Source organism: Xyrauchen texanus, chromosome 34 (genome assembly GCF_025860055.1).
Source record: "Xyrauchen texanus isolate HMW12.3.18 chromosome 34, RBS_HiC_50CHRs, whole genome shotgun sequence".
Lineage (NCBI taxonomy): Eukaryota > Metazoa > Chordata > Actinopteri > Cypriniformes > Catostomidae > Xyrauchen > Xyrauchen texanus.
In genome coordinates this window covers 21,204,128-21,276,216 of record NC_068309.1, presented here as the reverse complement: position 1 = coordinate 21,276,216, position 72,089 = coordinate 21,204,128, and the positions used below count along the sequence as shown (strand labels likewise).

At 37.4% G+C, this 72,089-nt stretch overlaps 7 protein-coding genes across 8 annotated transcripts; 1 reads left to right on the top strand and 6 right to left on the bottom strand.

Annotated features, from left to right (window-relative positions):
* Positions 1 to 1,208: 1,208 nt before the first annotated feature.
* Positions 1,209 to 20,898, bottom strand: nf2b (NF2, moesin-ezrin-radixin like (MERLIN) tumor suppressor b). Its single transcript, XM_052104266.1, has 17 exons — positions 20,646 to 20,898; positions 19,946 to 20,052; positions 19,733 to 19,858; positions 19,497 to 19,619; positions 19,269 to 19,352; positions 19,106 to 19,174; positions 18,919 to 19,001; positions 18,753 to 18,828; positions 15,965 to 16,102; positions 15,763 to 15,837; positions 15,042 to 15,155; positions 13,593 to 13,715; positions 13,124 to 13,341; positions 10,224 to 10,326; positions 7,948 to 8,087; positions 5,752 to 5,902; positions 1,209 to 3,223 (listed from the first exon to the last, which is right to left on the bottom strand). Exons 2-17 carry the CDS (start codon positions 20,033 to 20,035, stop codon positions 3,176 to 3,178), a joined length of 1,761 nt encoding a protein of 586 aa, XP_051960226.1. The 5' UTR covers positions 20,036 to 20,052; positions 20,646 to 20,898; the 3' UTR covers positions 1,209 to 3,175.
* Positions 20,899 to 24,558: 3,660 nt separating this feature from the next.
* On the bottom strand, positions 24,559 to 26,980 carry cldn30 (claudin 30). Its single transcript, XM_052104195.1, has one exon. It carries the CDS (start codon positions 26,710 to 26,712, stop codon positions 25,789 to 25,791), a length of 924 nt encoding a protein of 307 aa, XP_051960155.1. The 5' UTR covers positions 26,713 to 26,980; the 3' UTR covers positions 24,559 to 25,788.
* A 1,385-nt stretch (positions 26,981 to 28,365) lies between these two features.
* LOC127627697 (claudin-4-like) lies at positions 28,366 to 29,766 on the bottom strand. Its single transcript, XM_052104196.1, has one exon. It carries the CDS (start codon positions 29,666 to 29,668, stop codon positions 29,036 to 29,038), a length of 633 nt encoding a protein of 210 aa, XP_051960156.1. The 5' UTR covers positions 29,669 to 29,766; the 3' UTR covers positions 28,366 to 29,035.
* Positions 29,767 to 33,796: 4,030 nt separating this feature from the next.
* On the bottom strand, positions 33,797 to 53,059 carry LOC127627474 (claudin-like protein ZF-A89). The gene is made up of 2 exons (XM_052103863.1): positions 52,986 to 53,059; positions 33,797 to 34,958 (listed from the first exon to the last, which is right to left on the bottom strand). Exon 2 carries the CDS (start codon positions 34,919 to 34,921, stop codon positions 34,355 to 34,357), a length of 567 nt encoding a protein of 188 aa, XP_051959823.1. The 5' UTR covers positions 34,922 to 34,958; positions 52,986 to 53,059; the 3' UTR covers positions 33,797 to 34,354.
* On the bottom strand, positions 36,490 to 37,722 carry LOC127627473 (claudin-like protein ZF-A89). Its single transcript, XM_052103862.1, has one exon. The coding sequence runs from the start codon at positions 37,229 to 37,231 to the stop codon at positions 36,599 to 36,601; it is 633 nt and encodes a 210-aa protein (XP_051959822.1). The 5' UTR covers positions 37,232 to 37,722; the 3' UTR covers positions 36,490 to 36,598.
* LOC127627472 (claudin-4-like) lies at positions 44,472 to 45,601 on the bottom strand. Its single transcript, XM_052103861.1, has one exon. The coding sequence runs from the start codon at positions 45,521 to 45,523 to the stop codon at positions 44,876 to 44,878; it is 648 nt and encodes a 215-aa protein (XP_051959821.1). The 5' UTR covers positions 45,524 to 45,601; the 3' UTR covers positions 44,472 to 44,875.
* A 1,404-nt stretch (positions 53,060 to 54,463) lies between the features above and the next one.
* On the top strand, positions 54,464 to 63,036 carry LOC127627486 (claudin-3-like). Of its 2 annotated transcripts, none has more exons than XM_052103883.1 (2): positions 54,464 to 55,169; positions 61,628 to 63,036. In XM_052103883.1, exons 1-2 carry the CDS (start codon positions 54,687 to 54,689, stop codon positions 62,273 to 62,275), a joined length of 1,131 nt encoding a protein of 376 aa, XP_051959843.1. In that variant the 5' UTR covers positions 54,464 to 54,686; the 3' UTR covers positions 62,276 to 63,036. The 2 variants fall into 2 exon arrangements, with proteins under 2 accessions (XP_051959843.1, XP_051959842.1); XM_052103882.1 differs by lacking the exon at positions 54,464 to 55,169 and adding an exon at positions 61,415 to 61,497 and having other exon boundaries at positions 61,605 to 63,034.
* The last annotated feature ends 9,053 nt before the right edge of the window (positions 63,037 to 72,089 follow it).

The window sequence follows — 72,089 nt, the reverse complement described above, 5'->3', positions numbered from 1 at the left end:
GCGCAACTAAGACGATCAGCCTATAATCCCACCCACATTGAGATGGCACTAAACTTTCTGATGCAAGCTCAGAAATGTAAAGCTGAGGCGAGTTGAACCGTAACGATCAGTGGAAAAGTGCCATAAAAGACCCATGAAGGTGTCCTGTGGTATCTGGCACCAATAAATTAGCTGCAGATCCTTCACGTCCTGTAAGTTGCGAGGTGGAGCTGCCTTGGATCGGACTTGTTGGTCCACCACATCCCACATATGATCAATCAGATTGAGATTTGGGAAATTTGGAGGCCTGGACAACACCTTGAACTCTTCATTATGTTCCTCAAACCATTCCTGAACAATATGTTCAGTGTGGCAGGGCACTTTATCCTGCTGAATGAGGCCACAGCCATCAGGGAATATCAAAGCCATGAAGGGGTGTACCTGGTCTTCAACGATGTTTAGGTAGGTGGCACGTGTCAAATTGACATCCACATGAATGGCCAGACCAAGAGATTCCCAGTAGAACATTGCCCAGAGCATCACACTCCCTCCTTGTCGTCTTCCCAAAGTGGCACACACGTACACGGCCAACCACGTGATGTCAAAGAAAACAGGACTCATCGGACCAGGCTACCTTCTTCCAATGTTTTAAGGTTGAGTTCGCTCATGTGCCCATTGTAGGTGCTTTTGACAGTGGTCAGGGTTCTTTATGGGCACTCAGCCCCATACACTTCAGGGTGCGATGCACTGTGTTGTGACACATGCCTACCGTCATTAATATTTTTATGACACAGTAGATCATCTATCGGATCAGAGCAAATCTTATTACTAATTTATGCAGAAATCCAGTTAAATCCAATTACATATTTTTCCTGCAAATGTGGATAGATACTCCCCAGCAGATGACAGCATAGAAAAGCACTTATAGAGTTGTAGAACATTTCTAACATTTTGCGGGAAACATTCAAAATGAAAGCCTCCGCAGAGAGAGAAGCCTACTTTGGCCTTTCTTTTGTATAACTCTGCTGTTGTCTGTCCAGCCAAGTTATTGTGGTGTTCTCCATCTCTCACATCCATTTGGCCACTGTGACTAATGAGGCACACACACACACACACACACACACACACATATATATATATGGATACAAAGGAAAATCTTAACTTGTTGATACAGAAGTGGTTTACCACGCCATCTTTAGGCAGTGAAGGGAACTTCGCACTTTCTGAGACATTAACATTTTTATTAGATTTTGAGACTTTCTATTTTGTACTACATGCATGAGATACTAAAGAATGTTCAGGAGATAAACATTAGGGAGTGGTAGGAAAAATACCACAAAGTGCTAGATAAAATCATCTACATACAGAATGCATTGTTTTTCACAGTATCTGCACCAGAAGGCAAACACATAGCAAGACTCTGAAATCCATTTGCCATTTATTTGACTTTCAGTTTACAATTCACTGCACATACAAGGTTATAAATCCTCATCCATATCGACCATCTGTGTCTGATGCATGGCACAAATACTAAACAAAGGCAGTGATACTGTGCTCCAATAGAAAATTAATTAAAATTAGGAGTGAAATCTATCCATGCTTAATGTTCATGAAGTTATACCCCCTGCACTTTATGTGGTACAGAGAGGTAAAGACAAATACCAAATCAAAAACTGTGTTTTGAGGACCAAATGGGCAGAGACTGGCAGGTGGTTGTGGCATTCATTAAAACATGAACAGTTGCCTTGTGAAGTCACTCTGTCTTAAGACATCTTAGGCTAGTGTGCACAGTCATGCTGCTGATAACAGAAGAATGTCTCCCACTACTCATAGTAAGACTTTGAGATACATGTAGTGTATTTACAATAGATATTTCCCAACAAAGCATTGTTATTATCTAATTTCACGTACTGGCTGGTTTCTAATTGATAAAAAAATGACAAGCTATAACATAATGGGTGGCATTACAGTCTTAATACTCAACCATATTAGAAGTCATCCCTTTATATGAAAGCACAGGCATATTTTCTAAAAAAAAAAAAAAAAAAAAAAGAAGTTCTCCAAAAACCATGTCAAAAGCATAAAAACATTCACAAAAATGTATGCAAAAAATATATGTATCCTATGTACTTTGAATAGATTTTGAAGAAAAAAAAAGGACAACTTTTCAAAAGATAATACTTTCAGCTTAAAGTGTTGAGGTATCAAGCAAGGTTACATATCTGAGTTATGCCGGTCATTTCTATTTTTGAGGGATAAAAAAAAAAAAAGTTTGAAATGTTTGTTACTCCTGTAAATACATTCAGATTTTGGCTAAACCACGTAGTGTTGAAATGTCAACATAGCTCATACCCCTAGCACTAAAACATAATTTAATTTGGTAACAGAAATTGTAGAAAAACCAATAAATCTGCCTTTGTATCACTATATCAAACACTGTCAAAAAATAACAAAATTCTCCAGCCAAAATGAGTAATCAATATAACAGCAGGTATGTTTGTCAGGCGGGACACATGGCCAGCAGAACAAGATCCATAGTGCCAGGAAAAGAGTATATTGGTAGAGAATAATTTAACCCACTGAGTAGTGCAAGCGTTCCAAAAGGCACTATAGTGTATTGGAGAGTAATCAATCCAATATACTGTTAAAAAGCACAAAATAAAATAGGAAAAGTACAAATTCCAAAGTCCAAAACATGGAAATACTTAAATAATTTGACATTCGCTGATACTGTAGTTAAAACTACAATGCATTTTTTGCCAACCAGTGTGGTTGCATTTGTTAAAGGCACTGAGTGTTATATTGATCAGGCAACCTGAAGTAAAATAATAGGAAAATCTAAGGAAAATATTATAGGCCAAAAGAAAAATTGGAGAAACATCCCTTTTCTTTTCACTATATATCTGCATTATGCATTTACAGACCAACTATTGTTGTCATATGAACAAACAAAGATGAATCAGTTTCAGCTTGAAAGTGCCAAACCATTTGTGGTATTAGCAAAATTACTTGAAGCGTGCACAAAAACCAATTGCATTGCTGACACATAAATTGAAAAAAGGGGAAATGAATATATTAAACTTCAAAAGCACAGTACACAAGGTTATTTTTGCATTTTTGGTGTACATGCATGCTTCAGTGAACTGTTGTTTCTCCAGGCCCCTTGTGCTCCTTAAACAGTGGTTGGACTGTTCTTTCACACTTCCTCATAGAAGGCCATTTGAGCCATGTAGGCAGAATTCCTCTGCACCAGAAAGAGAATAATAAAAACATTGTTACAGTCTCCTTGGAATGGTATCCATTCCATTATTTGAATATTTTTTTATACATTATAGGCTGGGAAATTCCAATAAACCTTTAAGCAATCTGACAGCAAGCATCCACTTTATCATTTAGCAAACTTTCCCTAAGTTGGCTATAAAAATGTCTAAACAAACAGATGTATCTATTTATATAATATATCCAAACAGGTCTCGAAAATCAGTATGGCCTCAGATCATTTTAAGAGAGAAACTGGCCAGCTGAGGAAAATGCCACTTGTCCTATTGGGAAAGTTGCGTTGTCACCACGTCTTATATTTGTTAATCATGTAAATTTGTATAAACTCCTTGCAAATGTAAACATTTGCTATTCGAGATGCAACAGTAAGAATGGGTTTAAAATTATAAATAAATCCTTGATATTTTGACATACAGTATATAAGAGGTCATTCTACTATAAAAACATACTGTAAATGTCAGAACTCAATGTAATACCCAACGCAATAATGCCTGTGACTTCCCTACGTCATTTGGTGGCCCAGTAATCCATGGCAGCCTCTAAATCTACAACATCAACACCTACTTTACATAATCAAACCCATGGCCACACCCACTGGGGCTCTGTTTGTGCTCAGAGAGAGAGCAGGACAAACAGGCCTAGTGTGGCCTACTAACTATTCCTGAACACTAAAGGGGACCCATCTGGACTATTTTGAATTATTTTTGTATAGAAACATGCACTAGACAGACATCTTTGACCGCTTGATACATATCTTGGGCTGCTTTTAAAAGACGAGTGTCAAGTTACAACTCTGAATAGGAGACGCCATTCTGTCTCTGCTCTGGGTTTTCCTGTTTTGAATGTGTTATTGCGCCCATGGGCGCAGTTTTTAATTGTGTACGTAAACATGAAATAAATTGACGTTTTTGACCATTTCGATGCATTTTTGGCAACGTGCACTTCAGTGCAGGATGATACTGTATTTGTGCACGTCTTGTTTCACCGTGCTTTGGACCACATATGTGTATTTACAGATTCATATCAGAGTGGATTCCTTGTGAACCAGTCATAATATATTCAAGCTTTCAAAAGGAACTGTTATTGAAGGATGGGGCAGGTAAAAACACTTGGACCAGATCGCAAAATAGTCATTAAAAAGTTTCATTCATCAATATTTCAAATGTCATGACTATTTTATAGTTTATTGGTGCTGCTATGCTTACAGTAAGTGAACAGTTAAATACATTTAGATAAAATGTGTTGGATCCACATTATGTGTAAACCATAAAATTTTGCAGGTTTCCCACTAGGACCAGTAGTCGATGAGAAGAGTCTTGGTCGACCAAGTTTTGATTGGTCGGTTGGTTGAGAGAAAAGAAAAAAACAACAAACTTATTACCGCTGGTTGGACGCTCGTTGGTACTATGGGATAATTTTTGTTAAGCAGGGTTAGGGTTAAACCTACACAATAAAACAAGACACCTTTATTTCAAACTTTGAATATTTTTTACATTTATTTTAACTAAAAGTTCAAATGAAACTAGAAAAAAATAAGGCATTTAAAATGTGTGTTGTACACCTTTTTGAATGATGGCTTTACAATAGTTGACAACATCTCTCTGGCAAAGAAGCTACTTCATCTGTGCATTTCGTTATCCAGGAAAATGCATTGTGTGAAAATGCACCCTCCTTCATGAAATATATATATATATATATTTATTTTTTATTTCATTATTACATTACTTATTTTTTTATATCATTATTACAGTTTAGTATTTCTCTGTAGTGTAGAACAGTGTTAGCAATGTTACTTATAACATTCTTTCTCAGCTCTGGAACCATTTTCTGATGCCCCCCAACATATAAGCAATTAAATTAATAGCATAAACATGCAACGACTAGTCGACTAATGGCTTTAATTAACGACTAGGAAAATCATTATTGCAAAATAAAAATCTTCACAATTATTTGACTTTTTATTTAAAAATTGCACATTAAACATAAAAAAATATGCTACTAAAAAATAAAATGTGATTATTATTTTTTTGCAGTGGGGCCAGTGAAAATATTGGCAGGACAAGTAAAACCCTGAACAACTGGGTTGAACAGGCAAGTAGAAAAAAATCCTCACTGGTGAGCTCTGCCAAACGGCACTTTTCAACTGCACGTTACACCTCAACTCGCTTTACTTTTCTGAGATTAACTTTAAAACTAGCGGGTTGATGTCGCGTGTTGGAAATGCAGTGACGCTGGTAGTGACGATTCTCCCTGACCAATCAGTGATCTGCAGGATTTTGACAACACATTTAGTATCGGCTCGGCTCGCTTGGAACCTCGACCAAGGTGGTACTAAAAAAAGTATCAGGTACCAGGTTCTATCCACAGTGGCAAACCCCAAAAAGGTGAGCAGAGTTGAGTTGAGTAGAGTTGTACCATGCAGTGGAATAGCCCCAAAAGATCTAGTGTAAACAGAAAGGTGCTGAGTATGCAGTATGTCTGAGTGTTTCTTACATTGCTGTGGGGAACATAGGGAGGTTCCGTGTAACTCCTGAGGCTGTAGATTCCAGCCTGCTGCTGCTCTTCAAGCTTCAGGGATTCAATTTCGGATTTCAACTCCTTCAGCTGGTCTTGAAGATGTTTGCTCTTTTCCATGTACTCCATCCTGAGACACACAATGTTCAGTATATAGCAGTTCAGTTTGTAAACCTAAAACTCAGACAATCATTTTCAATCCATGGGTTCTCTCTGGAAATTTTCATAGGTCTTTAGAATGCCGTTTTTTGTTGAGTAAAATAAAGTCTATGTTTAACATTACTTAAAGAGACTTTCACGTTTGGTTCTACAACATACACTCACCTAAAGGATTATTAGAAACACCTGTTCAATTTCTCATTAATGCAATTATCTAATCAACCAATCACATGGCAGTTGCTTCAATGCATTTAGGGGTGTGGTCCTGGTCAAGACAATCTCCTGAACTCCAAACTGAATGTCAGAATGGGAAAGAAAGGTGATTTAAGCAATTTTGAGCGTGGCATGGTTGTTGGTGCCAGACGGGCAGGTCTGAGTATTTCACAATCTGCTCAGTTACTGGGATTTTCACGCACAACCATTTCTAGGGTTTACAAAGAATGGTGTGAAAAGGAAAATCATCCAGTATGCGGCAGTCCTGTGGGGCGAAAATGCCTTGTTGATGCTAGAGGTCAGAGGAGAATGGGCCGACTGATTTAAGCTGATAGAAGAGCAACTTTGCCTGAAATAACCACTCGTTACAACCGAGGTATGCTGCAAAGCATTTGTGAAGCCACAACACACACAACCTTGAGGCAGATGGGCTACAACAGCAGAAGACCCCACTGGGTACCACTCATCTCCACTACAAATAGGAAAAAGAGGCTACAATTTGCAAGAGCTCACCAAAATTGGACAGTTGAAGACTGGAAAAATGTTGCCTGGTCTGATGAGTCTCGATTTCTGTTGAGACATTCAGATGGTAGAGTCAGAATTTGGCATAAACAGAATGAGAACATGGATCCATCATGCCTTGTTACCACTGTGCAGGCTGGTGGTGGTGGTGTAATGGTGTGGGGGATGTTTTCTTGGCACACTTTAGGCCCCTTAGTGCCAATTGGGCATCGTTTAAATGCCACGGCCTACCTGACCATTGTTTCTGACCATATCCATCCATTTATGGCCACCATGTACCCATCCTCTGATGGCTACTTCCAGCAGGATAATGCACCATGTCACAAATCTCCATCAACTGCAAGATGCTATCCTATCAATATGGGCCAACATTTCTAAAGAATGCTTTCAGCACCTTGTTGAATCAATGCCACGTAGAATTAAGGCAGTTCTGAAGGCGAAAGGGGGTCAAACACAGTATTAGTATGGTGTTCCTAATAATCCTTTAGGTGAGTGTACATTACACGCAGTCTCCTCAAACGTGAATTCTTAAAACGTTGCTTGCTTTAAAAATTTCAGTTGCCAGATCATTTATACATCATTCATTACGGATCATTTGCCTAGGATGTAAAAAGTTTGTGTGCTTGACGAATGACGTGCAATTCATCAGGATTTTGACCAAGGCATGATTGTTGGTGCCAGACAGGCTGGTTTGAGAATTTGTGTACCTGCGGATCTTCTGGGATTTTCCCACACAACGGTCTCTAGAGTTTACTCAGAATGGTGCCACAAACAAAAAACATCCAGTAAGCAGTAGTTCTGTGATCAAAAATGCCTTGTTGATGAGAGAGGTCAACAGAGAATGGCCAGACTGGTTCGAGCTGACAGAAAGGCTACGGTAACTCAGATAACCACTCTGTACAATTGTAGTGAGCAGAATAGCATCTCAGAATACACAACACGTTTAACCTCGAGGTGGATGGGCTACACCAGCAGAAGAACTTGTCAGGCACTTTATTAGGACCATAATGTTCCTAATAAAGTGCTCATTGAATGTATAGCAACTCGGGGAAAAATGGGAAAGTCTCCTCAAGTAATGTTAATCACAGACCTAATTTTACTCATAAAATATAAACTGCTATTCTAAAAATCCATACAAATTCTAGAAGGAAACCATGGAAAATAAGTCTTCCAGGTTGACCTACAAATTGACAATGACTGAAGGGCTATATTCAGCTTTGTTTGTTTGTTTGTTTTAAAGATATTCATGCCTTCCAAAAACCTATGACATCAAGTACATACCGTTCTCTCTCAATCTCCATTGAAAGTCTCTTCATATCGGAGTCTTTGAAATCCATTCGGATGGAGCTGCCCATTTCTACAGCCATGTCTGGACTGTCAGGCCCAACGGGTGGAGAAGAGCTGGAGTATGCTGCAATCAGCTGAAAACATAACAAAATCTACAGTTGAAGACAGAAGTTTAAATACACTTTAGCCAAATACATTTAAATTCACTTTTTCACAATTCCTGACATCTAGTTGTAGAAAACATTCCCTGTCTTATGTCAGTTAGGATCACTACTTTATTTTAAGAATGTGAAATGTCAGAATAATAGTAGAGAGAATTATTTATTTCAGTTTTTATTTCTTTCATCACATTTCCATTGGGTCAGAATTTGGTAGCATTGCCTTTAAAATGTTTAAGTTGGGTCAAACTTTTTGGGCCCATTTCTCCAGACAAAACTGGTGTAACTGCATTTGTAGGCCTCCATGTTCACACAAGCTTTTTCAGTTCTTCCCACAAATTTTCAATCGGATCAAGGTCAGCGCTTTGAAATGGCCACTCCAATACCTTGACTTAGTTGTCCTTAAGCAATATTTCCACAACTTTGAAGGTATGCTTGGGGTCATTGTCCATTTGGAAGACCCATTTAGCTTTAACTTCCTGGCTGATGTCTTGATATTTTGAAGTGGTACCTTCAGGCATTTGGAAATTACTCCAAAGGATAAACCAGAGGTCTTGGCTGATTTCTTTTGATTTTCCCATGATGTCAAGCAAAGAGGCAGTTAGTTTGAAGTTATACCTTAAAATACATCCACAGGTACAAATCAAATTAGCCTCTCAAAATCTAAATTAGGCTTGACATTATTTTCTGGAATTTTCCAAGCTGCTTAAAGTCACAGTTAACTTCTGACCCACTGGAATTGTGATGTAGTCAATTAAAAGTGAAACAATCTGCCTGTAAACAAATGCTGGAAAAATTACTTGTGTCGTGCACAAATTAGATGTACTAAACCAGGGTTTTTCAAACTCTTTGATTCCAAGGACCCAAAAGTATGACAATCTCCCCAAGGACCCCCTTCTTTAGAAAAAAAAAAGAAAAAAAAGTGATATATATATATATATATATATATATATATATATATATATATATATTAATGTATAAGAAAACATACAGTACTGTGCAAAAGTTTTAGGCACTTGGGGAAAATGTTGCATAGTGAGGATGTCTTCAAAAATAATGCCATAAATAGTTTTCTTTTATCAATTAACGTCATACAAAGTCCAGTAAATATAAAAAAGCTAAATCAATATTTGGTGTGGCCACCTTTGCCCTCAAAACAGCCCCAATTCTCCTAGGTAGACCTGGACATAGTTTTTCTTGGTTGTTGGCAGATAGTAAGTTCCAAGCTTCTTGGAGAATTTGCCACAGTTCTTCTATCTATTTAGCCTGTCTCAATTGCTTCTGTCTCTTCATTTAATTTCAGACTGACTCGATGTTCAGTGGGGGCTGTGTGAGGACCATGCCATCTGTTGCAGGGCTCACTGTTTTTCTATTCTATTTGCAAATAAAGTGTTTGGGAGTCTAAAATGTATATTTCCTATACACACTAATGCTGAAAATATAAATAACCATCTTATAACAAATATTTTTGTGAACATCTTATGTGCCCACGACTTTGTACAGTACAGTATATACTATTTGAAAATAAATTTATGCATTACATTATAAACATGTTTTCCCTACATTTTTCCATATAATATAAATGGCATCTATATTGTCATTGTATTAAAACCCAAAAATATTTTCACAAAATGAAATGCTGATTTGGTTTTGAATTTTTTGCTTTTAGAACAATCGCCGTCAATAGAAAAAAAAATAGCCCAATAAATCTATTGATTTCCAACCAGTCTTTCGAAAGCAAAATGAAACAGTTATAATATTTAAATTTAGTTAATGTGTTTTTTGTTTTTTTTTTGCATTAAACCGAGATAACAAATATCTTAATGTTAACTTTGACAGCCCTAAATATACATATTGAAAAATCATAATTTTTCTTCTTCTTACATTTCCCAAGGACCCCATAGCACCCACTTTCGTCCCATGGAGATCCACGGACCCCAGCTTGAAAACCCCTGTCCTAAACGACTTGCCAAAACTATAGTTTGCAAAGAGAGTTTTAATGACTTAAACCTAAGTGTATGTAAATTTCTGACTTCAACAGTATATGTTTAAAAGCCTTATAAATACAGTATAAAGCAGCATTTATTTGTAAATGTATTTTAGCAGCATTACAGGATATGTTGTTTTGGTGATTTCCAAAAGTTTTTGCTTAGCTCTTCTTTCTGCATCTTTAGCCTCATTCAGGTCCTGTTTCAGATGGTCAGCCTCCTTCAGTCTGGGGGCCACAAAAACAAGTAAGAATTAAACTTCTCTAGTTGCATTAGCACCTTTAAAGTTCTTATTCCAGGTTAATTGGTATCAATAAGAATTTCAAAATAACTGTACATTGGTACACAAGTCGAAACTAAAGTTAAACAAATTTAATGATAACAGTCTTTCTATAGTATTGGTAGTACCATGTACTGACTCAATTTGGTACCTGAGGGATTAGTGCTGCTCAAAGAACTATGTACTCCTTAAATCAAAATTACTCTTACTTTAAACAAGGTATTACGGTAAACACAGTTGGTAATGTCTTGAGTTAAACTAAATTTAAATGGGTAGAAAAAAAAACCCTAGATGTAAGTGCAGCATTATAGACCTGCCACTGCTTATGTTGTTAATATTAGTCAAACATCAGTATTAAAGACCCTGTGAAATCGATTGAATTTATGCTGCTTTTAGTCCACATCTATTAGGTTTAAGGTCACCTACATGCTAGTGTAGTCCTAAACACTGACAAAATTAATCTTCAGAATATATAAGTGTAACAGGGTTCGTTGTGGGGTGAAGGAGGAAATCAAGTGCTTTTTAGAATGAGAACATACCCTCCCCCTACAACTGTTCTGACTGTGTGCTAACTGACACAAGGAAAGTTGCTGGATTTTATTTATATTTTTTGTGGGATGTACAGTTCGAGTAAGTGTTCTTTATTCTTTATGCTTAGTGTATTGTGATTCAAAACATGGATGTATTATCTTTTACTCGCTTGTTTCTTATTCATCTGCATTGGACTTGCACGACAGCTCCAGTGTCGTCATAAGCAAAGACCGTGATGTGCTATGTGTGTTTGTGGGCTTGTTAGGGATTATTGTTGTCAGTTAGATCATTGTTCCATTCTCAAGTCTTTGGAAAAGCTGGCCAGTAATGAAATCACTTCTTACATTTCCCCAGTAACATAAGCAGCATGGTGGAAAGGGGTGTGGGTGTGTGTGTGTGTGTGGCTGTAAACTACAGGCTTTTGTCTGTTTATTTTTAAACATGGGATGAGTCATTAAACATGTCCTGCATCCACTTATTGTTTCAATAGGAAAGACATCAAAACACTAAATCGAACTGGCTCACGGCTCGTAATACACACGGCTCGTAATTTACTTACTTTTTGTTCTTTAATACTGACTGTTTACTTAAAGGGACAGTTCACCCAAAAACTAAAATTCAATCATTGTTTACTCACCCGTGTTGTTATAACCACAAATGACTTTCTTTGCTTTTCTTAACACAAAGAGAGAAATTGTGAAACAATGTTGCGTAGTCATGTCATACAATGGCAGTTTATAGTGACCATTTCTACAAGCTTCAAAGGACACAAATGTATAATTCAAAAATCTAATAAAATATTCCATGAGACGCATAATTGTTATGAAAGCATACAATAAGGTTTGGTGAGAAAAACACAGAAATCTAACGTATTATTTAGTAAAAATGTTCACTGACCATTGATCTCCTGTGCAGGTTCATGTTAGGGCACGAGAGCAACAGTTCAAGCAGCCCCTTCGTGACATTGGGGCACTGAAGAGAAAACTTGTTTTGTTTATCTTAAATATTGTCTTCACTAACGATAATGACAAAGTACACAACACAGCTGCACAAAAACCAAAGAACAGAACTTTGTAGTTGAAGAATTTATGCATTTCTATGTTTTATATATCTTTGGACCAGTGCCAGTTCACGCGCGATGCCGAAAATAGAAAACAAGCAATCGATAGAATGTACCGTTGCTCATCACTGATAGTTAGGACAAAAACTCTGATAAACATAGAAAATATACCTTTTATCACATGTCGTTTGCTGCCAGGTTAGGTCAAGGTGTGACTGTGGCTGCCGCTCAAAAGAATAAGGCTGGGCATAGAAATGCATAAATTCTTCGACTACAAACTCTTCAGACATGTTTAGCAAGTTCTATTCTGTTTTTTGTGCAGCTGTGTTATGTTCTGTTGTCGCTATCGCTGTGGCAGACCTGTTTTTAGATCAACAAAACAAGTTTTCGCTTGAATGCCCCAATGTCATTAAGGCCCTGTGTGAACTGTTGCTCTCGTGCCCTATCACGAACATGCACATGAGATCAACAGCCAGTGAACAATTCACTAAATTATACATAATATGGTTTGCACCAAACCTTATTGTATGCTTTCATAACAATCATGAGTTACATGGAATAATTTATTAGACTTCTGAATTATACTTTTGTGTTCAGGTAGAGATTTAAAAATTTCTCCCATTGTGTTAAGAAAGAGAAAGAAAGTCATATAGGGCTATAACAACACAGGGGTGAGTTATTTTAATTTTGGGGTGAACTAATCCTTTATATATCTACAAAATACCTTGAAAAACTTGAAGCAATTACTAAAATCATTTTCCGGGTTTAATACAAGTTGAACTTTTTCGACTTCTCGACAACATTTGTGGCATAATGTCAATTACCACGGAAAATTATTTTAGTTAAAAAATGTAATTACATAAGACACGTACAAGACCTTGTATTTAAACCGAAACATTAATTTAATGTTTATCATGTTTAACCTTTATTAAAGCAGAGAAATACTTTCTGAAATACTTCTAAATCAAGTGAGAAATTTAAATGCTATTGTTGCAATTTTTTATATTTAAATGTAACCCTTTTAATAAAAGTGTGTTCATTGGAATATTCGTTTTTGCTCTGCTATCAGAATCACTACGGAGATTCATGAAATTTCACTGGTTTTAGTGTTGACTACTGAAGTGTTGGTATCATCACAACTGTAATGGCCCACCTTCTTTCTGACTGCTCAACAAGTTTAACCGCCAGTTGTTCTGCTTCTCTCATCTTCTGCTCCATTAGTCTCTTCTCCTCTTTGGTCTTGAGGGCCGTGACCTCTAACCTCTGCCTCTCCTGCTCTGCCTCGGCTGCTTTGTGGGCGAGTAGTTTGGCCTCCTCCTCTGCGATCTGGGCTTTCTCTGCCAGAAGGTCAGCCGTCTCCTCGGAGCGCAGCTACAAAGAAGCAGACAGTAAAGAACAGCTTACAGGATAAAGCTCAGGGACTCTCAGACCATGAGTGGAATTCTAATAGGAGTCCAGGACAATGGTTTGGACCTAATTCAAATTTACTGCCAGATTTATGGGACAACTCAAGCCACGTACTTTATAATGCTGTGGCTCTAAGGAAATATATCACAAGCTGGCAGAGAAAAGGGAGTAAGATTTTTAGCATCATGCAATTTAAAGCAAGGCAAAATCCTCACTAGAGCATCATTGGCCATTCGGGCCTCGTCCTGAAGCTGGAACAAACGACGCTCCATTTCTTCCTTTGCACGCTCGGCTTCCTCCCTCATCTGCTTTTCCCGTGCAAGAATCTGACGCTCAACCTAAACACACACAAAGCCATTTGGAGAGGAAAGAAACAAAAGCAATATCAGAAAAAAGATTTTTAATAAAAAAAACACCACAAATGTTACTTGAAACATACCACACATTCTTAAAACAAAAAGATCTGATTCTGTTCAGTTGTTCTTTATACTGTACTTTATAATAAACAAGGCTTAATATTTACTTCACAAATCAGTACACTCAGTGTTAGCTTATTGATTCTCTTTAATAAAGATTAAACATGATAAACATTAAATTAATGTTTCGGTTTTAATATAAGGTCTTGTAACGTATCTTATGCAATTACATTTTTTAACTAAAATAATTTTACGTGGTAATTGACATTATGCCACAAATGTTGTCGAGAAGTCGAAAAAGCTCAACTTGTATTAAACCCGGAAAATGATTTTAGTAATATAGCATTAACAATGTGTAAGGTCATGTCAATGCCTTTAAACTGTGTTCCTTTAATGGGTAAGGTCATAAACAGTTTAAGCAAAATACAATCTTTGCCCATTTCTGCAGCATATAAAGAGCTTTCCCAACGTGCCATTTGCAGTCAAATCGTGAGATGTAACTTCTCAGTGAGTGCTAATTACTACTATGTTGAATCATTTGTATGTATTTTCCCAAACACCGGCAAATAGAGACATACAACAAATCTAAATATAGACTTTTTATTAGCGAAAGATAATTTTAGATAAAACTAAACTAAATTGAAAGGACAAATCAAAAATGAAATTTAAATAAAAACAAATTCAAATTCAAAACTATAATAACCCTGGTTTTAATGACGCAGTTGTTCTCTTCTATATAGCCTATTTCACTATAGTTTTTGTTTGAGTGGGGAAAAGCAACAAATTATTGAAATGTCAACAAAATTCAATAAAACATGTGTGGACAAAAAAAGTATTGTTCATTAAGTGTTGTTTACATAAACTAATAGCATATGTTCTGAAACCACTCTGAAGTTTGTTCAGCATGTTACTAATTATAAGATATTAATATGAAATTAAACAGATGTATTGACACTTTTTTTAGTAGTGCAGGTTAAAATAAGCTTAAAATATTGACGTAATGGCTCAGTGTTAAGTTTACGGTAACAATTTTAACAGATCCTCTTGGACTGTTATGAACTCGGTCTTGAGGCCGAACCTCGTTTGGACTCGATTGGTTAAAGACTGACTCTACAAAGGTAGACTCAAACACTATATTAAACTAATTAAACAAAGACTAATTAACTTTGCTTGAATGAACAAAGTTAATGATAATGAACATCAATCTAATGAATGGAATGTTTAATTAGATGTATAAATCAGAAAGACCTTTTTCCTAGCCTTCTCCTCTTTGGCCTGGGCCTTCATCTGTTGCACTTCTATAGAATCCACCTTCCTCCTCCTCATAAACAGGTCGTGGTTCCCAATACACAGCTGTAAGATCTAATATGCACAAAAGACATTAGGACTGAACATTGCAACGAATTGAAAATGCTTTGTGTTATAACAGCAATATTATACACTCACTGAGCAATTTATTAGGAACTCTAAGGTCCTAATAAAGTGCCCAACGTGGTCTTATGCTGTTGTAGCCCATCCGCCTCAAGGTTCGATGTGTTGTGCATTCTGAGATGCTATTCCGCTCACAACAATTGTACAGAGTGGTTGTCTGAGTTACCATAGCCTTTCTTTCAGCTTGAACCAATGTGGCCAAACTCCGTTGACCTCTCTCATCAACAAGGCTTTACTGGATGTTGAGTAAACTCTAGAGACTCAGCAGTAACAGCAGCCCGTTTAGCACCAACAATAATGCCACGGTATAAATCACTGAGATCACATTAACCCCCCCAAAGTTACCTAAAATGTTCTGGTCAAATTTCAGATGGTTGATGTATACATTACCTGAAAGATATCCTGACCCATATCTGCATGATTTTATGCATTGCACTGCTTCCACACAACTGGCTGATTAGACGCATGAAAATGTAGGTGTACAGGTGTACCTAATAAAAGTGTTCAGTGAGAGTACATAATCATGAAAGAAACTCACCAGTTTGTTAACTCTCAGCTGAGAGGAGTAGAATTTAAAAACTTCCTTTTTCTTGTCCAATGGCTTAATAGTAAACTAATAATAAGAAAGAAACATATTTTTGCATCACTTACTCTGAAAGGTGTCAAAATAAACATTTTGCTTGTTTAACATACAGATGTTAATTAAAAATGTTGGTCTAGAATTTTGTTTTTCTCCCAACCTCTTTCTCACTGTAAGAGATGTTTCGGATTCCACTCCAGGGGAAGGATTTGTTAGGGGTGAGCCTATTGTTGGGGCTGTAGATGTGAAGACCTTGGGCATCAACTCCAAGCAGCAGCTCTGTGTCCCTCTTGTTTTGCTGTGAAACAGCACAGTAGCAGAGATGTAACTGTACACCGTCTTAAATGTAGAGGTTACAGTGCCTATAGAAAATCATCATTCCCCTTTGGAATAATAATTTTTTTATTCCCTTTTCTCCCTATTTGGAATGCCCAATTCCCACTACTACGTAGGTCCTGGTGGTGGCGCGGTTACTCACCTCAACCCGGGTGGTGGAGGACAAGTCTCAGTTGCCTCTGCTTCTGATACAGTCAATCTGCCCATCTTATCATGTGGCTCGTTGTGCATGACATCAGGGAGACTCTTATGATACTCTCTACAACCCACACACAACTTACCACACGCCAAATGAAAGCGAGAACCACTAATTGTGACCACGAGGAGGTTACCCCATGTGACTCTTCCCTCCCTAGCAACTGGGCCAATTTTGTTGCCAAGGAGACCTGGCTGGAATCACTTAACACCCTGGATTTGAACTCACGACTCCAGGGGTGGTAGTCAGCATCAATACTAACTGAGCTACCCAGGCCCCTAATAATCACTTTTTTTTTGTATGTTACAGGCTGAAATAAAAAACCACTAATAAAAAAATTCCACCTTTATTTACACATTCTGCCTTACAACATTCAAGAAACAAAAAAAGGCAACAGTTCCAATGTGTAAAGAATGTATAAAATTTGAAAATATAGAATAGCAGGGTTTTAAAAGTGATCATACCCCTGGATTTAATACTTAGATCTACCTTTTGCTTTAATGATAGCCATCAGTCTGTTTGGATATGTCTCTACTTGCATTGCGCACCTAGATTGGGGAATATTTGCCCATTCTTCCTTGCAGAATTGTTCCAGTTCAGTCAAATTGCTGGGTGAACGGTGATGGACTGCTCTCTTCAAGTCCATCCACAGGTTTTCTATTGGATTTATGTCAGCGCTCTGACTTGGCCACTGATAGACATTGACCTTCCTATATTGGTGTTGTGTGTAGGGTCATTGCTGTGCTGAAATGTGAACCACATGCTCATCTTTAGTTGTCGAGCATGCCATTGAGTGTTGATTCTAACCCCCAATCAATTAAACAATGACACCTCCAGCCAACCAGAACTCCCTCATGCTGCAGCCATGGAAAGAGGATGGCCAGGGTCGTAACAGAGGGCCATAGATTTTCCTCAAGAATTTGGGTGTACATGATAGCATCCATTTTCCCTTCAATCCTGACCTTTTTACCAGTCCATGCTGAAGAGAAACCCCCACAAAATAATGTTGCCACCACCATGCTTCACAGTAGGTATGGTATGTTTTGGGTGGTGTGCTGTGTTTTGTTTTCTCCGAATATAAGTTATTCCATTTTGGAATACCCCTCTGATGAGACAAAAATCTAACTTTATATTTTCAGATAATAAAGAGAGCACAATGAACAAGTCTGGAAATGTGTGCATTTATATGTACAGTAGCCTACATGAATTAGAGTGATAAGAAATAAAATCTCTAACCTCTATATCTGTGGTATGTGAAATTATCACATATTATCTAGATAGTGAAGAAGAAGAACGAGTGATTAATTGCTTAAGCTTTTAATTGGCAGACATTACCTACATATTGATACTATGGAATGTAATTTTTTAAATAACATTAATATTCATTGACTGAAAGAACTAAATAGAATGTGGGTACTATAATCATTTTATTCTATGAAATTTATAGAATAAAAATTATTTATCAGAAGGGCTAAATATAAATACATAAAGCCCTGTCTTCACAGTAAAGAGTGCAGGGAATTCCCAATGTGTTCTGCATTAAAACATATCACAGTATTAAAACCTTCCCATTAAAAGTTAAAACACAATGTACACAGTTTGTTCACATTTGAATGCAAATCAAGTGTGAGACTGGAAATGCCAGAGTAAGGAAGATTTGTTAGGTAAAGTACAGATTGCAGTTTACTGTAATATTGCTTTAAATGTATAATATTGTGCGTAATCTGAACTCTCTCGCCCACTGTGCCGTTATTAAAAGGGCACGCATGTGCTGAGAGCCTCTGAAACGTACTAACATCTACCTAAAATAAACTACTCCGGAGCAGGTTATGTTCAGAGAGTAAGTTGCTATGGCTACTAACATACCCTGAAAGTTCCCTCAGTTTTTGGAACAGAAAGCTGAGGTTTTCCACTTATTCTGAGTCACTTAACCTGCTTTCTGGAATACTTCTCTGACCATGGAGGATTCTGATTCCATGTGGCAAATGGTTTTTTTGAAAACATTCACCAATCTATGTGCAAGAAGCTTGTAGAGACATTCATACAGGCTGATGACTGTCATTAAAGTATTATATCCAGGAGTATGATCGCTTTTCAAACCCTGTTAATTTAGTTTTTCATCTTTTATACATTTTTGGAACTGTTGCATTTTTTTAATTACTTGAATGCTGTAAATTTGTAAATACATCTTTATGGGGTCTGATTTCAGGCTATAAGACAAAAAAGTGACTATTCAGAAGGGCTATGATGATTTTCGACACTGTTCTTCAAAATACCCAATACTAATAACAAGAGGAGATCAATCTTGCCAAGCAACCCCAAACACTCATTTAGTGACTCTAAAAGAGGTTTGGTTTCTCCCAAGCAGTTTATATAAAAATGGAGCCATATTTATTAAAGAAAACAAAAGACTTACTGTGATAGAAAAGTAGCTAACTCCATACATCTCTAAATCCTGTGCTATTTTTAGATATTCCATCTCAGCCTCGTCCCTACAAACACAACACAAATAAGAGTGCGTTGGTCATGGGGTCAGTGTGAAAGGTGTTTTACGCAGACAGATAGGATATCAAATGTCTAACCTTGTGACGTTTCTGTGTTCAGCATACCAAGCAGTTATTTTCTCTTCCCACATGTCTGGAGTCATCTGATACTGCATTAGCACCTGGAAACATAACACAAACTATCAATGTAAGAGTCAAATTAAATAACAAATAAACTGGTGACTAATCCTTTAAGTTATTCTCAATGAGTACAACCATTACTCACTCTTTTGGGCAAGAGTTCATCTTGCGCTAAGAAGCCTGGCTTGTGAAAGTTTGGATCATAGTCCCCATACTGCAGAAACATTCACAAACAGAAAATATTTAATAAACAGTATATATGCGCTACATAATTAAATGCATACACAAACACTGATATGGAGACCAACCTTGGCTTGAACAGCATATGACGCCAAAAGAACAGAGGCTTCTGGAGAACAAAATATCTCTTCATCTAATATCTGCTTTTTAACCTGGGTGAGAAGACAAACAGACCATTCATTTTGACTGTACAAGGCTCTCAAAAGAAAATAAAACCCCCAAAGAGGTTTTTGTACAACAGAAAGACCATCATGAATAGAAATCCTGCCAGATCCATCAGAACAACTCCCACATACTTGTAAGAAAAAGAGATGCTGAGTAATTTCCTGAACAAGCTCATCCTCAACTTTTTCAGGAAAGAATTTGGCAAGAAAATGAAATGTTATCGGAGAATCCTTTGGAACTTCTTGATCCAAAACCTACAATAATGTGAAAATAAACAGATCTGTCAGAGTATTCATGTGCACATCCACATGATCATAAGTCTCTTTTCACACTGTAACATTTTTATCCAAACTGCTGTATCACTCACCCGTTTATCAGGCTTCAGCCATGCATAGGTGTCTTTTACTGTATATCTAAGGCCAAAGAACCATGTTTCCCTCAGTCCAATAGTCCGACACACAAGATCAAACAGATCTTTCCCTTTCCATTTGACCTGTAAGATTATAAAAAAACACAGAAGCATGTCAATACAGGACACAGAACCAGACACAACATGCATGTGTTCATACAGTATGTTTACCTCACAACTGAACTCCATTTCAGCATCCATAGTGATGACTTTGACTTTAAAAGTCTTTGGCTGCTTCTTTTTTAGACCCAAAATCGACATTTTCACTTCTTAAACACCTGAAAGCATAAAAATGATTCTATAATGACTTGAACGTCTGTATATATCATGAGTGCAGCATCTGTCTCATCACTTTGCTGCTTCCACATGGCAGATGGTTCTTTAAATGCATAGCGTCAGGCGACCACAAGTGAGTCCCATGCATGCTAAGGAGTAGTTTACATCCAATGATGTACACTAACCACTTCTTTTCGTTTTAACGGACACCATTATTAGGCTTCTAGACCAATGATTGAGTCAGCAAATAAAGATTTTGAACAGTCCGCTAAGTTTTACACAACGAGTTTGTAGCATTCGAGTCAATAAAGCTCGTTTAGGTGACAAACGATGAAATACTATCAAAACAAACTGGTGTTGTATTTGTTTTGTTTTTTCGTTCGCAGCAGCATTTGGCCCTTTAAAAAGTAAAATATAGTCGTATCCTTAATAACTTTTGATTGATTCATGATAGCAGCGCTAAGGATCTGTAGCACAGTGCTACATGTACTCGGAGTAGTTTTTGGAGTATTTATCGTCTAAATTAAGTCACAAAGACATAAGAATTTTAAAATATGTAGGAATACAACCAGTAGATATTATATTAGTCACTCACCTAGTGTAAGTGTTAACACAGGCCTGATCCACGGGTAGGAGTTTTCAGTCTCCCGCAAAACCACAACAATGGAAACTCAAGTCCTGTTCGTCCCCTACATCGAAATCACTGTAAAAAAGAGTCGGAAAGTACGCGAAACTCTAAATAAACGTCTCATTTTCATATTAACTCAAAAGATAGACGGTTGTGGTAAATAAATCTCGACTACAATCCGCATGATAGGGAGTTTTAGTAGCACTTTGTTATTGTTTGTCGTTGCTGTCCTCTACTGGAAGGAAGGAGATCAGATTATGGGATGTGAGACTACAGTACTGTGATTTGTCTGCATTCTATCAAATACATTGTTACAATTATTGTATTATAATAATACAACATTGTAAGATTTATATATATATATATATATATATATATATATATATATATATATATATATATATATATATATTCGCGTGCGTGCGTGCGTGTACGTACAGTACATTTTTGTATGAGGAAGCACATAGTGAGCAATGTACAATCCTGAGTCAAATTCGTCGTATGTGTAGCCTACACATACCTGGCAATAAAGCTGATTCTGATTCTGATGTATCTTTTTTATATTTACTGGACTTTGTATGATGTTAATTGATAAATTAAAACAATTTATGTCATTATTAAAAGACATCCTACTATGCAACATTTTTCCCAAATGCTTAAAACTTTTGCCCAGCACTGTAAATATAGTAAAAATCTGGTAAATTGGATGAATATAAATAGACTTAAGGATATATATATCCGATCTTCATTTCCTATGTTATATGCTAATAAAACAGATTTCACTTCTGGGCAGTGAATTGTGATTTATTATTTTAAGTGAATTTTCCCTGCCCACACATGTCTGAGTTTGGGCGTGCTGTAAGTTTTTGCCCTAGGGGCTTCTCGTAGATGTGCATACGTTAGTGTTTATTTTCAGTTTTATCATCGACCTGGATCAAATAAATAAGGAAAACAGTTCAGTCTCTCCTACAACATGCATTCATCTCTTTCTTTTTAATATTTACTGCACGACGCAAGCCCTATGCAAATATTCGGTGACAGCTGTTATATTTCTTATTTTTCCTATGATGACGTACTTCTGTTTGGGTGGGGTTAAGTTTACATATGTGACTTGAACAGCCAGATGCATTTAGACCTGACCAGTTTTATCTGTAATGCGTCACAAACCACCTCCTGAAGTAGTCTGAGCAATCGGATTGCAAACTGTCTCAAATGCGTTTCGGTAGTTCTTTTCATGATTGGATAGCTATCTGATCAATGAAAACACATGAAGCGGCCAGGTGTAAACAAGCCCTTTAATGAACCCCGGAACCCCTCATTAAAGACCCAAGATATGTAATGGTGTAATTTATGTTTTTGTGTTTCCATAAATCATATTTGTATGATTATTTCATATCTATATAAGTTTACTATCACTTGATATAATGTTTCTTTGTTTATGTCAAGAGAAATTAGTACTATATCACACTGATTTTTTTGTGTGACAATTTGGCGAATTATCAGAATTCCATATGTGTGTACACATACATATTACACATGTTATTTGTTACTCAAGGTGGCGCTGATGTGTCAGTGATTGACTTGATTTACATTTGACATTGCTATTTGATGAAGAAACTATAGCAAGTGTAACACATGAACTTTGACTATTGTCATTTGGGTGTACTACTGAAATTACATAAATTGTGCATCTATTTAGACTCAAATAGTGCCTGAGAAAATACTAATGAGTAACCTATGTGTAGAATCCTCACTTATTATCACTTAATATCCTCAAATATTTTCAAAATATCTCATGCATTGGGTTTCTCTGGTGATGTCTGCTGGAATAAAAGTAACAATTACATGAAATGACAACAACGACCAGTAGATTATGCAGCTTCAGTGCTCCATGCATTGGTGGACCTCTAGAACCAATGTTGTAACAAAATAATTTCTAGATATTATCACATGTTATGGATTGGATATATATTTAAACATTATAAAATTCAATTATTTGTAAAATTGTTGAATTCTTTTTAAACCACTTGTGTTGAAGGGATATATTTTGGAAATGAGGCACAATATGCTTACAGTCAAACCTGACCATGGTGTGCAACTTTCTCACAGTGGGTTCAATCTAAGACTTTGATCTAACCTCGAAGTTTGTCTGTTTGTGTTCTGCACTGTGTCTGATTTATTGATATTTATTTGACAAATAAAAATTGCTCTTCTTGACAAATAAAAAATGCTCTTCTTGTGTGTTCAGGTGGCAAGTTTAGGAAAAGTCACCAAGCCTTGTACCACTTACACTACCATTCAAAGGTTTAGGGTCACTTATTCATTATTTTATTTTATTATTATAGTTGTTTCTTCACATATTAGAATTACAGTAAAGTCATCACAAATATGGATTAATAGAAATGGAAATATGGGAATTATGTTCCAAAATATATGAAAAAAAAACTGTGTTATATTTTAGCATCTTCAAAGTGGCCACACTTTCCCTAGATTTTGCAGAAATGAACTCTTGGCATTTCATGAACTTCTTGAGGTATCACACCGGGATGCTTTTTAAACAGTATTGAACGAGTTCCCATCAATACTGGGCACTTATTAGCTGCTTTTCTTAATTATTCGGTCCAAGTCATCCATTTAAAAAAACTTTTTTTTTAAATAGAATTTAAGTTTTGTAATTAAATAAATTAATATGGTGGCACAATTATATTTTTGTCTACAAAACTAATTTCAAACATTCAAACAAGAATTTTAAGATCCTGAGAAACATTTGAGGCAAGTGACCCCAAACTTTTGAATGGTAGTGTAGATAAAAGTAAAAATGATTTGGATAAAAAATTAACTGAACAGTGATTAAAGGTTAATTGAAATAAGTATGTTATGTTTTCAAACGTTATTGTGATATCATAGTTGTACTTCTTGTATTCATATGGATCATGTCAGATTTCAGATGTGCTTCTTGCACCCCCTCTTCCTGTGTAACATGCGGCGGCTATGTGTGCATGACTACAAGAGGGAATGCAGATAACTGGGAGTACAAGGCTGAGTTGGAGCAAATAATTAAATCACTTGAGGAGGAGGAGAAATGGAGCCATGTTGCTGTAGTTGAGGTCGAGGAGTGGGAGAGGGCAGTTTCATGACATGTAAGCGGGTACATTTCAGGCGCCATTTATCTGTATCAGAACATTTCTAAACATTCTCAATGATTTTAGGTGTGCTCAAGGGTTTTGGTGCTAGCTGTGAAAGGACCAAATAAAATTTATACACCATAGTATACTCATAGACTCAAATCTCAGTAATCTATATATACTGTAGTCATTTTACAGATTGGAATCTGTGTTGCATAGCAAAGGAAGATCACCAGCAGGTGGTGGTATTATTTCAGAAATTACAATCACTTGTTCTCGTGAAAATACGTTCGTTTATCAGAGAAGCACCTGACAATAGAATTGTCTGTCAAGTCAAAACACAATCTAATCCATTTGTTTTGGCACTGTATGAGTTCATCTGGTGCTGGTAAACAATGCAGTTATTGAACCCAAAGGCTATTGAGATAAATATGTGTGCGTGTGAGGTGTGTGGTTACAAATCTACCATCCTCCAATTACATCTAACCTTTTAGTTTGCCACTCCTTGATACTCTGGTCAGGTGTAGAAAATACCACGTTTGCAGGCGTCACGTGACCCAAATAAAACCCAATGTTTTGTTTAGATTGAGCACAGAGTATGACCAAATGTCAATTACAACATAATATTTTGGACAAAATATTTTCTTCATCCAATGTCATGATATTTTAAGAGTTAATGTTTTGATGCTAAATAACTTTGTATGTATATATATATAAGCATTAATGCATTACAATACATTTGACTTGGGGTGAAAAGATCAATCCAAAAGATTTTTTATTAGCTTGTGTTTACCTTAGATAAGTTCAAAACAGTAATAATCACATTCTGAGTTTGACTAATGAGACATTTTAAGAGCATACTTGTATAGATGGCATGAAGGAAATGTTGTACTTTTATTTCATAAGGTTGTTAAGTTTTAAGTCAAATGTATAAATTCTGTTAATTCAGACACAAAGAACTAATCATGTAGAGTGTATCTCTACATGATGAACTCCCCTAGCACACACTGAAACTTCATTTAGTCCTTTAAAGTGCTGTATGTCCTGATAAAATGCGAAGCATTTTCATGAGATGATACTCTCTGTTGAACCGGTTTGGCCTGAATCCATTCGCGGCTCACATGCAAGGCAGGCTAACAATGAAGAAAGTGTTCTTTTCCCTCCCTTGTAAAATCTGAACCAAACCATTGTTCATCAAAAGTGTGGCCAAGATTATAGCAGTGCTATATTCAAACAGAAATTGGTTCATCAAATTTGAATGAGCCTGACATATTTCTGTATGTTTGTCGAAGAAGCATCCTTTACAAAGGAGAAAAACTAGAACTGACTGACATTGTATTCTTATGTCATAAAAATAAAGTGAGGTCGCAAAAGTTTTTTACCCCATACAATCAGGAATCTATATTATTTAGGGTAAAGATATAAACATTAAATACATAAAATGGGTTGAAATAAATGCATATCTGAAATACAACTAACTGCAAAACAAACACAATCAACAAACCCTTATGACTTTCTATTTTCTTTGGAATCCAAAAGGAGATGTTATGCAGAATATTATATTTTGCCAAACAATAAAAGTGATTGGTGACTAAGGCTGTCATTCTACATACATTTCTGGGTTGGAAACAACATGAGGGTGAGTAAACAATGACACATTTTACATTTTGGGGTGAACTAACCCTCTAATAATCTTGACTACTTTTGGTCTAAGATCAATTCACAGTACAAATCTTCATCTACATCTTCCTCTTCTACAATTTACAGTGCCATCCTCCAATGGTGTTAAATGTGCTTATAATAAAAGAACTAAAAGAGATTGTTATGAATTTTACATAATAATAACAACCTACAGCCATTACAATATTCTTCATTTTAAATCATGTGCAATTCACAGTGCTATGCAAGATACATATACTATTGTCCAAGTGCATGCAAGACCCTGTTCAAAATGGTCTTGCAGGGGTAGGGCTAGGATTCCTTCATCATATGTATGCTTGTGGAGCATTTTCCCTAGGTTCAGAGGCTGCTGGAGTCTGATTCAAACCCTCCCCAATCAGCTGGGACTTTGTAGATGCCCACTCAGACTCTGCCACTGACTCGACTCTGGCAAGCTGTGACTTTGTAGTTGATGGCTTGCTGTGCTGGGAGCCTGTGGATGGAAATCTGTCCTGATGATTCAAAGGGAATTTTTGACTCCATTGGGACCTCACAGATGGAGCGCTGTTCTGTATCGTCCTGACAGAAACAGGCCTCAACCTCTGCGAGCCTGCCATGCTAGACCCTGCCCGCGAGCGCACAACTAAGTACTTCACTGAAGGACCACTGTCGTCCTCTGTCTGGTCTTTGCAGATTGTGGTACAAAACATTCCTCCACTTAAGATGAGAATGACAGATGCACCCCAGCCAACATAAATAGCACCCCCAATCTCCCTGCGCTGCGAATCGGTCATCTGTGGGTTGTAGAAGGCCTGTACCACAATGCCAGCTGACCAGGAGACAGGGATCATGCAAAGAATGCCAGTGACGATCAGCGCAACACCAGAAGCCATGGCAACTTTGGCTTTGGCCCGTTTGGTTTTGGCCAGGAAGATAGTGCATTTTCCTCCAAAGAAGGCCAAAACAAGGCCCACCGCACCGATAATAATTGCCATTACCATGAGGGCCCGAGATGCCTGAAGGTCTGAGCCAAGTGCAAGCATGGACTCATATGGTTTGCACTGGATTTGGCCTGTGCTCTGAGTGACACAGCTCATCCAAATGCCCTCCCATATGGTCTCTGAAGTCACAATGGTGTTTCCCACGAAGGCTGTGACACGCCACATCGGTATGATGCAGGACAGGAGGGCTCCAACCCAACCCAATAGGGCCAAAGCACTGGCCAGCATGTGCATGCCCAAGGAAGCCATGTCTTACTTGATATCAAGGTCAAATTGTAGATGTCCACACGGTTAGAAGTTGGTTGGTTTTTTGCAGGCTTCGTCCTGCTTGGCTCTCCATCTAAACTTCAATATTCTCCATTCTTTCTCTTTATCTTATGTTGTCTTTAGTGAGGCCTTCTCCTTCCTTTCACTTGAAATTACATCCTTATTTTAGTCCTTGTCGTGTTTTCTTCTCTACAATTCCTCACACATTCTCTCTTTAATCTTTCCTGTCTGACGCTGAGTTTTTGCTGTAGTGACAGCGTTGTGGTGTTTATATGATAAATGAAAGAGAATGACAAAGGAGGCGTGTGCAGCAAAAGAGACCATGCCTCCATTAGCCTACATGTTACCAGCCAAACCAGATTCTTTTTTGTAGTCGTGGATAAATTAGTAGGTCATTCCAAAAAAGGAAGATGGCTTACTAGTTAGTTGGAATTTGAAAAAAGGGCTCTGGTGTTTGTATGTAACCTGTTTTCATGTATCAAGATGCTGTTTCAATATTACGCTTTTGTATTTTTGCTTTGCTGGTTGTGTTGGAGGTGTGTGGGATCTGTTCCTTGATCACACCACAGAGGCAGTCCCTATCCCTCTTGATAAAAGGTTCATAATACATAACAGATTTGAATTTTTTTTATGTGCCAAAGGATGGTTCCACAAGCATAGCCATTTTTACAAACCCGATTACACATGTGTTTTGTTATTCAGTTCAGTTTCCGGCTGCAGATGATGTCTGGACCACTCAACATGTTTGGCAGACATGGGAAAATAATAATGATTAATGATTAATAATGCAAAATTTGACATGGTTGCCAGTGATTGGATGATACTTTGAATCAGAATTATTTATTCAGCTTTACAGAAAATCAATTTAAGCAGTATGCTCTGAAGCCTGCTAAACAGATTTTTAAGTATATTCCACCAGACAATATGAGAAATGAAATTACCCAAATTATATAAAAAATGTATTAAAAATATTTTATAAACAATTTATTAAATAAATCTGTCACGTCAAATAGCTGGGCAGTACTAAATAAAAACAAAACCAAAAAAATGTGTATGATCCAGTATATCTTGCAGATACTGAAAGGATTATGTAAATGTATGAGCCGAACAGTACGTTTTAAATGTAAGATAATTATATGTATATATGATTGTATGTATGTGTATATTTTTCAAAATACCGCATTTTACAAATAGTATTCTTAGGATTGTTGTGTCCATACACATAAACGATAAAGATCTGGATTCTCATTTGCCGCTCCCTTGTGTGTCGACATCAGTTTTGAAAGAAGAGCCAAGCTTTTATTTAAACAGTTCTCATCAAATTTTTAAATAGCAATAACAAAATGTTGAAATTGCACATTAAATGTGTTTTTTGTTGAGATCACATATGATATTCATGGTAGTTTTTAGTCATATCCGAAACTTGGAGGCATAATAGTGTGGAAAACCCCTTCCAGAAAAAATACTGGGGTCAGTTTCTTTCCATATATAATGCAAAAGACAACAGAAACTCTTTGTGTAAACAGAACATGTTTATGTTGCCAATCAATATTTTTTTTTCTTTCTTTCTTCTAGGGAGTGAAATTAAAATGGCACAAAATATGCAAGAAAAATCTTTTTTATTAAGTACACATTGTGATTTATGTTATGTCATTTGGATAATGGTTGCAAACCATACAATAAGGTTAAACTAATAAAACTGAAAATACATTTTGGACAGACAGAAAGATTTGAGATATTTTTAGACTTCTTAATGACTCTACAGAAAATATTCCAAAACATTTGTCACATCAGTTATAAAGCAAGATATCAATAACTGGTTTACATTCTTAATATTTTAATAAACAAAAGATAGTAGTTATTTTGTGTGGAAGACAAAAAAATATTTGGAATAACACATAGTACTCGTAGTTGCACAAACACACACTAAAGATTTTTAGGTTACATGCCATTTGGCGGAAGCTTTTCACTGACACTAGCTTATAGTGCACCAAGTGCAGGGACAATAACAGTCAGGAATTGTGGGACCTAGCTCAAGTTGACAGATTCGCCACTACTAGAGACTGAACTTTGTTTCAGCAGTCCAGACAATATACATAGTTTAATTTGCTAATTTCTTCACAATGAAGGTAAAAATGATATATAAGTGTAATGCATCTATCCCTTTATGAGCATTGCCACACAATATATACAAATACTCTTCAAAATGCCCCATTGAAATTTGATTGTCATTTCAATTTCTTACATTAGTGTAAATCAGTTCCTTCCCTACTCACTATCATTTGGGTTTAGTTGTTCTGGCCTTTCATACATAAGCTTTGCTGCTGACTACAGATCTGGCCTTGGAATATTTCACATTGTGGGGAACATCCTCACTTGGTGGGCAGGAGCTGCAGAGGAGACCTCCACCCAGGAAAAGCAACCCAGCACATGCCCAGCCAATGTAAAGTGACGCCCCGAGCTCCCTCCTCTGGCCGTCAACCAGCACAGGATTGTAGAAGTCCCTGATTATCGAGTTCGCTGTCCAGCAGACAGGGATTAGGACAAGAAGTCCAGCAATGATGAAGATGATACCGCTGGCGATGGCGACTTTAGCCTTAGATGCCTCATCTTCCACAATGTTGGTGCACTTTCCTCCCACCATAGACAGGATAATTCCAAAAAACCCAGCAATGATGGCAATGATCACCAAGGCTCTTGAACCCTGCAGATCTTGAGGAAGGGCAAGCAGAGAATCGTAGACCTTACACTGCATCTGCCCCGTGCTTTGAACCACACAGTTCATCCACAGACCTTCCCAAATGATCTGCGCAGTCACAATGTTTGCTCCAATGAAAGCTGACACCTTCCAGCTGGGCAATGCGCAGATCACAATAGTTCCCAAGAAGCCGATGATAGCCAGGCACATGCCCAAGATCTGACATCCTGAGGACACCATATCTAATATCTTGCTTTGAAGGAATGAATGAATGCAGGAAGAAAAGGTTGCTGTTGTCTGCAGTGACAGTTTGCAATGTCTTTTGTATTGTTATATGTTAGCCTCACTTGTAGGGCTGTGTACAAAAAAAATTCTCAGGGAGGGTTGGAATATGAGAAACTAGTTTTGAGAACATTCCAGACAGACTCGTTTCCTCCTATACTGGTTATGACAAATGTTTAGACCAAAGTTGTCAGACCAGTTTCCTTCAATTGGACCATCATCAGAAGCTTAAAATATTTTCTTGGAAAGCATTTTCTTCCTTCGGAAACTCTGTCTGGATGAAGTATAATGTAAGGCTTAAAGAAATAATTCACCCAAAAATGAAAATTCTCTCATCATTTACTCACCATCATACCATCCCAGATGTGTATGACTTTCTTTCTTCTGCTGAACACAAACGAATATTTTATAGGATAACTCAGCTCTGTAGGTCCATACAATGCAAGTGAATGGTGGCTTTAAAGCACATAAATGTAGCATAAAAGTAATCCATTTGACTCCATTGGTTAAATCTAAGTCTTCAGAAGTAATATGATAGCTGTGGGTGAGAAATATATCAATATTTAAGTACTTTTCTTATATTAGAAAAGAAAGAAATATTAGAAATTAGAAGAAATATTTCCTCCCTGCCCAGTAGGTGGTGATTTGTACTAAGAATGTGAATGACCAAAAACAAAAAGAACATGAAGGCGAAAGTGGAGATTAATTGTAAAAAAAAGACTTAAATTTGGATCTGTTTCTCACCCACATCTGTTATATCACCTCAAAAGATATAGATTTAACTGGAGTTTTATGGATGACTTTTATGCTGCTTTTATGAGCTTGTTGGAGTTTCAAAGTTCTGATCACCATTGACTTGCATTGTATGGACCTACAGAGCTGAAATATTCGTCTAACAATCTTTGTTTGTGATCAGAAGAAGAAAGAAAGTCATTCACATCTGGGTTGGCATGAGAGTAAATTATGAGAATTCTTATTTTTGGGTGAACTTTTATAAACGTGATGAATTGAAGAAATATCTTTTCAAATATGTTTTTAAATTGTAAACCTCTCTGTTTGAAAATAGTAAGCATAATTTCAGTATCCCTAGAGCTTAATATGCTTAATAAAGCATTTATTGCATAATATGTAGTGTAATATGTAATCTCTATTAATAAAAACCATCACAGACAAAACATATTTAAATGTTATTAAGGTGTAATTTAGAGAAAAAGCACTACCTATGTGAGAACCAGTTCACCTTAAAACTAAAATGAGTCAGCTTTTTCTAGTTTATTGCATTTTTGTTTTAAAAAATCCTTGTTAGAAAATATTCTCTCCCTTTGTGTTGTGTATCCCTTTGTGATTTTATTCTTCTTCTAGGTTATTAGTGACAACATTTCGACAGAATTTGAAAATCAAAGAAGAAAAAAAAGTAAAACTCCAAAATGTTCGGTAAATGTGTCATTTAAAAAATACAGGTGAAACTCGAAAAATTAGAATATCGTGCAAAAGTTCATTAATTTCAGTAATTCAACTTAAAAGGTGAAACTAATATATTATATAGACTCATTACAAGCAAAGTAAGATATTTCAAGCCTTTATTTGATATAATTTTGATGATTATGGCTTACAGCTTATGAAAACCCCAAATTCAGAATCTCAGAAAATTAGAATATTGTGAAAAGGTTCAGTATTGTAGGCTCAAAGTGTCACACTCTAATCAGCTAATTAATCCAAAACACCTGCAAAGGGTTCCTGAGCCTTTAAATGGTCTCTCAGTCTGGTTCAGTTGAATTCACAATCATGGGGAAGACTGCTGACCTGACAGTTGTGCAGAAAACCATCATTGACACCCTCCACAAGGAGGGAAAGCCTCAAAAGGTAATTGCAAAAGAAGTTGGATGTTCTCAAAGTGCTGTATCAAAGCACATTAATAGAAAGTTAAGTGGAAGGGAAAAGTGTGGAAGAAAAAGGTGCACAAGCAGCAGGGATGACCGTAGCCTGGAGAGGATTGTCAGGAAAAGGCCATTCAAATGTGTGGGGAGCTTCACAAGGAGTGGACTGAGGCTTCAAATGTCGTATTCCTCTTGTCAAGCCGCTCCTGAACAACAAACAACTTCAGAAGCGTCTTACCTGGGCTAAAGAAAAAAAGAACTGGTCTGTTGCTCAGTGGTCCAAAGTCCTCTTTTCTGATGAGAGCAAATTTTGCATCTCATTTGGAAACCAAGGTCCCAGAGTCTGGAGGAAGAATGGAGAGGCACACAATCCAAGATGCTTGAAGTCCAGTGTGAAGTTTCCACAGTCTGTGTTGGTTTGGGGAGCCATGTCATCGGCTGGTGTTGGTCCACTGTGCTTTATTAAGTCCAGAGTCAATGCAGCCGTCTACCGGGACATTTTAGAGCACTTCATGCTTCCTTCAGCAGACAAGCTTTATGGAGATGCTGACTTCATTTTCCAGCAGGACTTGGCACCTGCCCACACTGCCAAAAGTACCAAAACCTGGTTCAATGACCATGGTATTACTGTGCTTGATTGGCCAGCAAACTCGCCTGACCTGAACCCCATATAGAATCTATGGGGCATTGCCAAGAGAAAGATGAGAGACATGAGACCAAACAATGCAGAAGAGCTGAAGGCCGCTATTGAAGCATCTTGGTCTTCCATAACACCTCAGCAGTGCCACAGGCTGATAGCATCCATGCCACGCCGCATTGAGGCAGTAATTAATGCAAAAGGGGCCCAAACCAAGTACTGAGTACATATGCATGATTATACTTTTCAGAGGGCCGACATTTCTGTATTTAAAATCTTTTTTTTTATTGATTTCATGTAATATTCTAATTCTCTGAGATTCTGAATTTGGGATTTTCATAAGCTGTAAGCCATAATCATAAAAATTCTATCAAATAAAGGCTTGAAATATCTTACTTTGCTTGTAATGAGTCTATATAATATATTAGTTTCTACCTTTTAAGTTGAATTACTGAAATTAATGAACTTTTGCACGATATTCTAATTTTTCGAGTTTCACCTGTATAGATCAAAAGAATATAAACTATTATTTATGAATAATTTCAAAATCAGAATGTCTGAAAACGTTCTTTCTGATATTTAAATAGTGTATTACATAAATACACTGTTGTACCAAGTTTATATTCTTTTGATCTGTTTAAATTATCTTTGATTTGATTCTACCATGACAAAATGAGACACCACCACTGGCCAAGTAAATTGTAAAAATGTAAAATATGATAGTTTTTTATCATGCACCTCGAACAAAAATTACCATATATTTTGGCAACGTGATTACACTGGGAGTTGGAATGTTGCTTCCGAATGTTCCAGTACACTGACATTAGCCCCATTATGCCTAGTCACTGACATGCACCATATCCAATCAGCAAGTGTGCTGTTTCAACATAACGCCCTTCCTGCTTACTTTCAACTCTAATCAAACACACATGGCTGTACTTTTGAGTAAACATAAAGACGTGTATAGGTATGTTTGATAAGAGTTTTCCGCAAACTGTTTTCCATGGCTTTTGAAGAATTGAATGAAGTTGCTTTATCTACTGTATATGGGGAAAGGAAAAATATTTTCTAAAAACATGTTGGTCTGCTCATACAGCTTGTATCGCATAAAGTATCAGTACTTTACATAGCTATAAAATAGCAATTTTTGAATCAAATAAATATAGTAATTGTGTTTGTATTCTTTTGTACCATGGTACGATTATTGGAAAATGTTAAAGGAAAATTCTTAGATTCATGCATTTTCCATGAATGAGACATTTTTACATATTTCAAACAGACTAACATTACTATCTTGTATTAATTCATAATTACTAAAATGTTACATTATTTAACAATTTAATTTACACATTCACTTTTTGGTTACATGTATATGAAAATTAGAACTAGATATTAGGAAAATATAAAGACACTTGGTGTTAACATCTATGCATATATAGACAGACACGTTATGATGTAAAATGTAGAAATATTACTATTATTAATACTAATCGAATGTAAGCAGATTTGTGACATTTTCCATTTAAATTCCTCTGTAGAATTTGTAAAGTGGTCTCAGACGTTTGTCAAAAGTTCAGTTTTATTATATACACCATAAATTACTTTTTATTGATCATTTCAAACAGTAATAATCTTTCTGCTAATGTGCACAGAAATGGAACATACTGCGGTGATCTTTGTAACAGGAAACTGTCAAATGTCCAACAGGGCTTTGATTCATGCTGGTAATTGGTGCTGTTCGCTTCACATATTTTTACATGTGACATTTTCACATATAAAACTGTATCAGTATCCATGTAATTGGATAAATAACTATTAGTCCACGTAGCTGATGCTGTGCCATTTGAAACTGGTGGCATTTCTGCTACAGTTTTATTTTGTTGCCATATATCATATGTCAGAGGCTGAAATAATCAAAGGTTGATTCACAATATACTTTTATATTGTCCATACATGAAACAGTCCTTAAATTCTTGGCTGTTCTGAATAGATGCAGTTAAGGCAGGGAGGCCTTTCATCTCCATGCAAAAAGAAGACCCTCCCATTTTTTTGGAAACAATCCAACAAGGATCTTCAGAAAATGTATGTATATCACTCTTGAATCACTTGATGTTTAACCCACAGATGTGGTCAACATCGGTTGGAGTATGTGCTGATGAGCAAGCCACCACCTACAACAAGCAGAACACCAGCAACCCATCCTACATAGACTGAAGCTCCCAGCTCTCCTTTTCTCTCCTCTATTGCTAGAGGATTAAAAAATCCCACAATGATGACATATGCCGACCAGCTAACAGCAATGAGGCACATTACACCTGCAACTATGTAGAATGCCCCAGCTGTTATTCCAATTTTGGCCTTTTTAAACTGCTCCTCTCTGTAGAAGTTTGTGCACTCTGCCCCAACAACTGTCAATCCAGTGGCAACCACGCTGACACCAATAGAAGCACAGATCAAAGCTCGAGCCCCTTGCAGATCTTTAGTCAGAGCCAGGATGGAGTCATATGCTTTGCACTGCATCTGACCAGTGCTCTGCAGAACACAGTTCATCCACAAGCCTTCCCAGAAAACCTGTGCTGTCACGATGTTTGCTCCCACGAAGGCCGTCACTTTCCACATAGGCAAGGCACATATCAGGATAGTACCACACAGGCCCACCACAGCCAGAAAGAGAGCCAAGAGTTGTCTACACTTCATCTTTCACAGAGCATAGGCAGTTTGTGAGAATCTCCACCTGCAATAAATGAGAAGAAAGAAAAATATCCAACTAAACACATGCAATGAATGACAATTGACAGTGAATGTGCTTCCTTGTTGTGCCTCAGGTATTGGTATTTCAACAAATAGAAAGCACAGCAAGGGGAGGAGACCCATATAGAGTTTCCTGCTCAACTTGATTCTCTTTTCTGATTGACTTACTCTGGATGTCCACAGTAGGGCCACGCTCAAAGGGAGCACAAGTAACTATTAAGCAAGGATTCATTGAGAGCCTTGGAGCAAATTCACCTTCACAGCTCTCATGCAAGTTGGTACAGAAAAGCCAAATGTTTTTGTAAATCTTGCACATCCAAAATTACGTAATATTCCATTTGTTCCCACGAGGTTAAATGAGGACGCTGCACATGGGACATCTCACATCTTTGATATCTCTGGTGGAACAAACATTAGGATAACCCAACTAGGTGCGAAGAAAATCTTGAGTTATTGGCTTAAAACAATGTCAAAAAATATTTTTCATTAAAATCCTCAGATTGGTAAACTGTTACTCCAAATGTTCAATATCTGGTGGTTAAGCATGCATGTATTGAAAAACTACTTTACCAGGTGGCACATCAATATAACTGGTCCCTGCTCCATCAAATCCATCTATTAACATTCATATTAAATATTTAACCCTCAAGAGACCCAAGCTTTGACATTGATGCATTCCCTTTTTTGCACAATTTCTCTCAATTTTCCCACCAAGAGTTGTGATACAGCTTGTGTATTTAAAAAAGTTAATTGCTTTTTTTTGTCATTCTGCTACGCCTCTGTGGGTTAAAATAATATTTTATATAGGTGGTCATTTAGCTCACCTAACTAACCTAAAAAAGAAATTATGGAAACGTGTCCTAAAAGTGTTAATTTTTGTCCACAAATTTGTTGGCAAAAGCAACAGCTCAAATAGTCTGCAAACAGCAAAAACAAGCCTATAACATGAGCCATCATTTATTTATGTTGCAATAAATGCTGCAGGGAGCTGCCAAACCAAATTTTTTTTAGTTGGGACAGCATTAAGGGTAATATTGTTTGTCTACCATGTGTTTAAATTCAAAGTCATTTACATTTCATGGTCTCGAAGATCTTGCATTAATGCAGAATTAACTGACACTGAATGTAGTTGATTCAATATGTTTGAGGAAAATAAGCTTGCTAGTTCAACTAAACCACAAGTGGATATGATAAACTAACATGTTAAAGTTGAATTGAAAAAGGTGGGAAGTTGTAAACACCAAAACTTTGTTTTTTTAGATTTACGCATTTCGATTTCATAATTCCATCAAATTGATGAGTAATCTTTCTTAAAAATAAACCACACTGTAAATCCTAAATTAGAACTCAATTGAGCTATATCGAAGCTTTTTAAAAGATCAACAAGTTTAATTTAACAGAACTTTGCACACATTTGTAAGGGAACCCAATTAAGACCTAGAATTTAATCGCCAAATCCGGTGCCAGTTTCCCCAAAATACCAAAAGATAGACAAGATATTAAAAAAGGGATCATTTATTATAAGGGATTAAAATGTGTAATGAAAGTTCATCTCAGCAAATAAAATTAATCTCTTCCGTTCACAAACAGGAGAATTCAACTAACGTTCAGCAAGTCTGGGTTTCACACATATGCTCCACCGTTGGCAGCAGACCTAGGAGCGGAGTACTTCACAGAATATCCACGACCGTCACTTTTCGGGCACTGACAACAGAGAAGCGCGCCGCCGATGAGCAGAAGACCTGAGGCCGCCCATCCGATGAACAGCGATGCTCCCAGCTCCCGCTTTTGCGCTTCAGACAGAATGGGATTGTAGAAGTCCCTGATGACAGTGTGTGCGCACCAGCAAACAGGAATCAAGCAGAGCACGCCAGAGACAAGAAAGAACACGCCGGCTGCGATGCCCACTTTGGCCTTTGCGTCTCTATCGTCAACGCAGTTGGTGCACTTGCCTCCAGCGACGGCCAGCAGAATTCCCAAGAAGGTCACGAGAATGGAGATGACAACAAGAGCCCTAGCAGCCTGGAGGTCTTGAGGTAGCGCCAGCATGGAGTCGTATACCTTGCACTGCATCTGACCAGTGCTCTGCTGCACGCAGTTCATCCACAGGCCTTCCCAGAAGATCTGCGCGGTTACTATGTTGTTGCCAATGAACGCCGTCACCTTCCACATGGGGAGCGCGCAGATTACAATTTCGCCCAACCAGCCAACGACAGCGAGCGCAGTAGCCAGAATCTGAAGACCTGCTGAAGCCATTGTGCGCTTGGGAGTGTACAGTGTACCAAACCGTACCCCAACACTGGCTGATGCGAGTATATTTAAAGTCACTTTTAGAGGTGGGGTTTGTAATTAATTTGATTTGCGGCAGGTGGTGTTGATTACGCGCTCTTTCACCCCAATTGCCTTCCGATGGAAACTCATTTGGAGTACAAAGTAGCTATTGAACGAAAAAGAGACGTGCTAGACTAATGAATCGTGCATTTACATTTTCATTGTATTGGGTCATTCCCACATTTTGGTGACTTTTAAGTCCACAATACAATGGTATTTGTAACGTTACGCATTACTAAAATCATTGTAATATATTGCACTTGTGTTATTTCCTTGTGTCCTCAGAGCTGCATTTTCCCCCCAAAAAATAAATAAAACTCCATACAATTAAGTTTAACTGATACTGCAGGGTGTATGTGTGTTTCTTGATTTGATTGTCCACCTTGTTGTTTTTATGATTATGGGTGCTTTAATTGCAGATCTATGTTATGAAATGACTTCTGAGTTGGCATTATTCAAATAATATTCATAATGATGGAGTTATTTGAAGTGTTTGCTTTTGTTTTATTGTTTTCCTTTAAATGTTAGTCATATGTGTTCAAGAATAACAAGTCCACCCTGTTATGGAAATATATAGGGAAATTTAATTTTAAAATATCAATCAAGTCAAGTGGTTTTTATTGTCGTTCAAACATATACATTTAGTACAGTAGTACAGTACAGCAAAACGAGACAACGTTCCTCCACTGGCTAAGTAAGTCCAGTCTCTGAGTATTGAAGAGTCTGATGGCTTGGGGGAAGAAGCTGTTACACAGTCTGGCCGTGAAGGCCCGAATGCTTCGGTACCTCTTGCCAGATGGCAGGATTGCTGGTTGCTTTGCGGATGCAGTGTTTTTTGTAAATGTTTTTGATGGAGGGAAGAAAGACCCTGATGATCTTCTCAGCTGTCCTCACTATTCTCTGCAGGGCTTTGCGAAACGGTGCAAGTCCCAAACCAAGCAGTGATGCAGCTGCTCAGGATGCTCTCAATAGTCCCTCTATAGAATGTAGTGAGGATGGGGGGTGGGAGATGTGCTTTCCTCAGCCTTCGAAGAAAGTAGAGACGCTGCTGGGCTTTCTTGGTAATAGAGCTGGTGTTGAGGGACCAGATGAGGTTCTCCGCCAGGTGAACACTAAGGAATTTGGTGCTCTTGACGATCTCCACAGAGGAGCCATCAATGTTCAGTGGAGAGTGGTCACTCTGTGCTCTCCTAAAGTCAACAACCATCTCTTTTCTTTTGTCCACATTCAGAGACAGGTTGTTGGCTCTACACCAGTCCGACTGACTTGTCGTTCTTGCTGATGAACTTGATGATGTGGTTGACTGACTGAGGTCTCCCAGTCAGGAAGTCCAGGATCCAGTTGAAGAGGAAGGTGTCCAGGCCCAGTAGGTTCAGCTTTCCAATCAGGTGCTGAGGAATTATTGTGTTGAATGCTGAGCTGAAGTCCACGAACTGCATTCAAAGTTATGAGTCCTTTTTATCTAGGTGGGTGAGAGCCAGATGGAGGGTGGTGGTGATGGCGTCATCTGTTGAACGGTTTGGACTATACACGAACTGCAGTGGGTCTAGTGAGGGGGCAGCTGGGTCTTAATGTGCCTCATGACGAGCCTCTCAAAGCACTTCATGATGATGGGTGTGAGTGTGACACGATGGTAGTCGCTGAGGCAGGACACTGAAGACTTCTTTGGCATGGGGACGATGGTGGTGGCCTTGACGCGCTGGAACAATGGCGCTGCTCAGAGAGATGTTGAAGATGTCGGTAAGAACATCTGCCAGCTGGTCTGCACATCCTCTGAGCACACTGCCATGAATGTTGTCTGGTCCAGCAGCCTTCTGTGGGTTGACTCTACATAGAGTTTTCCTCACATCAGCCATGGTAAGACAGAGCACCTGGTCGTTGGTGGTCTTCCTCGCCACCACGTTTTTCTGCACCTCAAACCGAGCGTAGAAGACGTTCAGTCCATCTGGAAGGGAGGCATCTTTGTCACAGGCAACTGATGTTGATCTGTAGTTGGTGATGGCCTGGATGCCCTACCACATGTGCCGCATGTTGCCGCTGTCCTGGAAGTGACTGTGGATTCTCTGGGCGTGTGCTGCTTTACCTCTCTGATGGCCCTTGCTGTTGAGTCTCTGGTCCTCAGCAGCGCACGCACCTCCGCACTCATCCACGGCTTCTGGTTGGGGCATGTGGTGATGGTCTTGGAGAAAGTGACATCATCAATGCACTTGCTGATGTAGCAGATCACTGATGCTGTGTATTCCTCCAAGTTGGTAGAGTCGCCATATGTTGCAGCCTCCCTGAACGTGTGCCAGTCAGTATACTCAAAACAGTCCTGAAGAGCAGAGATGGCTCCTGCTGGCCAGGTTTTCACCTGCTTCTGAAGCGGTTTTGTGTGCCTGATGAGCGGTCTGTATGCTGGGATTAACATAACAGAGATTTGGTCTGAGTAGCCGAGGTGGGTGCGGGGCTCCGCCCCTTACACGCCTGGGATGTTTGTGTAAACAAGATCAAGCGTGTTCGCCTCTCTCGTTGCAAAGTCCACATACTGATGGAATTTAGGGAGCACTGTCTCCGGCGACAATAAACAGTCCGTCAGGGTGAGCGTTCTGCAGTTTGCTAATAGCCCCATACAATCAATCAATGTCATTTTAAAATGTAAGTTTTCTTATATTATGTAGAAATAAAAACATCACTATAAGTTTACAAATATACTAGCTGGATATCTTTATCAGACCATTTAGTGGCTAATTTTCTCATTCAATGTCCATCTGTATTTTCCAGCTGATGCAGCAATGGACTGAATTTTTTAAGTAATTTAGCTTGACCTGTATGATTTATAAAATCTTTAACATGTCCCCTTAATTATGAAACTTAAAGCTACCTATAAAAGTGTTTTTATTTAAAAAAATGTCAAAGCTGACATTTTCACAAAATGTAGGAATAAACCATAGACTTTTACAAATAAAATGTAGTTTCTCTCCAGAAAGCATGTCACATATGAACCCTTTTCATACACGTGATAATTTTACATGAGCTTGTGCAGTTCATTTTCAGCATTCCCTTTAAAAGCTTTTGCCTTTAAATATTATACTGTATATCCATATTAATGTATTGTCCTTTTTCAAACACCCACAAATCCAACTCAATCTGTTTCAAATCAACCTTCCCCTCTACACACATTTGACGTATTTATTGTAGGCTTATTGAAAAATAAATTAAAAGAGCATATTTCTTTGTTCACAATCATGGTTTTACAGATTCACTGACCCATTTTAGTTGAACTCAGTGATGTTGGCATGGAGGGAAAATTTTTGCATTTACAAGCTTTCAGGCTCGTTTTTTTTTTTTTGTTGTTGCATATTTTCAACATAAAATAAAAGAACAGATTAAAATGTTTAATGCAGCTCTAGATCAGGGGTTTTCAAACTCTTTGATTCCAAGGACCCCCTTCTTTAGAAATAAAGGCAGCTATATATTTTAATGTATAATAAAACATATATACTGTTTGAAAAAAATGGTAAGCGTTACATTAAAAACATGTTGTTTTCCCTCAATTTTTCCAAATAATGTAATTGGCCTTTAAATGTCACTGTATGAAATATTTTCACAAAATGAAATGATGATTTTGTTTTATTTTGCTTTTAAAAACAATCACTGCATTAGAATAAAATAGCCCAATAAATATATTGATTTCCAACCAGTCCTTTGAAAGCAGAATGAAACAGTTAGAATATTTAAATTCAGTTAATGTGTTATTTTTTATTGCATTAATCCGAGATAACAAATATCTTAATGTTAACTTTGACAGCCCTAAAATTACATATTGCAAAATCTTTCCATAGCACCCACTTGCAGCCCCCTGGGGGTCCCCGGACCCCAGTTTGAAAATCCCTGAGATGATTTACCAAAAATAGCTAATTTAAAGTGATAGTTATCCCATAAATGAAAATTCTCTCATCAATTACTCAACCTCATGCCATCCCAGATGTGTATGACTTTCATTCTTCTGCAGAACACAAACAAAGATTTTTAGAAGAATATCTCAACTCTGTTGGTCTGTACAATGCAAGTGAATGGTGACCAAAATTGGAAGCTCTGAAAAGCACATAAAGACAGCATTAAGGTAATCCATTTGACTCCAGTTGTTTAATCAAAGTCTTTTGAAGCAATCCAGTTGGTTTTGGGTGAGAGCAGACCAAAATGCAACTCATTTTTCACTGCACATCTTGACAGCAGTCTCCTTGGCGATCATGATTTCAAGCATGATTACACTTCCTATAGCACCATCTAGCCCTCTGTGCATGCGTCAAGCACTAGGAAGTGTAATCAAGCTTGAAATCATGATCATACCTAAATTTACAGTACAGTGAACAAGCGGTAATATTTTGGTCTGTTCTCTCTAAACTTTTATTAGATTGCTTCAGAAGACTTGAATTAACCCACTGGAGTTGTATGGATTACTTTTGTGCTGCCTCATGTGCTTTATTGGAGCTTGAAAGATCTGAGCACCATTCACTTGCATTGTATGAACCTACAGAGCTGAGATATTCTTCTAAAAATCTTCATTTGTGTTCAGCAGAAGGAAAAAGTCATACACAACTGGGATGGCATGAGGGTGAATAAATGATGAGAGAATTATCTTTTTTGGGTGAACAATCCCTTTAACCTGAATTCACTTAGCAATAAATCATAACAGTCAAAATAACAACTATTCACATCGTTGTTGTTGTTGCATAACCTTGCATAACTGGGTGAACACAAAGCTTTTAGATTTGTTTCAATTTAATAGTCTGGATAGTCAAGGTAAAACAATTTTGTCCCATAAAGCAAGGGGGAAAAAACGGGACACTTCTCTCATCTAAAGGGTCTGGCACAGCCTCGCCGTTTTGAATCCTCGTCCATTGGTCCCAACGACCAATCCTCGCCGCTCCCTATAAGCAGACTACGCAGTCTGCGTAGGGCACCATCTTACCCTAGCAGGGCACCAGAAATTTCACCGGCTGCCCTTACTCGCTCGTTATACGTTATTCAAGGACCCGAAAGGAGTTGCGGAACACAGATAATCGCTTCGCGCTCATAACACGCGATGTCGTATATTAGGGGGTGTTTTCATTATAAATGGACTGCTGTGTCTCACACCTGTCTGCTGGTCATCGCATACCATCATCCGAGATTTCTGCACCCCGCTCCTTCTAGATGCGCAGATCGGGGCGTCGCTCGAAATCGGCTGGGGTGAGGCGGGGCTTCAGCTCACGGGGCGCGATACTGTGCGGCTAGTGTCCTCTCAAAGAGGAACGGCCATTCGTCGTCAAATACCCAGCAGCACCGTCATCAAACCCCTTGAGAAAAGAATTTATGTGAAACATGAGAAAGAGGACCACATAATTCTGTAGCACAGTAATCAGTCTCATTATAGTTTGTATAAATGACATTGATTGTTAACTAACTAACTAGTCTCAAATGTTGTAGGCTACTTTTAACAGTTATGTCTGTTAATCACATGACGATGTTTAAATGTAACCCATATGAATATATTTACATATTAACAGTTGAGCACCTTGTACAAAGGGCAAATTGCAGTGAAACTTTTAAATGCTTGAAACAATATGCAAAAAGCTCTACATTCCAATAAATAACAATTAACACTTGTTTGTAGTTTTGTTGTTGTTGTTGTACAGAATGCACAGATTCCGTGCTTGTTTGAATGAATGTTTTAAGGTTCTGCAATTACTGCTTGTGGTTGTATAATTTTGCACAATTGCAGAAGTGCACAGAGTTTCTCCTTGACAACGGTAATAACTTATTCTGGGGATAAAGCAATTGGCACAAAGCAGCAGCTGTGGAAAGGTCAAGAGATGAGAGTGAATAAATGATGACCGCATTTTAATTTTGGGGAGAACTATCCCTTTGAGTAAAAACCACATGGGTCAATCATTAAAGAAAACGTTCAAACAAAAATTCTGAAGTATTCTGAAATATTCTAAACGAAGATATTTTCAAGGATATACAGTATAAAGTGAATACACAGTATCCCTACAATGCAAGTCAATGGGGTCCAAAACTTTAAAGCTCCAAAAAGTGCATAAAAAACAGCATAAAGGTAATCAATACAACTTTAGGTATTTTCTAGTCTTCTAAAGCGATATGATTTCTTTGGGTGAGAAACAGACCAAAATTTAAGTCCTTATTATTCATATATTCTGACAACTCTTAATGTGTTCATTAAAGAGAATATAATTCACACAATTCCCTGGGCTTGTATGTGCAGAGCATTGTACATTAACAAGACATACAGTAGTGCTGCCAGGTTTACAGATTTAATGCCCAGTTGGTCTATTTGGTAAATGCAGATGCGATTTAAAGTCATGGGTTGAGGTTTTTTGTGAAGTTGGCAACCTCTTGAAGCTAGCAATGTGTTCCATATGGGCTGCATATTAAGATTTTTAGTGAATAAGGATTTATACTTTTAACTCTTTCTCTCCCAAAGCAATGATATCACTTCAGGAAACATGGAATATACCAATTGAGTTGTATGTGTGGCTTTTATAGTGTCTTTATGTGCTTTTGGACCCCATTGACTTTCATTGTATAGAAAAAAACACCACATTCATTCTTCAAAATACCTTCATTTGTATTCCACAGAAGACAGAAAGTCATACAGATTTGGAATAAATGATGAGAGAATTTTAAATTTTGGGTGTATTATTCCTCTACAATGCACTCGATGAAGCACTAAAATGCATGGATGTTTATTGGTGATTTTGTATTTATTTTATTAATATGGATAAATTGTGTCATGTACATTCCAGTGAGGGGCATTTCATTTTCTGTTATTTTCTATTTTATTTTATTTATTTATTTATTTTTGGCTAAGCATATTAAGTCAGCATTGAATAATCTGGCACAGAGTAAACACAAGCCAATCTTGTGGTGGAGATATGTTTTCTTATTATATGCATTTACATGCTCCAGGACCTGAGAGAGAACCTGAAAAACCACACCTGTTCTGGATTTACTGTGAAAGACGACTCCCTTTGAGCATGTTTTGCACACAGAGACTCTTTTGAAATCCCTTATGTGTCAAAGGGGGGGTGACACTTAAGGAAGGGCTGCAACACCACACCTCCATTAACACCCATACAAACTGAGTTTTATACAATTTAAAAGACACACTCATACAGACAGGTATGAAAGCAATATTTTTTTTATTTTCCCCATTTTTCATCATATCAAAAAAGCTGAAAAAAAATCTAAGCATTTTGCTGTTTGCTGTACATCATAGGAATATTTACAAAGCATGAGTTTGAATACTTGAAAAACCACATTACACATTTATCAGGACCACATTACAAAAGAGTTAACAATTAAATCATGTTTAATTTCCAGATTAGCCTACTTTGACAGACAAGAGGATTTTTAAATGTGGTTCTTCATTACCCTCTTGTTTTCTAGTACAGTGTATAAACATTTGGAAAGCTGCTTTCCCCATGATACTTGCTTAGATCCAAAAACTTTGAGCCACTACATCCTGGACAAACCCAAGATTGTAAACATCATAGGCAGGATCCATTATCAGAGTTCTTGGTTTTACACAAAGTTTTTGCCGGTTGGTGCTGAGGCGTCAGACCGAGGGGTAGCCTTATACTTTGCAGTGTAATTTCCATTATTCTCCTTTGGCGGGCAGTTGCAGCATAGCAAACCACCCCCTATGAGCAACAGGGCAGCGGCCCCCCAGCCGATGTAGAGTGCTGCTCCAATCTCTCTCTTTTGAGCTGAATTCAGCAAGGGATTGTAGAAGTCCTTGATGATGACGTGGGCTGTCCAGCACACCGGGACCATACACAGCACCCCAGCTATGATGAAAATCACGCCCGAAGTGATACCAACCTTGGATTTCGAACTCTCGTCTTCAACACAGTTGGTGCATTTGCCACCAGCCACAGCCAGAAGGATGCCCAAGATTCCAATTACGATGGAAATGATGGTGAGGGCGCGGGCAGCCTGAAGGTCTGAGGAGAGGGCCAGCATGGAGTCGTAGACTTTACATTGCATCTGTCCAGTGCTCTGTACAACACAGCTCATCCAAATTCCCTCCCATGAAATCTGTGCCGTTACAATATTATTGCCGATGAAGGCTGTGACCTTCCACATGGGAAGTGCGCAGACCACGATCAAACCAATCCATCCTATAATGGCCAGGGCGGTGCCCAGCATCTGAAGGCCAGCGGACACCATGATTTGCTGTATTTGTCTCTTGATCGTCTCTTGAAGTGGCTCTGTGTGTACTGCTCACAGGTGTATGTTTCAAAGGGTGTGCACCATTGCTTTAATAGTACCTGAGCAGGTATAGGGATGGGACTTCTAACTGATTACCTGCTCTGCTGGTTTTTTAGCTACTTCATGGGGTGCGACAGTACCAAGGCTTAAATGTGAGTCACTGCCTAAACATTTTCCACCAGATATACAGTACAATACCTTATATGGTTTCTTCAAACTAAAATATTTACTCTTAAAATTTAAAATATCTATATGACAAAATCTATGAAGGGACCAGTAAACTAGTTTAAGCACATGTGTACTGTGCTACAAAGAGAAATATGGTACCAAGGGCTTTTCTTGTTTGATGTTTTATGTCATGAAATGCCCATGACAGGAAGTGACTACATAAATTTATTCCATAAAAAAAAAAAAAAAACTAAACATATTTTTGGAAAACATTCAAGGAATATTCTGGGTTCAATACAAGTTAAGCTTAATTGACAGCATCTGTAGCATAATGTTTATATATTATAATATTTTAGACTCCTATCTTGTTTATTTAAAAAAAAAAAGAAGAAGCAAAAATGACTGACAACAAAGTAGTAACACTGCATAACTTTACACTGATAAGGTTAATAAGCAATCTTGTCACACTAAAATAATGTTATCATATATAATGTATACATCTTGTAGCTATATTTATTTGATAAAAGGTGTATTTTATTGTGTATGTTCTGGCCCCCATTCAATTCCATTGTAAGCACCACACTGTAACAGCGATTTTTTTGTAGTAATGAACAAATGCAGTCCATTTAGCTTATTTAGTTATTTCTGCACTACTAGCGCCACTGAACAGAATTGCAAAAATAAACTTTGTTTTCAAAACAGTTTTCTGAATCCTCCATCATCTGCTACTGGTCAAACAAAAAGATAGTTCTGCCCACAACTCATACCATTGGTTGAATCAATGTTATTGTGTTCGTGGGTCTCTCAAAACAAACAGAGGAAATTTTATAGCGCCACAGAGACACAGTGTTTAAAGTTTTAGAAAAAATCTACCTACTAATGGCTTACTTATAGTTGTCTCTGCATATTATGCTGGAATAAGAGAAAGTATTTCAACACAGAAAAAGTTACATACTTCAGCTTTGACTTGTACTGAACCCAGAATATTCTTTTAAGGGATTCTGGGGAATGTAATTAGCCAAACCTCATTACTAAAATATTTTGTATATATATATATATATATATATATATATATATATATATATATATATATATATATATATATATATATATATATATATATATTGTTTAAATATTCTTATATGCAGGGAATTTTGTTCTAGGAAATCATGATAATGTCCTTGACCATATTTTAAAGAGCTTTGTGCTCACTCATAGTCTACAAAGTATTTGCAGTCTACAAAGTGGCAGTTGGTTTCATGTGACACGGCTAATGAGGGTGTTTTTGGAACGTATTTAGTAGGTTGTGGGACATTCAGCATTATCTCTTAGCACTCCATTCAGGTCAAGGATATTTCAAATGAAACTTCATTGTTGCCTTTGGATATGACACATTAATAACAAGTACAGGTACATGATTTACGTAGTGTTTTACTCAGCACATTAGCATTTCCCATGGCAAAATTCACTCAAGCATATTTTAAGAGCTGTGCAGTCTGAAGGGGGAGGAGCAGCCAAAATGCACCTGTACCGACCTGAACTGGTCAGACCAGTTTCTGATTGGGACACAGGTGACTATTGACATTATGCCTGGACAAGACTGAACAGAGAACTTCATCAGATCATTGCATCAACATGTTTTGTTTTCCACTGACAATAACAGACAAATCAATTAATTTGTTTGTCGTAACAGTGACAATAACAGGCAAAAATAAAAGTATTTTTCACATAAGACACCATGTATAAATATAACATGGCTAGTAACAATTTGTTTGCTTAGGTTTTTTTAATAATTGTTTTCCTCCAATAAGGCTAAAAAGTTTCCTTCTTTATTCATAACATATACAGCCACATTTACAAAAAGAATTGAATGAGTTGATATTGTTGTAACAATCTGAAAACCCATTTAGAGATGTTATTATGCTGTGAACAAGAAATACTTGTGTAAAAACTATACATAGTGACAGCTTCCCTCCACCTTTATCAATGAATGGGGTAGCCTTTTGTTTTAAACACACACCAGAGTCCATGTCAAGGTCACAAGTAGTATTTCAAAACATTTCAACATTTTAAACAACTATTTGTTTTGCAGGGAGTATACAAGAGTTTCTAGTATTTTTAATATTAAGGTGTGAGAAGAGTATCAAATGGCTGTTCTGAAAATGTAAAGATTTGTTCGTTTGATTAGGAGTTCAATTAGTCGATGAGTTTCTGTCCTAGTGATATGTTTGGGGACAAAATCGGATAAAAAAACTAAATTAGTTAATAAAAAGATTAAATGTCTTAACTCACCTCTAAAAATGCAAATGGATGTATTTTAGGGGTAGTCTCTATAATAATTATAATTGGCTTAATTTAATTACAACCGAATTCAGGAAGTCCCCCAATTTAGATAGTTAGGCAAACCTACAAATATAATTAACTAAAACCAATTGAATTTAAAGTCCCAGTTGTGTTTATATGAATTTCTAAAATTTGGGACAAAGATCATATTGTCTTAATTAAATCTACTTGATGAAGCAGGAACCAACAACTTAAAGGGATATTCCAGGGTCAATACAAGTTAAGCTCAGTCGACAGCATTTGCGGCATAATGTTGATTACCACAAAAATTAATCGGCCCTCCTTTTCTTAATTTTTTTTATAAAAATCAATGTAACAATTATGTACTTACAAGGGAAGTGAATGGGGCCAATTTTTGGAGGGTTTAAAAGGCAGAAATGTGAAGCTTATAATTTTATAAAAGCACTTAAATGAACTCTTCTGATAAAACTTGTGTATTAGGAGCTTTAAAGTTGTTTAAATCATTTAAGTCATTTTAGGGTTTGTTGACGTTACATCGTCATGGCAATAAAGTTGTAAAATTGGCTAGAACTCTAAACAGAAAAGGTAATTATGTGATTTTATCACACTAAAATAATTTCAGCATGCATATTTTTTTGTGTCTTGTGGCTATACTTTTATAGGAGTTGATCATGGCACTACTATACCCACTCACAAGTTACATGGCTAGAAACAACAAGAATGATTCCTCGAGGGTTATGCATAGTAAAACCCTCTTCTTTTGGCAGTGACAATAAAACTTTTATTACATTTTAAATGCGGCACGCGCCATGTCATGAAACGTTTTTACCGCGTGCACAAGCAATAATGAGCGCCGAACTGTGTCCGGGTGTCACGAGGTGACCGTTTGCTGACGTCACATCAGGTCGGTTAACGATTTATAGGCGTTATCAAAATATTGACATTTTTATGTTTCAACGATATCTCTAAGCGAAATACCTTTTACAAACACATGCAACCTCGCTGGCCGTGATATATACCACGCGTTGACTTTAGGTTCAGTGTTGTTGTATTTTCGTGGCTTTCTTTCGTGAGCACCGCCCTCACTGTAGCTGACGAGCAGAGACGAGCTTAGGGGAATCTTGCGCCAGAGGCGCTTGAAAAAACAATAACTTTTATTTCCACACGGAAACACATTAGTCATTGCCTGTTCCCTAGCTCACAGAAACTCATTTAAAGAGAATAAATGTTTTCCTGGAGGGAAGTAGGTCATCGCACTGACCTGATTTTGGGATCTCGTGTATAAATGAGCCCTTATTTTATTTTAACAACTTTCCAACGTTTATACAAAGTACATGATAACTTAAAGGCATAGTTTACCACAAAATAAAAATTCTGCCATCAGTTACTCACATTCATTTTGTAATACACAAAAAGAGATGTTAGTAAGTTTCAAGTTTTATTGGTCACATACATAACCATACACAGTATGACATGTAGAGAAATTCATGGTATGACTTTTCTTCCCACAGTTTATGATAAAAAATAAATAAAATAAAAATATATAGAGAGAGAGAGAGAGAGAGAGAGAGAGAGAGAGAGAGAGAGAGAGTAGAAATAGAAGTTAAAAAAACCCCACAAACATAAACACAATTTACAACACAATAAAATAGTAGAAAGAAGGAATATATACTGTATGTACAAAGTATGCATATTAATATGAAATAGTGTATAATGACAGATGTAGAGGTGGGAGCAGCAACAGGTTGACTGGCAATATGTACATTTGTGAAAAGTGCAATTGTGCAGTAATGTTGACCTGCAACAGGCTGATGTTATAGAGGTAATTTTGTAGATGTATAATAATGATAATATATCATATGATAATGCAGAGTTTTATATTGCTTCAATTGTGTGGTGTTGAATGAAACAAGTCCTGGTGTTGTCCTTGGTTTAGGACACGGATTACCTAGTGAAAGAAGCTGCTTCTCATTCTTTCTGTTTTGGCCATCAGGTAGCGGAAATCTTTCCCTGACTGCAACAAAGAGAAAAGTCGATTATTAGGATAGCTGAGGTCTTTCATGATCTTCCTGGCTTTGGTCCAGCATCATTTGCTGTAGATGGACTGCAGGTCAGGGAGTTTGATGTGGGTGATGCGCTCAGCTGATCACACCACTCTTTGTAGAGCCAGTCCATCTTGTTTCGTGCAGTTTCCAAACCAGGATGTGATGTTTCCTGTCAGGATGCTATCAATGGTGCAGGTGTAAAAGTTTTTTAGCACCACAGAGGGCAGTTTAAAATCCTTTAAGCACCTGAGGTGGTAAAGACGCTGATCGGCCTTCTTCACCAGGGTGTTAATGTGGCAGGCCCATGACAGATCGTGTGAGCTGTGTATGCCAAGATATCGGAAACTGTCCACTCTGTCCACTGTGACCCGCTGATCATAATGGGGTGGTAGTTCCTCGCCTGCTTTGTGCTGAAGTCCACTATCAGCTCCTTGTCTTGCTGACATTCAAAAGGAGGCTGTTCTCCTGGCACCAGTCCTCCAGGCCTTTGATCTCCTGCAGATAGGCCCTCTCGTCATTATCAGAGGTGACAACAGTGTCGTCAGCAAACTTGACAATGGTGGTGGAGTTGGAAGTGGCCACAGAGTCATAAGTGTACAAGGAGTACAGCAGGGGGCTGTACTCAGGGGGGTGTACAGCTTACTGCTTGTGGTCTGTCAGTCAGGAAGTTAGATATCCATTGACGCAAAGATGGGCTAAATCCTAGGTCCTCCAACTTGGTGGTGAGTTTAGAGGGAATTATAGTATTAAAAGCTGAACTGTAATCAACAAACAGCATTTTAACATAATTTCCCTTCCTCTTGTCCAGATGATCTAGGACTGTGTGGAGAAGATGTGTGATGGCATCGTCTGTTGAGCGATTTGGATGGTAAGTGAACTGTAAAGGATCCAGGGTGTCAAGCAGTGAGGAGGTGATGAAGTCTCTGACCAGTCTTTCAAAGCACTTCATCACAATTGAGGTCAGTGCTACAGGAAGATGGTCATTAAGGCAGGAAGGTTGGGGTTTCTTCAGGACAGGAACAATGATGGACTGTTTAAAACAGGTTGGAATTACTGACTGTTCCAGGGAGAGGTTGAATATCTCTGTGAACACCGATGCTAGTTTGCCAGCGCAGGCTCTGAGAACCCAACCTGAGATTCCATCTGGTCCTGCTGCCTTCCTGACGTTCACTCTCCCGAAAGCCTTTCTCACGTCGCACTCTGTGATGGTGAATGCGTTTCCAGCATTAATGCTCTCCGCATACAAGCAGCCATTATCACTATTTAGCACCGTTAGCGCAATAAACTGCAGCCTCAAAGCGAGTGCAAAAAGTGTTCAGCTCATCTGCTGGAGAATTATCAGCGTTTGCGATTTTGGGGGATGGTGTTTTATAGACGTTATTGTTCTCAGTCCCTGCCACAGGCTTCTAGTGCCATCCTGTTGAAACAGTGACTCCAATTTCTTCCCATTGCGCCACTTTGCCTCCCTCACCACTTTTCGTGTGTTGTAAGACTGATTTTGTAATTGTAAGAATGTTAGGGACTGACTGCCTCACTTTCATTGTATGGAAAAGACCAGCGTCTTTAAAATTTCAGAACATTCTTCAAAATTTCTCCTTTTGTGTTAAATGGAAGAAAGTATACGTGTGTTTAAAATGATTATACTTTTAGAAACATTTGAACATCCTTGCTTGCGGTTTGAAATGGCCATTGCTTGTTCTAATAAAGGAGCTGAAATAAAATAAGTGTAAACAGTAGCATTTTATTTATTTAATAATTATACATATACTTGTGACAGGGCAGAGGGTGGGGCCAGGTCGCGATGCTGCACACCCGGCCCCTAATCAGAATAATCAAGCCTCAGAGAGGGATAAAGGCCGACTGGAAGCTGCAGTGCGAGAGAGAGATTTACGGGCAGCTATCCGACACCTTTGTGTGTTTGTCTTTTTGGTTAAATTTCTTATTAAATTATTATTTAGATAGTCAAGCCGGTTCTCACCTCCTCCTTTCCATTGATCTATATTACAATACTGTACATTTGTTTACTAGTTAATTATTAATTGAAATAAAACACAAATATTTAAACATGATGCTTGAATATCTTCATAAAGTCTAAAAGTTTTAAATCATTTATTTTCTGTTTGCATTCTGAAAGTAGTTACTAGTGAGGCAAAATCATGTAGGCTATATTTCTGATTAGGTGCAAGTGATGTTTATTAGCACCTGCCTTGTACAAAGGTAAAAGGGGGTCTTTTAGCTTGGATAAATGCCGTTGATGTGCATTCCGAATGACTGATGTTGAGCACTACACCCTTCAACCTCCAAAGCTATCACTATGGAGTGTAAACCCTTTGAAATGATTAGGGCATAGGGATGAGCCCTTCGGAATGGAAAGCACCCATGGTGAGTAAATGATGACAGATTTGTCTTTTTTATGAGAACACTTTAACATTAAAATAGGTTTTCTTTAGGTTTTTTTTTTCTTTAAAGCTTTGCAATATCTTCAGCTTCAAACTCTATGGGCGTGTCCAGGTAGGCTGTTTAAAGCTTGGTGTATTATTCAGATGTTTAAAGTTGCACTTAACCATTCCAGAGAAACACTGTTGATATTCGAACTGAACTGCTAAAACAAACACACTCCTCCCTTCAGTGCCCCTTTGGAAGCTCCACCCCCCATCAGTTCCAGACACTCACAACAGTCCTGCTACTAAATCTAACATCAAAACAACTGCATATATGGGTTCTGTGAAACATAGCAACATTTATGTTACCTATCGAGAAGAAAAAGAGCAACTTCTGCATCCTTCTTCAAGCCTTTAACCTCTCGGAGGTCTCTCCACCATTGAAAAGCCTCGCCGATGTTGACGTGGCTCCTAGCCCTTGACTTATCATAATCCATCTTTTTTAGTTTATATTTGCCTCACCTTTTTCTTTTGGTCTGTTTCTCAGCCATTTGTCCTCCTTGAAGTTTAGAAAGTTCGCATCAGACAGATTTGCCATCACTCTTCTAATTAATTTCCCTCTCGCTCTTCCCCCACCCCCATCAATGTGCATTTGCAAGAACCACCCCTGCTGCTGATCAGCTGGAGTAGTGTTGTGTGGATCGATCCGATTTTGTCCCATTTATAGAGCCAGGGCTGTGTACAAATACTAGATTTGTTTTTCAGCCCACCCACAGAACAAACAGCTAGCAGACTGTGAGGAGATATTTGCAGAATTTGACAAACTGTATTGGATTAGAATTACTCAGTTTACCTTTAAAAACTCACAGTCTGGTTTGACCAAGACCTGTCACCTTACTGTATGTACAGTATATACACCCCACATCTCCAATATATGTATTTGTTACCCTATGTGTTTACTCTGTAGACACTTGCATTGTAAATCCACCTGCTTTACTTCATATTAATATACAGGCAACTACCTCTTGCTTGACTTCTTGTTCTGAAAAGTTGGGACTAAATGTGTTGCCTTTTTCCACAGAGTGAACAAAGCTTAAACTGTAATAGATGTTGATAGAAGACAATGTCTTACCACTGTTTCACCTAACCTGGTCTCTCTCAGCATGCTTTGCATTTTTTAAATTTCTGCTAAAGATGTTACAATGTTTAACTACCATATTTAGTGATGAACCTAGTCACATCACTTTTTTTAGTACACATTTGTTTTTGGGTTGCATCACTAAATTAAATCCTTTTCACGTAGACAATCAGGAAATAATATATATTCCTTGGTAATCTGTTGTGCTGCTAGATTTTATGGCTTTCCACTGAAGATGGCCTAGTTTGCTTCCAGGACTTTGAATTCTTTATAGTCTATTTAAATATACTGCTATGCTAAGTAGGTCATGCAATTTCCTGTTGCATTTCTTTGAGGAAGTTTAAAAGCAACAAAAACAACAGTGTTTATTAGTACCACAGAAATGTAGAACGGGAACTGAAAATGTGAATTACAGGACAATTATACACCACGTGTATATACGCTCTTTATTAGGTTTTTTAATAATTTTTAATGCAATTAAATTAAATTGTATGACTTTTTTGAGCAATTTTAAGAGCCACAACTGGAGAGAGTCACTATCAGTGAGTTGATGTCCAAATTTTAATTTTTAAGTGAACTGTTCCTTTAAGTCTTTAGTATGGGTGCATAATGGGCCATGCTAGGCATTCACGTTGGTGTTTTCAATGATTGTCCATTAAAGAGCATTTTTCACAGATCTACCTAGTTATCGATTAACATTAGCAAACAGTCCCAGCCTGTGGTTTAAACAAACTTTTACCGGAAGCTACATTGTCGAAAGAGCTCACTTTTTATGAGGGCACTGGCCAATGCTAAGATTGCACCTTATCATCTGATGTCAGAACTCAGGTAGGTCAGCCCTCCTTCCTCTCAGAACATAAGGTTTATAGGGGGACGTTTCGGCCAGGACAGAACATTCCTCGAGCACAAGTGGATATTCAGTCTGCAAATATACACTTTCATGCTCGGCCAGTCCTTTTGTGATTTTGGAAATTCCAGATACGAGTGTCTCAAGGACTCTTTATGACACAGGGAGAGTCTCATCGAGCATAAGAAAGAGTACAAGAGAGGTCTGAGTGAGTTTTGAAAGGAGAAAGAGCGGAGACATGGTGGCCTTTGGTCTGGAGATAGTGGGAGTCACTCTCTCAGTTCTTGGCTGGATTCTCGATATATTGTGTTGTGCCTTGCCCATGTGGAGGGTCACCGCATTCATTGGCACAAATATTGTCACAGCGCAGGTCTACTGGGAGGGAATCTGGATGAATTGTGTGGTCCAGAGTACCGGACAGATGCAGTGTAAAGTCTACGACTCCATGCTGGCTCTTCCGATGAACCTACAGGCGGCTCGTGCCCTGGTGGTGGTGTCCATCATCTTAGGTGTCCTGGCACTACTTGTGGCTATAGTGGGGGCCAAGTGCACCAACTGCATTGAAGATGAAGCAACCAAAGCTCGTGTAATGATCGCCTCTGGTGCTGCTTTCATAACTGCTGGAGTCATGCTGCTTATTCCTGTGTCCTGGTCAGCAAACACTGTTATTTTGGAGTTCTATAGCCCAGTTGTTCCAGAAGCTCAGAAGATGGAAATAGGAGCGTCACTGTACCTGGGCTGGGCTGCTGCATCTATGTTGCTGGTCGGGGGATCCATCCTGTGCTGCAGTTGCCCACCTAAAGAGATGCCAAAGTACCAGCCCCAAAGTCGGATGGGCTACTCGGCTCACCATTCAATGGCTACAAGCACCTACAACAAGAGAGATTATGTCTAGGGGCATCACAGAACATTTCATTATTTAATAGATATAAAGTGTAGCCATGTGGGTCGGAGGTAACCGTAACTGAAAATCTAGTTTACTTTTTGTCTGTGTGTATATGTCTACATATATTTGCATAAGGTATATTTTTGCTTTGAATGTTTTTTGCCAATCAGTGCCCATTGTCACTTCAAACTTTGTTAAACATATTTTAGATCCAGTTGCAGAAATATTGAGCATAGTGCAGTGTTTAGATTGTTTGTCTTACATTTTGTAAAGTGTGGACAAAGCAAAGGTCAGTGGAGAAGACTAAAATTTACTTGTATTTTTTTATTTATTTTTTTATCTTGCATATACATTCTTGTTTGAAAAAACTAAAATATTTGAGTTTTTGAATAGTTTTTTGTAAAGGAATCAAAAAGTGCCATCTGTATTGGCTTTAAACATTCTATGTTTGTACTTTACTTTCATTGTAATAAATGTGAATATAAATTTTTTACATTTAGAAACTGTTTTGTTGTGTTTGTTGTGTTTACTGTTCTCATTTCTATTCACTGTTTTTACAGTTCAAAACATCAGACAAAGAGCATTTTCCACATTTAGACAGCAAGCCCTTTGGCCTTAAGTAATGAACAACAGAGCCAGAAGAGAGATTTTGGTGTTCCTGTTGTCTAGTGCTATATTGTGTTTATGTGTTTGTGTTTAACCACACATATACTCACTGACGTGTGGTCTGGGTAGGCAAACTAGGCACTGCCTACCCTGCCAAAATTCAAAAATAAAATGTTTATTAAATAATAAACTTGTATTTGTATTTTTACTTTTTATTCTTGTGATTTATATATGCAATATGTGTGTTATTCCAATTGTTTAGACGTTATGATGACAAATGTAGCAGTTACGCATAATCAACTAAAAACAAATGGTAGAATAAGCAGTGCTTTTACGGTCCATTCATTGCAGACGACAAGCGGAAAACCCATGTTGCGCATGCGCACTTCGATCCTGTATTCTTTAACATGTACGGCAAAAAGCACAAATCTGCTGTGCCTTTTGACGTAAATATGTTATGCCCGTAATCATCTCCGTTACGTATCAGACATGGACCAATTAAAATCGAGATATTCCTGGACATTTGCGTAGCTAACGTCATTACACCACAGCTAGCGTACATGCCTAATCCCCGCCAAATTCAAAATCAAAATGACAGCACCAGCCGTAATCACGGAATTAAGAATTTTTTCCAAGCTCGAATTTAATTCCAAATAGTTAATTGCAAGAGGGAGGTCTACGCCAGCCTTATATGGACTAGTACAGCAAAAGGGCCCAAAAAGTATCCGATCATTTCAAACTGATTGGTATGTAAGAAAAGATTGGCTATGTGGCTGTGCTAACAATCAGCGGCTGTACTGCTATCCCTGCCTGCTTTTTTCAACCAGTCAGACTGTTTGGACTTCAGCGGGATATTGTGATTTGAACAACCTGCTCGCAGCTTTAACCAAGCATGAAAAGTCGTCAGCTCACATCCAGTGTCAAATTACACTGAAAACCTTTGGAAAATCTCGGATCGACCTTGCACTTGACGAGCAAAGGAAGCTGTATATAACCTACTACAATGAAAAGGTAAAGGATTGTTGTATTGTATCTTCTGTTATAAAGATGAAGATTGCACATAAAAAATAAGCACATAATGTTGTAAAAATAAACAACTTATGTTCTGTTATATGTTCTGTGTTTTGACTACTGAATTTTGTATAATAATATCTAATGAAGATATATTAACAAAATTGTATATATTATATATAACACATATATAAAATACATACATTTCTTGATATGCAGCTATGTAACGTTCACTGTGTGTGTGTGTGTGTGTGTGTGTGTGTGTGTGTGTGTGTGTGTGTGTGTGTCTGTGATAGAGAGAGAGAGAGTACACGATATACATCCTGATTTTTATTTTTTTTTATTTTTTTTTTATTGACAAATAATTCATCCTGATTTTTACATTTCTTGATATGCCGCGCTTGTGCGTAACGTTCACTGTTATTACGTATTATTAGCTTAAACAATAAATCAGGTAATCTGGCTTTCATAACTCAGTGCCTAGCCTCTTTAAGACATCACCGCACGTCACTGCATATACTTATAATTTTATAATAATTAAACAATACTTTGAACAGATTTTAGATAAGATGGCCTTGTTTAAACAAATGCTGTATCTAATAATTATAAGAGTTGTTGATAAGGAAAGTGAATATCAATGAATGCATTTCAATGTTAAAAGGTGTGTTAAAATAAATCTGTTTTACATAATACGATAGCTAAATGGGGTAATAAAACACACAAACACATACACACAAGAAACCCACACAGAATTACTCAGCAGTTGGGCTGCACTGAATTCATTGTTTTGAATGACTAAAATATTATGACCTATTAGTGTTATTGCATTAATTCAAAATATTGCAAATTGAAATCTATAAATGTTGTTAATAATTAGCATTTCAAAAACTCATTTTGTAGTGTAACAATGAAAGCTGTTTGCTCTTTTTTGCCTTCTGTCTGCTTCTAATCACAGCTTCCCTTTTCATCTGTGAATCTCTTTAAGACGCATGATCATTCAGATGCAACAATAGTATGGTATTAACACCACAAAAGACCTTTTTTGTTTGAATTGTTTAGACTTTAGAATTTAGACTAATTGTTTTGTAATGTTAAACCTTTAAAGACATACCGACCAGCAGCTCTGATGGTATAAGCTTCTGTTGAAGCCATAGACATTATTTAAACTAAAAACAAAACAATTGTTTAGTTATGGAATTCCTTGTGAAGAACTACACTACTCATGAATCCTGAAGGAAAAGATATACCAATCAGAGAATCATGGCAAACAGCACATCAAAAGTGCTCTGCAGCGACCACCCACTTCCATGACGTTAAAGACGCTATCGATCCCTTCACTTTCAAACTACTTATATATTAGTATATCAGAATAGGCAATAAACTTAGGGCTAAAACATTGGTTCTATACTTATAATCAGTGTTGGGTAAATTACTTAAAAATAGTAATCCACTACAAATTACAATTTATTTCTCTCATTTTACTTTACTAATTACTTCATTAAAAAATAATCACATTATTGCTTAAGTTACTTTCTAAAAAACATTTCTGTCAACAAATTCAAAATAATGTCTACTCTGCTTGGCCAAAAAAAGTCACATACTCTAATATTTTGATTACGGTGCGAATTCATCGTGGCGTAGTTTCAACTTAGTGCAACATCACAACATTTATTTCCATCCAGCATTAATTTTTAGCCGAGATCTTGTATTGATGACAGGAGAGTCAAACTACTCTGTGAAGTTTTCTCCAGCACATCCTAAAGACTTTCAATGGGGTTAAGGTCAGCATTCTGTGGTGGCCAATTCATGTGTGAAAATGATTCCTCATGCTCCCTGAACCACTCTTTCACAGTTTGAGAATAATCTTGGCATTGTCATCCTGTAATATGCCCATGCCACCAGGGATGAAAAAAATCAATAGATGGGATAACCTGGTCATTCAGTACATTCATTATATTATTTTATGCTTATATTATTTTATTTGTTTCCCTGTCTCAACCTCGGGACTCCTATCCTGAGGTCACCAGAACCGGCTGGATCCAGCACCATTCCAGCTTCATGCCAGTCAAACATCAACTGAACCTTAGATTTAGGATGGATCACGCCGAACCTCACCGAAATGACCGGCCAGGTTGAACTGCGTTTCACATCCCTGATCTCTGCCTGCATCACCTTAGTCTAATGATCGACTACACTCTTGAAATGGAATACATAGACTAACAATTGCCAACAAAAGCCTTCATCAGCCAATTAACAAGGACAATTGCATCTATGTGAACTTCTGCAGTTAATCCAGGATGGACTTCAAAGACATTGGTCATTAATCTTACAGTTCAAACAAAATCGACACTTACTTAGTTTAATAATTTTAAACCATGACTTGAACTATACATAAGTAATATTTACATTTTATTCATGATTTTAGCCAGCAGGGAACTGGCCCCCACAGTGAGTCTGGTTTCTCCCAAGGTTGTTTTTCTCCATTAATCAACATCTTATGGAGTTTTGTGTTCTTTGCCACAGTCGCCTTCAGCTTGCTCACTGGGGTTATTAATACAATTATTATTTAATTACTTATTTTTAAACACAATTAACAATCGTATTTTATCTAATTACACAATGATGACTCATCGACATTATAGACATTACAGTTTTAATCTGTTTTAATACATCTTCTGTTAATGCCTGATCTTCTGTACATCTGCTTTGAAACGATGTGTGTTGTGAAAGGCGCTATACAACTAAAATTGAATTTAATTGAAATGAATTCATGTAGTCAGCTGACTTAATTTTATTGCCGCATAACGTTGCTGAGCCTAGACCTGACCAATTGAAGCAACTCCAGATCATAACACTGCATCCAGAGGCTTGTACAGTGGGCATAATGCTTAAAGGGTGCATCACTTCTTGTGCTTCCCTTCTTACACTGATGCACCTTGAAATAGGGTAAATCTGGACTCATCGAACCCACATGCTCCCTAGCAAATTTAAGTTGTTTTTTTCCAATTAGCCTCACTAACAAGTGGCTTTCTTGTGGCCACACAGTTGTTTAGTCCCAATCCTGTAAATTCTCGTTGCATTGTGTGTGTGGAAATACTCTCACTTTCACTATTAAACATAGCTGTAAATTCTACAGTAATTTTTTTTTACAATGTAACTTCTCCAAGCGTTTTAGTGATCTCTGATCATGATCATTCAAGATTTTTTTCCGACCAAATTTCTTTCGCGAAGCTGATGGTTCACTTCTATCCTTCCAGGTTTTAATAATGCGTCGGACAGTTCTTAACCCAATTCCAGTGATTTCAGCAATCTCCTTAGTTGTTTTCTTTGCTTGATGCAGGCCAATAATTTGCCCATTCTGAAAAAAGATTATGTTTTTTCCACAACCACGGGATACATCTTCCGACATGGTTGCTAAAGTATGAGAAGCTACACATTGCATCAGTTAGGGTTAAAAAAAAATTGCCAGGTGAAACATATAACACTGCAATAATAATCCAAACATAACCTCTTACGTATCTTCTTATTTAAATCCAAACTTTTTTTTTGGCCAGGCTGTGTATATTTCTTTCTTGTTTATTGTTACACACAAGTTATAGCCTCAGCACCTCACATTTCTCCTTCACAATGACTTGGGGCCAAAACTAATGTATTTTACAAAAATAATATATTAGAAAAAAGCATCACCCTTAACGTACATAAAAGTACTAAAATATATTGAAAGTCATTAACTGTAATCTGATTACAAGAATTTAAAATCTAATGCATTACACTAACTTTGATTAAAAAGTAATGATATTACAGTAACTAATTACTTTGTAAATTAATTACATCCAACAATGCTTATAATCAAAAACTTTAAATAATGGTTTTATATTCTTCCATTGTTTTTAATTCAGATATGTAATTCCCAATGCTTCATGAGATTGTAGCTCATTCCCTCATAAAAAAAACACAAGGAACCTTTCTCAGTACTTTTTGCTTCAAAGCAAAGTTTGACATTTTGTGATTTACCTTAGAGTTGGTTTGTTTGGTTTACATTTCAGAACTCATTAATTGGTAATTTTCTATGTAAGAAATTAATGGGAAAATTACTGTTGCGCTCTGTTGATCAAATGCATCATCTCTTGCATACGTCCAGTGCTATTTTACATGCAACTACACCATTCACTGATCCAGGTGTAATATTAATGCCCTTATCAACCCTCTTGATTGCTGGACTCTGCCTCCAGGAGTTTTGTTTTGCCTGTTGAGCCAGTTTCTCTACTTCAACAGACACAATGTAAGTAGGCATCGGATTACAAGGGAAAGCCAATACAAACACATTGTCCTTCTCCCCACAGTGGCCAAAGTAGGCAGGTGAAACGTGCAGGATCCTGAAATACATTTAACCTTGCTATGTCATCACGCTAATGTCCTCCTCCTCCCGCACCTTTTTCTTTCGGAATATAAAGGCAGCTTACTTTCACATCCGTGTCACAGGCTACACAAAGAAACAAAGGACCAGGACACAAATCTATATTGGCATCAAAGCTAAGATTACTTGGTATATTCAGTTCCTTTTCTTTGTATTTTAAAAATTATTTTCTATTTGAGAGCACAGCTCTTTTTCGTGAAATGAATTACTGATCAGTGGCTTCTTTTTGTTTTTAGGTAAGAAGTACAACCAAAAAGAGACCATGTCAATGGGAATGGAGATCGGAGGCATTGCCCTGGGCATCATAGGTTGGATCTTTGGCATCATCACTTGTGCTCTCCCTATGTGGCGTGTCTCTGCCTTCATTGGCGCGAACATCGTCACTGCCCAAGTCATCTGGGAGGGTTTATGGATGAACTGTGTTGTCCAGAGCACTGGACAGATGCAATGTAAGGTCTACGATTCCATGCTGGCTTTATCTCAGGACCTGCAGGCTTCCAGAGCCATGACTGTCATCTCCATCATCTTGGCAATTCTTGGTGTGTTGGTCTCTGTCATGGGCGCCAAGTGCACCAATTGTATCGAGGATGAAGCGTCCAAGTCTAAAGTGATGATTGTTTCTGGCATCCTCTTCATTCTTGCTGGCATCCTACAGATCGTTCCAGTGGCCTGGGTGGCAAACCAAACCATTCGGGACTTTTACAACCCACTACTGTCCAACGGTCAGCAAAGAGAGCTTGGTGCATCACTCTACATAGGATTTGCAGCAGCTGCTCTGCTAATAATTGGAGGAGCGATTTTGTGCTGCTCCTGTCCCCCAAAGGAGAAGAAGTACAAGCCGCCAAGGATGGGCTACTCGGCTCCACGTTCTGCCAGTGGTGGATATGACAAGAAGGACTATGTTTAAATATAGCTATGTTGGAGAGTTAAGAAGGATTTGAAGGTCTCATACACATTGGGTGGAGATACTTCTGCACCCAATGAGAGGACTCCGAAATGAAGGGTCATGCGATGCTGTCAATATATGCTTTTCCTCTGTTTAAGGCTGGTGTGTGTTTAGGGTTTCATAGGTTTACTTGTAATGGATTTTGTGAGAAAGTTTGATATGTTTGCTATATGTTAAAGCATTTCATGTTTTATATAATTTAAGATGTTTAAATTTGCCTGTTTCTTTTTTGTTTGTTTTTTCAGCTGCAAAGTTCAGCTGTTGTCCTATACATTTCTATGTATTATGTTATACATAAAGGTCATCTTAAATGATGCTCTGGTGTCAGACCGGAAAATTAATTCACTGTTCTGTGTAAGTTGATATAAATACTTTAACTTTTTTGGCAAAGCTGTACCTGCTTCTGTCTAACTCCTTGTCAAAGACTAACATCTACAGGAACAGGAAGACTTTAACTCTTTGCATGTATTTGCTTATGAAAATTTCATTTGACAGAATCTGAATGCATGTTTGTTTTCATTTTGATCTCAATTGTGTTGATAAGTCAGGTTGAGCTTGTTTCTGTATAGTTCTTTTAAACCTTTTTGTACAATGTTCTCATAATTTGTAGAGTTGTGTTTATGATTGTCTACACAATTTAATGATTTTATGAAGTGTATATGTTTTTTCATAACCATTTGAATACAACTATACTGTACATATTCATTGTGTTTCCTTTATTTTATTACATTTGATTGTGTGCAAAAGAAGTCGTTGTTTACAGCATAATACAATATACTGATGGACTGGTGAACCTGGTAGATCCATTTTGGTCCTTTGTTCCGTTATCAGGGCAGTAGTGCGAATACACATTCTGGGAGATACCAAAAGGCATACAAACTGTAGAAAAGCTGTACTGTTTGCCATAGGTGGTGGCAGACAGATCCGACCAAAACCAGTCTGAATGGCTGGGCTGGGAGGGAGGGATTGTTATTTAAAGTTCAATGAATAAGGCATAAATATTTTAAGTTAAAAGTAATTTATACCCAAAGAGTTTTTAAAGTGATGATCCATCCAAATGATGTATTGAGCATCAAATAAAACATCAGAGGCTGCACATAGAGCTTTGCTTTATGAAGGAAATTAAAACACATAATAAATCCACACACAGCCTTCAGTACTACCCTAGTCCTTAAGGGATGTTAACATAATCCAGCCACATAGGTTTTGTTGCCCATGACTGCAAGATTTAAAGTATGTTCTATAACACTGTTGCCATGGAGACAATGCTTCTCAGGGTGACGCCCAGTTTCCACCTGTTAGAGAGGTAGGGGGAACTCCATTAGGCAATACATATATATATATATATATATATAAAATGCTTCCTTCTAGTCTGTATTTTCTCTGTAATACAAAGCAATTCAAGAGGGTTCAAAACTAAATCTAATTTTAGCATCATCAATCCAGTTTTACAGAACATTTATGTAATTAAAAAAAAAAACATTTGTTAATTGAAGGACAGTGCCACAAACATTATTCTGCTTTCAAAGCATTTAAACAGTGTACTGCATCACTATTTTGCAGAAATATGAACAAATCCATTGTTAGATTATGAAGAAGGATAGATATGTTAGGGAACTGGCTTTAAACTGTTTATACACAGACATATAACATACAGTATAGTAAAGACCATTGATTTAGGTTTTGAAATAAGTAATTTTGTCATTAAATGTAAGGGCATTTTGTTGAGTTGATATATGCACAGATGTACACCCATTTTATGCTGCAGGAGAATATGTGACCGGCAACAACATGTGCAGATTAATTTTTTTATTTATTTTTTTTACTGAACAAATAAAGACAAGGAAAAGACAAAAGGAAAAGTTTAACCAGAACTAAGACTTTTTGGGGTTTTTCTCTGCTATTGAATTAATCAAAAAGATCACATTTCCAACCTGCTCTACCTCCAAGACTTTACCAGTATTTGCATTTTAAATAGCATAATTACATATTAAAAATCACATATCTGCAACATACAATTGTCAAGTTCAAATTGATTCTTTCATTAATGACAAGTGAAACCAACACATTCTTTCATGCAGAGATATCAGAGGCAGAGTGCTCTATCTCCCACTAACAACCTTTTTAAGCACTTTGGGACAAAGGGCATTGCTTTTATAATTTTAATTATTTGATTATTTAAATGATTATCGACAATTTTGTGATTAAGTTGTATGAGTTTACAGCTACTGTAGAAAATGATTAATTATACAACAAAACAGTGATGAGCCCAAATCACTACTAGCCTACATCTTAACTTTATTACATACAAAAAATCTCAGAAGGCAATTACTCAAAAAGTGTTATCCAAAGAAAGGGTCAACAGAATTCTCTCAGCCTGCAGTATTGATTATCTCAGGAATGTGAGCTGAAGATTTCCTCCCCACTCGGGAGAAGGTCATAGAGATAGGGATTTGTAACAGAATTCTTTCTTTTGGAGTCAACAGACTGACCCCTCGTTTGAAATGTAGGGCACACTTTGTATGGGACACAGAGGGAATGAAATGCAACCTTCAACAAAACAAATCAAAACAAAACAGTGAAGTCTGTTCAGTCGCTTGATTCAGTTTTACATTTGATACATAACATGCATGAGAAAACTCCTAAAGGATTTATCATATTATTATGTCAAAACATTTGACATTTCAGTGACACACTTTGTAAAATGCAAAGAACACATTGGTCTTTAACATGGAAGTTACTGTGTGTTCTGTTGTTACCCAAATTTAACTCAGAATTTAACAGAAAACAGGATAGGACAAATGTACTTCCACTTGAAACCAAAGGAAATGTTTACAATTGAGTGTGCTGACCACACTTCTTTTTGTTCTGTGGATATATAATTAGGATTAGAGCAAAAACTTTTGATTTTGCCAATATTATTATCCTACATTTAAAAACCATAATAGGCTTATTTTTTACTAGTGATTTGATAATATACTCATGTGACAGGGCAGAGGGCGGGGTGATTGTGTAATTATATTTTGTGTCACACTTTGTGTGATTATACACATTAATGGGATAAAGGCCGATTGCGGATGGTGGTGCAACAAGAGAGATCGTTTACGGACATGTCCGTCGTGTGTGTGTGTGTGTGTGTTTGTCTTTTGTTTAAGTTAATCATTAAAATATTGTTTATATCGCCAGGCCAGTTCTAGCCTCCTCCTTTCCATTGAACTGCTTTAAAACTCATAACTATATTTTTGGGAACACTTGTTCACTCTTTTATTTATGTTAACAATAAAAGTGTGATTGTAAAGGTGACAAGAACCATATTTTTTTATATTATCAATTATTGAGAGCATTAACTGTATATGTCAGGTAAGATATTTGGCTAAAATTAGAGCCAAAAAAAAATAAAAATCGTTATTACGAGTCTTCCTTTAAGCAGCATTATGCTGGTGATGGTGACACGTTTAAAGAAATGCACACTGCTTTTATCATGTAGGCTGTGTCATAATGCACTTGACCGTTTTTGCCTACCGCGTTTACCTTTACTATAGCCCGCTCTACTAGAATAAATGTAAAATTCATAAAAAGGTAGTACTGTAAAAATGTTTTGGCAGTAGCAAAAAATGTTTCATTGTTGTGACATACATTTTTTTTTTTTTTCAAGTAAAATTGTTATTTAATCGAACGAAATCCTGCTGACAAATTGCAGGTTACCTCTTTTTACAGTATATAGTATGAGCTGAGATGTCAGGCCGGGTACATTTCGTTTGTGTTGTTCACGATATCTGTAGCCTGCAGTCTCCATAATGAAACCAGTCAAACATCACGTGACCGATACCGCAGCAGGTGAGTACAGGACATTTGCGTGTTTACAGTGGCTGGCGGAAGTTTGTCATAGTTTGCCAATAAACGGGATGAAGTCACCAAACGCCAAACGTGTTGACGAAACTAGAAATAAGTATGTCGCTAACCATTTGAATTTCCCTGGTTAGCATGCTTAAAACAGAATGAGTGAAATTGGCGTCTAATTACTGATATCCATTTCAAGTCATTAATAGGCCTTATTGTGTTTTGTAAAATTATTGTTTTATTAGAATTTATGAAATGTAAATTAAATTACCAACTGAAAAGCTAATAGTGAATTAGTAACATCTACAATTACATTTTCATTCGTAAAAACGCGTATTCTTGATATCAAGAATGGAATAGGCTAACTTGTGAAAATGCTAAAATGTTTTATATCAGTAAATTAGCTCTAGTAAAAACGTCCATTCTTAATATAAAAATGACCCGTGGAATTACTCATTCTTAATATCAAAAATGAACATAATTATTGATATCTGGAACTGCATTTTCACTATAATGAATTTCACAATGATCTCTCATGCACTCCTGTTCAAATCGCAATTACAGAAAATATTTTTTTACTAGGTCAAATTTCACATATCAGAAATGTATTAAAACTTATTTCAAATGTCAACAATTGAATTACAACTAGCAAAAATTCTAATTTTAGTGGTTTTCTGTCATCTTTAATGTTGTTTTAAAGAACACCTTTTAAGATATCTTTAATTTCTCTTCAAATTATTTTTATCTGAAATTAATTTCCAGGTACCTGAAATACCAAATCGAACATGTTGATATATATTTACAGATAAAAAAATGCACATAGTTGTAATTCAATTGTTGATATAAGGAATGGATATTTGTATAGTAACAATAATTGATATCAGAAATTATTATTTTTACCGGTATGGTAGTACATGGCTGATATGTGAATTTGGAGTTTTAACTAGAAAGAAATTAATAATACATATATCTGTAGGCCTAATTGCTTTTTTCACCAGAAGTGAATGACAGATCATTTTGAAATTCTACTAGTGGAAATCCAATTACAGATAATTTTTACTAGCAGAAATTAAACAATTTTAATCTTAAGAATAGGTATTCCCATGAGTAATGACATAATTTTTTACATCAAGAGTTAACATTATTACTAGTGCAAACCTGATTGCTGATATCAAATATTTGCATTTCAACTAGTGAAAATGTATTTGTAGATATCTAAAATGCATATCCTGTACATTATTAAATGTCAAAAGGTTTAAAATTATAATTGTTATTATAGCATTATTAACTGTGTGGAATGTTGTCCTTAGTGTCTGTTGAGTTCATTGTTATACACCGATCAGCCACAACATTAAAACCACCTGCATATTGTCCCAACAAAACAGCGCCAACCCGCATCTCATAATAGCATTCTGAGATGCTATTCTTCTCACCACAATTGTACAAATTGATTATCTGAGTTAACGTTGACTTTGTCAGTTTACATCAGTCTGGCCATTCTCTGTTGACCTTTCTATTCAACAAGGCATTTCCATCCACAGAACTGTCGCTCACTGGATGTTTTTTGTTTTTGGCACCATTCTGAGTAAATTATAGAGACTGTTGTGTGTGAAAATCCCAGGACATCAGCAGTTACACAAATACTCAAACCAGCCCATCTGACACTAACAATCATGCCACAGTCCAAATCACTGAGATAATTTTGGGACACCTACACAATATTAGACAGGTGGTTTTAATGTTGTGGCTGATCTGTGTATATATATATATATATATATATATATATATATATATATATATATATATATATATATATATATATATTTGTTTGTGGGACTAAATAAAATAAAATGCAAATGCTAATTTTCAAGGTCAAAGATACTGGGAAGCTATTGAGCCAGTACTGTTGAGACTGAGGTTTATGAGAGGCCTGATTGTTTGTGATCATGATATGAAAATCTTTAGTTCATCCATCCCACAATCTCCATTCAAATGGATATAGCAACAGTACATCTACAGCAGGGATGGGCAGCTTTGAAGGGGACGAGGGCCAACATTTTTTCTCCTTTCTACCAAGGGGCCTGATAACAAATTCACAATGTTCAACCCCCTTACTCAATCGCCTCATTAGTGTGGGTAATCTATGTACAACTAATGCAATGTTCTTTTAAAGATTGTGTTACTTATATTAACATTTGTATTAAAAAATATTTATAAAAACTAATATAATTATTTTTTAACTTGTGTTTTTACTAAAACATTGCTTGTCAAATTTATGCTCAATTGACAAGCAATATACTTCAGACTTACATTTTCAAGAAAATGTATCACATTTGCATTGTCTACATTTGCAACAGACAAACACAAATGAACAGACAACATTTTTGATCCCACCTCATAAAACAGCTTATAGGTATTAGTTATCTAAATATTATCGTCAATAACAATACTGGATAATCATACTTGTTTTTCGCAAGCACGAGCGGAACAGAATTAGATGTCTTTGGTGATTCCCACACTGTCACGGATATTGTAAAACTTTTAATGCCTTTTACCCTTGTGTTTTATTTACTCTTTACATCTGTGAGGAGAGCAGCTCTGGTGTATGTATCTGTTATAGGCCTACTGTGCGCCTCTTTGATCACTTGATCAATGGTGTATTTGCGAATCAAATGGAAATATTTAATGACAGATTTCGTATCCAGGCAAACAAAAGACGTGGGTTCCACCTGCGTACATTAACAATAGTGCACTAGCTCGCTGACAAGCTGAGGTAAGATTTAGCTCAATTTACCTTATAAATAAAGAACAAGTGTAAGATGTTGCATGCTACAATCGTACAGAGAACAAGCTAAGAACAAGCGACCTCTTATGGTCAATAGTTGTAATAACATCATAACTGAACGCATTCAACATAATCCCCTTTTCAAAGAAATAATATCAATCCTCAATCTTGTCCGACGGGCCGTATTCAACAACACAGAGAGCCGAATACGCCCCACGGGCCGCCAGTTGCCCATCCTGATCTACAGGTATGCAAAACTTCTGTCCTGATTTGCTTAGACAGGTGTCTTGACAAAGTAGACTACTAAATGTTTATGATCTATCATTGAAAATACTGTGAAGTCTGATTTTAAGTTCTTCTGTTTAACAATATGGTATATCAAAGGATGTAAATGGCAATATTTTAATAGGAATGTAGAAAGATAGGCCTACTACAAGGCTGAAATCTTAGTGCAAGTTTAAATTCGTTCGGACTAATACATTTGTCAACTTAAAAAGACACTAACTTATGAGACTTTTAAGTGTGCTTTAGTTGTTTTGAACTATCCATTCCCCTCAGAACTATTATTGTACTCCATTAAAACCATTGGGGCAGGTTTTATTTACCTTCCCTTCACTTTATCAAGTCTTCATAACGTTGTCTGTGGCGCCACTCTCTGGTAATAATACCTGAGCTATGCCTTTAAAAAGGCAAGTCAGTCCACTCGGTGGCTATTTTAGATATGCTCCCGGGCAGGCTGGGCTATGAAGCTATAACATTCCTAAGCTACCTGTTAGCATCCCCATCAGAGATAGTTTAGCAGAAATGAGCCACTTCTATAAAAATAAATGAGAGAAACTGGAACGCTCACGGAGCACTGAACGCCGTAGAAAGGAAGTCCGCCTTACAGTTAAAAGAGCCAATCACCTTTTAGATACAGAAATCACCTGTCAATCAACTGTAGCCTAGATTGCACATGCGCATTAGCTTTAAAAGTCGGGAAATTGCGTTTTAACGTAATATAGGCTAAGGTAAAAAATTCACAATTTATTATACCAGTACTGTCAGATTTTATTTCTGATTTGAAATATCCTCTTTGATCAAATTATTGTCAAACTGTTGTTGAGATTTTGGACTTAAGCCTACTCCGTTCAAGTAGATAGGAGCTGCACTGGCATGACTGGATATAGCCTCCCGAGAGCGTTCCAAAAATTAACAACAGTGGACTGACTTGCTAGAACATCTTTGTCCCCATTCATCTCTATTGCTGTGCTCGTCAATGGGAATAGATAGGGAAAATATAAATCAATTTCACACTTTTAAGAGCCATTTAAAAACAATCCATCACCGAATGATGTTACACGTATTAACATCGTATTACACGTAATGTAAGGATTTAGATTGAAATAGTTCTTGGATATTCTTTTTTTCATCATAAAACATGGCTGCTTTTGAATGGCTGTCTATGGTGAACGTCTCGGTTACGTACATAACCTCGGTTCCCTGAGACGAAGGAAACGAGACATTGCTTAGTAAAGCATATTGGGACTGCCTTCATACACAACCTATTTGAAACCTCTCTATAATAACGGCAATTTTCTAATATTGGCTATGGCGTTTTAGCCACGCCTGTTTTGGTGCAAAACTGACCGCTATAAATACAGGTGCACAGACACCATTTCCTCAGAATTTCTGACTGAGAACAAGGAGCGCATCGCTCGTGCCTCAAAAACTCAGAGTCTTGTAGTGCGGCTAGTGTTCGCATGTCTCGTTCCCTTCGCCTCTAGGGAAGACCAGTCTGGGTGAAGCTCTTTGACTGCCCTTGTAAGGACGTGGAGCATCTCCCTGTCAGTGGCGAGTGCATGTTCCTCACCCTCGTTGGGGGGAGGGGCAGCAGCATCATCCACTGACCATTTGCCTGATGCGGCGAGAGACATGACATCGTCGTCATCCCCAGCGTCAGATCCGCCAAACGAGACGAGGCAGCTTGCTCCTTCAGAAGCCGGAGCTCATCTCGCACATAGCCTACTAGGAAACATGTGCTTGGTGGAGATTGAGGGGCTCGTGGGGTGTGTGCCATGACTAAATCCACTTCAAATTCATTCTGCTCGACCTCACGGCACTGTGGATGATTCGTGAGTGAAGCGACTTGAGACTCATGTACTCACAGTGAGGACAGTCTGTCTCCATGAGAAAACGCAGCTCTCATGCTGGTCTGACGGCGGGATGTGTCTCTCGCACAAGGAACACTTACGGAACAATATATTGAAAAAGACGCAAACATGTATGTGACTCTTTTATATATTATATAAATATGTATATTTATATAATTTATATTTATATCATACAAATACAATTGCTTTTTAAAGGATACTCTACACCTGCCGATGCTCTGCGGAGAATCAGGATGCAGAGGTCCGTTCACCAGCAAAGCGTCAAGGCGGAGATGTTCGCCGGAGCACTGCAGGGGAGTGGAGAGTCTTCTCGCTGCCATTAAGGTAGAGGGCTTCGAGACATGAGATGATCGCTGTCATGAAGGAAGTAATTGTGAGGAAATAGTCAGTTTTGCGCCAAAACATGCAGGGCTCAAACAACATAGCCAATAATAGAATATTGCCGTTATTATAGAGAGGTCTCAAATAGGTTGTGTATGAAGGCACTCCCTATATGCGTTACTACACAATGTCAAGTGGACTGAGTCGTAAGGGAAGCTTTTTGCCATTGGGTGGTGTAGTTCCAGCATCTACCAGCAGAGGCTAATAGGGATCTGGGCAGCTATTTTTTATTTAATCAAGTGGTATTAAACTGCAGCTCCTTTCTACTTGGATGGGGAAAGACCGAAATCTCCAAAACTTTTGGTCAAGATTACGAACAAATAACATATTTAAAATAAGCAGTAAAATCTGTCAAAATCCCAGATTAATCCCAGAAAAAAAGCCAGAACAAAATCTGGCTCAGATCACGCTAAAACAATCAGGCTTGTTCAGCTAATGCGCATGCGCGTTCTAGAGTTGATTGACAGGTGATGTTTGTATCTTCTTCTTTTTTTTTAGCTAGTTTGCCACCAAAAGTGCATTACCACCACCAACTGGAATGTGGACCATCGGGAATAGGGACTAATAGATTAAATTCTTTATATAAACCAATTTCTTTTAGATATTCCAACAACAT

Excerpts from the sequence above, each read along its gene's own strand:
- LOC127627472 (XM_052103861.1), bottom strand. The coding sequence starts at position 45,523 with ATGGTGTCCGCTGGCCTTCAGATGCTGGGCACCGCCCTGGCCATTATA.
- LOC127627473 (XM_052103862.1), bottom strand. The coding sequence starts at position 37,231 with ATGGCTTCAGCAGGTCTTCAGATTCTGGCTACTGCGCTCGCTGTCGTT.
- LOC127627486 (XM_052103883.1), top strand. The coding sequence starts at position 54,687 with ATGGTGGCCTTTGGTCTGGAGATAGTGGGAGTCACTCTCTCAGTTCTT. Across the intron at positions 55,170-61,627 it reads CTCAGAAGATGGAAATAGGA|ACCATGTCAATGGGAATGGA; the intron begins GCGTCACTGTAC and ends AACCAAAAAGAG.
- LOC127627474 (XM_052103863.1), bottom strand. The coding sequence starts at position 34,921 with ATGAAGTGTAGACAACTCTTGGCTCTCTTTCTGGCTGTGGTGGGCCTG.
- cldn30 (XM_052104195.1), bottom strand. The coding sequence starts at position 26,712 with ATGGCTTCCTTGGGCATGCACATGCTGGCCAGTGCTTTGGCCCTATTG.
- nf2b (XM_052104266.1), bottom strand. The coding sequence starts at position 20,035 with ATGTCGATTTTGGGTCTAAAAAAGAAGCAGCCAAAGACTTTTAAAGTC. Across the intron at positions 19,002-19,105 it reads ATGAACTCTTGCCCAAAAGA|GTGCTAATGCAGTATCAGAT; the intron begins GTGAGTAATGGT and ends TTATGTTTCCAG. Across the intron at positions 5,903-7,947 it reads ATGGAGATTGAGAGAGAACG|GATGGAGTACATGGAAAAGA; the intron begins GTATGTACTTGA and ends TGTGTGTCTCAG.
- LOC127627697 (XM_052104196.1), bottom strand. The coding sequence starts at position 29,668 with ATGGTGTCCTCAGGATGTCAGATCTTGGGCATGTGCCTGGCTATCATC.